The sequence below is a fragment of the Glycine max genome, chromosome 14, assembly GCF_000004515.6.
Source record: "Glycine max cultivar Williams 82 chromosome 14, Glycine_max_v4.0, whole genome shotgun sequence".
Lineage (NCBI taxonomy): Eukaryota > Viridiplantae > Streptophyta > Magnoliopsida > Fabales > Fabaceae > Glycine > Glycine max.
The window spans coordinates 19,472,311-19,544,399 of record NC_038250.2 but is presented as its reverse complement, the minus strand read 5'-3'; the positions used below and the strand labels follow the sequence as shown (position 1 = coordinate 19,544,399).

Genomic DNA, 72,089 nt, shown 5'->3' with positions numbered 1-72,089 from the left:
CTTCTTGGTGGATTGGAGATGAATGATATTTTGTATTTTTGATGATGAGAAATGGAACATTCAGTCTAGCATTAGAAAGATTTATACCCTTCATGATGACATTGCTACTTCTTGTTGGGTAATCAACGCTCCCACAAACAAAATTACCCACACCCACAAAGAATTGTGAGAATACAACAAAGATTACACCATAGGAATGATAATAATAATAAACACAAGAATTTAACGTGGTTCGACATGTCTTGCCTACGTCCATAGAACCGTCTCAAAAAATATTTCACTATCACAAAAATGATTAAGAGATTGTAACCCACCTCAAATAATGTATCACTCTACAAACCTAAGTACCCCACTCAATGGTTACAAGAAATGATAACACTCTCACACAAAGACATTTTTCTCTCAACAAAGTGACTTTATTTCACAATCTCTCTTCTCACACACTCTCTCTTCATGTGTTGTTTCTCCACTAATTCTCTTCTCTATTTATAGTGAAGATTGTCACCAAATATACAAATAAGTTCTCTTGGAAGTTGAAACAAAAACAACTTTCAATGCATCCATTCAAATAATCTTCATCTAGTAAAATGCAATCTTTCACTTTGCATTTAAGCCACCTAAACTTTAGTGATAAAAATCTAATTCCCAATATGCATACACCTTATCCTTTGGCTTGAAACTATACAATTCTCCCCCTCAAGCCAAAAGACAAAAGAGTGAACAAACTTCACCTCCAACAGAAGTATCTCCCAACACTTCCACAATATTAGAAAACTTCACTTTCTTTTTCACTTTGCTATCATGGTTCCTCTTCAAGGCTTGACCATCCAAATAGCAAAGGTTACCTTTATTTTCCTATCCTCACAACACCAAGTGTCTCTCCTTGTACACTTTGCATCCCCACTTTGAACCAACATATTTGTACCCTTGTGATGTCATCTCCCCCATAGAAATCATATTGACAACAACAAAAGGTACAAACCTCACATTTGAGAAATTTTGAATAGCACCATCATGGAGCTTCATCCTTACACTCCCTATGCCTTCAACCTTTTTTTTTCCACCATTCCCTAACTTGAAATGACCAAATTCTCCATCAATTTTCAAAGTATCAAACATTTCTCGATCTTTGTAAATGTGCTTTGAGGTAGCAGAATCCATCATCCATTTTGTTTTAGCAACCTCATCATTTGTTGCCAAAAACACATCATCTTCATCTTCAACACTTTTTACTACATCATCTTCAACACTTTGGTGCCATCTTTGTTCATATCTCTTAATTTCTTCAAGTCCTCCTTCATTTATTTGCACATGACTTGCACATGACCATTCTCACTGTAATAGTAACATTGAATGTTACTCATATCTCATTGCGAACGTGATTGCGATTTTGATCTTCCTCTTGGCCCATCATGTCTCCTTGAAAGATTTCTCCCTCGCTCAGACTCCACCACAGTTATTGCATTGTGTTCATCATCAACAATTTCAATTCTCATCATTCTCTCATTTTCTCTAAGAGCGGCAGCCACATCATCTAAATTCAAAGTTGACCTTCCCACAACCAAACGTTTGAACCAAAGCTTTGAAGGACCTTGGTAGTGAGGCCAACAAGAACAATGTTTGCTCCTCATCAGAGATTTTATCATCTGCATTCAACAATTGACTTACTAGTTGATTGAATGATGCAATCCTACCCCCCAAAGGCATTAGATAGAAACACTCCAAGAAGATTGGGCCAGAGATGCAGGAGAAGGTCTTATGGTTCTCATGAGCCTTAGGGTATATTTTTGGGCCCATGGGCTCAGTATGATCCCACTTATCTTTGAGCCTTGTATTTAGGGCTCCATAGTGTAGGGAGGGTACCCTAGTAATATAGGATTTTTCAGCCCTTGTATTTTAGAGCACCTAGACTAGTTTTTGTATTAGGGGTAGTTTTGTAATTTCACATGCATTAAGTGCACTATTTGATGTGTGTGTATTGGGAGAGAAATTTAATTGAGTTGGGAGAAGTCCAATCAAATTAAATTTTGGACCTTCCTAAGGGGGAGGTGAGCATTTGCTTGCTACACCCCATTGCCACATCATATAGTCACACTTTGTGCATGTCCTTCATGCTTTACATGCTTCATGACACCTAAGCACACTTAGTGGAGAATCTTGGACTTGATCTTGGATTAGTGGGCTGAACCATAGCTAACATTCACTAATCATAATTAGTGAAATTTTGGCTCCAAATTTGGCTCCACAAATTCAAATTCAAATTTACCTCCAATTTTGTGTGACACTTAGGCTATAAATGGAGGCCTTGTGTGCGCATTTTTTCAACTTTGATCATTTGAGAATTACACTTCAAAGTTCAGACCTCATTTGAGGCATAAAATTTTGTGCTCCTTCTTTCCTTCTGCCTCCACTGATCTTCTCTTACCTTCAAGCTCTTATTCATGGCTTCCTATGGTGGTAAGCTTGTTCTTGACTCATCTTCTCCTTGAAGTGGCGTCTCTAATAGTCTTTCTTCCTTCTCTATTCTGCTGTCATTGATCTTCAAGAAGTAAGAGACTCCATTGATGAAGAAGATCCAAGGTCTACAAGCTCCACATGGAGCTATATCATGTGGTATCGAGAGCATCTTCATCTAGGTGATGTTCTTTTGTTTCCTTTATCTTTTTGTTCGGTCAATTCACTTTAATTCCTTGTCCTTCATCTTCTTCTCCATGTATCTCCTCCATTGTCTTGTGGTTTGATTCTTTTTAGATTAGATTCAAAAAAATAAACCAATTAAATCTTAGATCTACCCTTGTTCTTGCATTTTTATGGCTCAAATTTTATAGATCTACTCTTGAATCATGTTTTTGTATTGATTTTAGGTTCTATCTTTTTTTAGTCATAATCTTCTTGTGCTGAACCTTTATATCTCAATTTTCTTGTAAAATATTGATTAGAAAATAAAACACAAAAATCTAAGTGTAAATCACTTCATTCATGTTGTCTTAGAGTCATGTTTAGTCATAATAATTGTCGCATTATGTTCTAAGTTTGTGTTCAATTTTGATTTTGTTGATTGAATTCTAGATACATTTGTTCATGTATTCTTGCAATTCCTAGCCTATAATTTGAATTTTGAGTCTAATTCATGCATGTTATTTAGTTCATAACATGTTCTAAATCAATTCCTAGAAGTAATCTTGTTGTTGAACTATTTTTTTTGTTATCTAAGTTTCATATATGATGTCTATGAAGAAATTGAATTGTGGTGCTAAGTTGTGGCTGGATTTTTGAATCAAAATAAGTCTTAAGATCTCTTGAATTGTGTTATTCAAGACAATTAGGTGTAAGCAAACACAAATTGTAATTATCCAAGCCTTAAGCAACATAAACACTACTCTTGATTTATAGGTTGAAATTTTGGTTGATTTCAGTTTTGGCACACTGTGTTGTTAACTCCACCATGGCTTGAATACTTCTAATTTTGAGCTGAAATGTTTACTGAATTTTCTAGACATTTGGAAAAAAATTAGAAAACAAGAACTAAGTAATTTGGATAAAATTAAAAAATAAGAAAAATCACACAAGTTGGCAGGAAAATCAATGTCTAGAAAAAAAAAAGTGAAAAGGAAGCGTGCTTGTTGTTTTGGCTCAAAATTTGTTTTATAATTGGTGCCTATTTTATACCAATCTCAGTTCTGAAATTTCAATTCAAAAGTAGTGTGAAAACAAGTGACAAAACTAGAGATTTCTTGAGTCTTTTTTTTAGTATTTTTTACTCTACTCTAGAACCATTCTAGGTTTCTCTTTGAGTCCTAGCTTACTTTTATGTTCTTTTCATTGCTTTAATTATTGAATAATCCTTGAAAATTTGTCTTGTTAAAACTCTATTGGTTTAGATTTCATTTCATTTTTTGGTCTTTGGTTATTGTTTGTCTCTTTGTTTCCTTGTTTGTGAGTTGTCATTTAGGAAATTGGAAAGGAGGATTGGTGTCATCCCTTGAAGAATTTGAGTCAAGAAGCAAGGGGTCAACCACCTTAAGAGCTATTGGACTAAGAAACACTCCAAATTTAGTGAAACACCAAAGAGAGAACAGCCATAAACATTGAGGACTTTTTTGTAACTTTGTAATTGGCAATTTACTTACCTTCATTACTTTCAAATTTTGTAACAAAAAGGCCTTTCATTGGAAGTGTGTTGGGAGTCTCCAATAGGTTACCAAACTTCCATTTGTGTGTAATAATTTTAGGTAATTTTTTCCTTAGGATAGTGAGTGTTTTGTTGGAAACCTTAAATGTGGTCATCCAAACACTCTTAGGATCCGCCTAGTTTACATTTCTTGCACTTTAATTTATTGCTTACTTTCATAGTTTATTTTCTTTACTAGTCACGCCTAGTTTATCTTGTTACTGCATAATACTTTCTTCTTGCTTATCGTGCTTATCTTGAGTTCTTTTGAACCCTAGCTTTTACCTTTTGCAAACCCCCTAACAAGAAAGAACCACAACTTAGGAACCAATATGAGTCATCATTCATCTAGTGTTAATGGTGAGGGTACTAGTCATAAGGACCCTCTATCTAGAATCTTAGATGAGTTGAGTTCCCTTAAGTTATGGAAAGAAAAACTAGAAAGAAAAGAAAAAGGAAAAGAGAGGGTAGAAATAAATCAAGATGAGAGGGAACAAATAAGGGCAGAAGAAAGAAGGAAAATACTAAAAGAATTAAGAAAAGAAAAACATGCCTCCTATAGTAGTCATGACCCTTGCAAGAGCCTAATTGAAGAACTTCATGACTATTATGAAGGAAGGCATAGGTCACATCTTAGACCTCACTCCCATAGGAGAGAAAAGGAAAGAAAGCCTCAAGAGGCTAACATTAACCTCCCATGCCTCCATGGGAAGGACAATGTAGAGGCTTACTTAGATTGGGAAATAAGGGTAGAGCAACAACTTAAAGGAAGTCTACTTCAAATTCTTATGTCACTCACTCATATCCAAAGAAAGACCAAGGTCAAGGCATCTTAGGGGCGACACCTTCTAAGCCCAAAGATGATAAGGGGAAAACAATAGAAAAGAAACCCCCTAAGGCTAGTATGCAAGAAAAGACTAGCTCTATAAAGTGTTTTAAATGTCTTGGAAGAGGACATATTACTTCTTAATGCCCCACCAAGAAAACTATGATTATGAGGGGCTAAGACATTTATAGTAGCCAAGATGAGGCTATTACTGCACCTTCCTCTAATAAAAGTGAAGAAGCAAAAGGGGAAGAATCTAGTGAAGAAATCTACCCCTAAGAAGAAGGACAACCTTTAATGGTTAAGGAGGAGTGTAAGGAGGTAAGTGTCTCCTCCAAGAGGTTAGCTGAGAAGGAAAGTCATTTTTCAATAAAGACAAACATTAAAGAAACTTCCCTTCTTAGACAACCTCCACATCTTCTCCTTTATAAAAAGACACTTGTTAGCACTGCCACACCTTGTGGGCTTGAGATTATTCCTCAGGTAAAGGATTTGTTGGATGAGGGTTTTGTTCATAAGAGCTTAAATCCTTGTGTTTTGTTGGTGTCCAAAATAGGTATTATGAGGCACAAAATCCCTATGATAGGTGGTATGATGAATGTGTTGAGTGGTGCAACCCTCTTTTGTAAAATCACCTATGTATCCAACATCTTCATGATTCACATACATAAGGACTCATTAGGTAGGTTTGTTCTTATTTTTTGTTTCAATACAAACCTATGTGCTCATATGGGACACCTTAGGTTTGTCATACTTTTTTGTAAGAATAATCAACATGAAAATACAAAAAAATGTATGTTTTATTGGATTACTTTCCTTAACTTTTTAAATAGTGATCAAAGGGTTCTCACAGACCTTGAGAGAATAAAGGTCATTCCTGAGTGGCCCACCCCACCAAGTATAAGGAAAATTTGGGGCTTCCATGACTTAACAAACTTTTACAAAAGGTTTGTCCCGTATTTTTCTATACTTATAGCACCACTCATTGAGTTGGTAAGGAACCATGTTCTCTCAAGGAAAGATGCCTAGAAAAGGGGTTTTCAAACCTTACCCAACTCCAACATGCCAAACACCACTAATATATATGTTTTTATTCTTTTTACAGGTGTTGAGCGAAGAAGCCTAGAGTTTCAAGAACTTCTGGATTTGTGGTCAAATCCTTTTCAAGGGAGAATGAATGATGCAATCCTACCCCCCAAGGGCATTGCGTAGAAGACTCCAACAAGATTGGGCCAAAGATGCAAGAGAAGGCCCTAGGGTTCTCATGAGCCTTAGGGTAGATTTTGGGCCCATGGGCTTAGTATGAGCCCACTTATCTTTGTACATATTAGATTAAGGTTTCATTTTTTTTGTCCTTTTATTTAGGACTCCATAGTGTAGGGAGGGTACCCTAGTAATGTAGGATTTTTTTCAGCCCTTATATTTTAGGGCACCTAGACCAGTTTTTGTATTAGGGGTAGTTTTATAATTTCACATGCATTAAGTGCACTATTTGATGTGTGTGTGTTGGGAAAGAAATTTAATTGAGTTGGTAGAAACCCAATCCAATTAAATTTTGGACCTTCCTAAGGGGGAGGTGAACATTTGCTTGCTACACCCCATTGTTGTTGGATCAAGTGGCCTTGGAATAATTAAGAAGGGGGGGTTGAATTAATTATTAATGAACCTTTACTAATTAAAAATCTATCCTTCTTAATGTTACTAGATTCAATTAGGCTTTTACTATAATGTTAAAAAAGTAAAGAACAGAAATAAAAACTTAACCAAAAGTAAAAGCGATAATTAAAGTGCACAGCGGAAATTAAAGAGTGTAGGGAAGAAGAAGACAAACACAAGAATTTTATATTGGTTCGGCAATAACTCGTGCCTACATCCAGTCCCCAAGCAACCAGCGGTCCTTGAGATTTCTTTCAACCTTGTAAAAACCTTTACAAGCAAAGATCCACAAGGGATGTACCCTCCCTTGTTCTCTTTGAACAACCAAGTGGATGTACCCTCCACTTGAACTGATCCACAAGAGATGTACCCTCTCTTGTTCTTAGTTACAACAACCCAAGTAGATGTACCCTCTACTTGTACCACAAAGGATGTACCCTCCAATGTGTTAAGACAAAGTTCTCAGGCGGTTAGTCCTTTGAATCTTTGTAAAGGGGAAACAAAAGATATCTCAGACGGTTAGTCCTTTGAAATCTTTTGTTTAAGGGAAAGGGAAGAATCAAAAGAATTCTCAGACTGTGTCTTTTTGAATTCTTTGAAAAGAGAGAAGGGGGACACAAAAGAATTCAGGCGGTTAGTCCTTTGTTCTTTTGGAAAAGGGAGAAGAGAGACACAAAAAGAATTCAGGTGATTAGTCCTTGTTGAATTCTTTTTGGAAAAAGGAGAAGAGAATGAAAAGATATAGCATACTTTTGTTTTCTGCAAAAGAACAAGGTTTGGAAAACAGAAAACTTGGAAAGTTTTTTGGCAAAGGAAGAAGAAGAAAGATGAGAAGCAAAGGTTTCAAGATTTCTCAAAAGTTGTTCAAGAAATTCTAAAAGTTGTAAGTGTTATTGAAATGCAAGTCAAGGTCTTACTTTTATAGACTCTTCATGTCTGGTCAAGAAACCATTGGAAGAGTTATAACCTTGAAAAAATCTTTGAGAAAACCATTGGAAAAGTTACATCTCTTGACTTTTTATTCATAACTTATTACTGGTAATCGAATACCATAACCATGTAATCTTTTACACAAAGCATTTTATGAAAAGATGTGACTCTTCACAATTGAATTTGAATTTCAACGTTCAGATACACTGGTAATCGATTACCAATATATTGTAATCGATTACACCATTTAAAAAATATTTGGAACGTTGCAAATTCAGTTAAAAACTTTTGAAGTCAAACTTTACCACTGGTAATCGATTCCAGGAAACTGACAATCGATTACCAGAGAGTAAATACTCTGGTAACTTAGAAAAATTTGAGAAAACTTTTCTTGTAAAACAAAATTGTGCTATGTTTGGTTTTTGAAAAATCTTTTTCAATACTTCCCCTGTGAAGTCTTAACTTGTTGTTTTTTGGTTTCTTCTTTTGAATATTGAATTCATCTTCTCTTGAATCTTGATTCTTCTTGATGTCTTTTCTTTAATCTTGATCTTGAACTTGTTGACTCAATCTTGACATCATTCTTTTGGGCTTTTTGTCATCATCAAAACTACTTGATTCATCATCATGAAGCTTGCTTCTACAAAATTGTGATTCAAATCGGGAGTATGTGATAAATTGAACTTGTGAATAAAGATAAAATACATGTGTATTGAGTTGTGAGTTATGAACTGTGCAATCACACAATTGTAAGACCCTTTAAGGGCGACGAGTATTGTGATGGGATCCACTGTGGGAACCCAACGAGTTAAAATGATTTTGTTTTGAATAGTTGTGTGTATTGCATAGTTCATAGGTAAAGTGTATATGATTCATGAGGTGTGATAATGTGTTAAATTGAGATTATACCATTGTGATTGAGATCGAGTGTATGTGATAAATTGAGTATGTATGTGATTGAGATGTTGTGTACATTGAGATATTGTGTGCATTGAGTTATGAACTATGAATTGTACAATTGCACGACTATAAGACCCTTTAAGGGCGACGAGTTAATGCACGGCGAGTATTGTGATGGGAACCACTGTGGAGACCCGACGAGTTTAATCACAAGCGTGACGAGATAAAACTTTTTTGAGAACAATTGAGGAGTCGTGTGTTTTGTATAGTTCATAGATAGAGTCTGTGTGCTAAAATGTTTTCTGGGTTGGACCTGAATTAGGAGGGAGAGGTCCTGACGGACTCTTCGGAGTGTAGACCTTGGGGGTAAATACACCCGGTTTGAGTGCTCCTTTAAGCCCGTGTCAATCCCACATGGTTGGAGCATTCTCGCAAAACAGCGTGACCCTGACTGGTCTCCCTATGATTTTACCTATTGAGAGTGACCTGACTTAATAGTGTGTGGTTTGTCTTGTCATGTACTCTTAGGCGCCCGATGAGATTTTTCACTGACATGATACCATATTGCATATAGGATTGAGTCTTAGTGTATATGTTGCATAACGCTTGTGTATTGATCGATATTGATTGACTTGGTGATATTTGTGTTTTGATCCTTGAGTACATAAATATTGTGAAAATGAATGAGACGTGTTATGTTGTGATGTGATGTTGGGCGACAAAGTGGTGAAATGATGTGAGTTATGTTTAAGTAAGTTTTATTTTGTTTATATGATATTTATACCTACATGTTGTCTTGTTTTCCTCTATTAGTTGGGAATGTGATAACTCACTCCCTATGTGCTATTTGTGTTTGGATCCTGTGATAATCTTGAACTTTGTGCTCGTGGGAGCAGATGGTTAGGTGGATGACTATGAAGAACCTCATGCTAGAGGACACAGGAACACGATGCTCTGATAGGATGTGACATTGGGGTATAAGTTTCTATATTAATTGCATGAAGTCTTGGACGGTCTTGTTTTGAGCCAAGATAATTTATTATTTATTTGGACAAATTTGAATATGATGTAAAAGAAAGTGAATGTGAGCCTTTTACCCTGTTGAAAGGATTTTTTTAAAATGTGTTTTAAAAACTTTTAATTAATTATGATTTTTTTTCCTTTTATTAGTACATATATGTATGGGGTAAAGGGTGTCACACTTGATGGTTTCCCTGAATACCCATTTGGTGGTCCTACTATACTTGACATAATCGTATCATGTTCCTTCGCACAAGTTGGAAATCAATTTATGATGAAACTCAAAACGTTTTGTCTCTCGCAACATACAAAGCTCCAACCCTTCCCCATATAATGTTATATTAGAAAAAACCTTCATTTACTAGTACCTGGTCCCCCCCGCCCCCCTCTTTTCCATTTTTTTCTGCACTATCTTTAGCTTCCATCATCTGCAACAAGTGCATGTAAATCCCTTCTTGCAACCACCCCTAAGGGTGTGTTTGGTGACTGTGTTGGATACTACTCAATGTGAAAGCAAGAAGCAACTTATAATTACTTTTGCATTGTTGATTTTTGACATGTTTTTGCTCTAAATATGGATCTATAAAGTTGAACCAAACACAACACGTCACATGTGTTTGGTTTCATGTTTCGAAAGTGATTTTTTAAATTTTGAATGTGATTTTCAAAAGCAACTAGATTTGACCAATTGTCCATTCGGTCTCTTTTATGTTCTTGATAGTTCATTTTTGTCTTAGATTCTTTTAGTAGCATATTTAAGTCCTCTTTCTCATTACTTAGAAAAAGTGAGACAGTTTAGGTAGAAATATTATCATTATTGCCTTAACAATTAGACATCCAAATAAATAAAACAAAAAAAAAACACTTTTTTATGGTTATAGCTTCCAAGTCTCAAATGTGATTTTTTTTATCTTAAAAGAGAATTTCCAAACAAGTCAATAGTTATATACAGTACTATTTGAGTCTATGAAAGTAATGGCAACACATTGGGCTTTTGCAATTCAACGTGATTTTGAGTACAAAATTAGGGGTAGAAGCACTTCCTCACTCCCCAGTTTCTTTCATTAATGCATTGCGTAGGCTGATGTTTAAGCATGCTGTCATTTGGGGGTAGCCCATTGTTGCTCTGTTGTGCTATTTGCATTTTCAGCTTGTGGTTGACTTCTTAAATTCCTCTCATTCCACAAATTAATTCCTGATTTTATCATTTAAACATCAAAAAGTTAGTATGAATTCCACACCCTTTCATTTATTTTTTAATACAGTTTTATATGGTCTCAAATTTGTACTTAAAAACCTTTCTTTTCACTCCTTCGTCTATTTTACATGTTCCATCAGCATTAATTCCAATATTGCAAACGCTGTTACAACAAATTATCACAAGTTCTACAACGAAAGCCATTAACGCAAATTCTACAAACGTGGGATTTCCTGGGCTGCAAAAGCAAGTATTTTTCAATTAAAATTGCTAATGTCCAACATATATACAAGTATAAGCCATGAGATGTATTAACTAGAAAAAGGAGGTAGTCCCCAAAATTACATGGTGTTTGTCTGCAAAAGGATAAAACAAAATTAGCAAAGGAAAAATAAAATGGGGTTACTCCATAGTGATTATATTTGTAGATGAATCACTTGTTAGATCACCTCTAGTCTTCTTGTGCACATGGTACAATAGTATTTGCGTTTGGTCTTAAAGCATAAGGGTAGAAAACAGAATCTCCATTGGCTCTCTACATCAATGGCCTGAACCATCCCTCCACAATAAGGGCATGCCCCCGGTGCTGTCTGTCTCCCCAACACCCTTTCTTCCTCGTCGCACACAAACACCAAACACATTACACTAACACTTTTGTCAATACCTATGAAACACAAACTCTGACACAAACACCAGACAAGATTTACTAATGATTTTGGTTTGATTTAAGTTTTGAGGTTTTGAAAGATATTTTATTACGGATCGTGGTTATAGAATTTAGATTATGGAGCTATTTATATCAAATGAGGCAAAGAACATTTGATGAAATGTAGAGAATCCGAGAAGGGGCGAGGAATGTTTAGATTGTTCTAGAAGAAAAAGAAGATATGAGAAATAATCAGTTTAATCAAAACTTATGGTCAAGGATGCTGCGCGTATCTAGAAAATTCTTTTCTGCCTAAACTCGAGTGTGACGTTAATTGATTCCTATTCGAGGCAGCACGTTTACTTTTTTGTAGCTTTCACGTTAATGAATGAACTAGGATTGTTGCTTCAAAATTAGAATGATAAAATATTAAATGGATGCATTAAAAAACGATTCATAATGCATGTATGAATAAAGTGATTATAAACTAGGTTAATTATGCTTTTGATCTATAATTTTTTTTTAAAATTATTTCTTAATCTCTAAACAAAACTTTTAGTATTTCCATTCTTTATATAATTATTTTTCCCTCTATTAATCATGTTACTAATACGTGATTACTTGTCAAGTTATGAAGAAATCAAATGGGATAAACACATATATTATTTTTTTTAAAATTATATTTTAAATTTTTTGTTTATTTAGATTAGTTGGTGATATTAAACTAGTTGATGACAATTCTATTAATATGTGTTTTGATTTTCTCATCTATCCAGATCAATCGGTGATGCATCAAAAACATAATTTATAATAAAAAGTACACATAATTATTATTTTAGACTTATTAATAATATAACAAGCTCTTAGATTATTAATATGATTATCACTATCTCATCCTTATAGTTGTTACTTGCCAATAAAGACTAAAACAAATAATAAAGGAAGAGTATATATAAAGATAAAAGGATGTTAAAAAAATTTAGAAACCAAATAAAAGTGAAATTTATTAAAAGTTTGATCATTGCAAATTATAATGAATAGTAAATTAGTTAATTTCAATAATAGTTATCGAAATCCTTTAAAAAAAATAAAAAGTTATCGTAAAGTTATACTTTTTAGAATTTCTAATTAAGTGATCGAGTAAACAGAATTACACGTAGAATTAAACACACTATTTCAAATCTGTTTTTATTGAGGCAAAATATAAGTGATTTTATCTTCATCTAAAAAGTTTAATTTATTAACTGCAGTGCGTGATATGTAAAAGTAAATATGACACCAAAAAAAATATAAAAGTAAATATACATGGTCAATTTCACGCCGATGCTGCTGCTTGCATGACAATTGGCTACTCCGTGAGGTACCACAACCACAGGAACTAAAATATAGTGTTTGAATATTAGGGGGCAACGTGCGTAAGAGGGTTAGAATGAGTGGATATTTTTCGTTGACAATGACTTGCAATGTCAAATGAATTAATTATTGTATAGTACAGGAGTATTAGTGAGTTTTATTTTCACCACAACTATCTATCTGCTTACCATAGGACTTCAACGGGAATAAAGTACAAAGGTATATGAGAATTTAACAATTAAGAAAGAAAACGAGTGTTTAGTAGTCGAAATGCAAATCTACTAGGAACAAGAAACACTTTCATGCTGGAAAAAAAAAAGAAGAAGAAGAAGAAGAAACACTTCCATGCTTTGTCGGGATAAAGAGAGATGAAAGAAAGAGATATGAGAGAAGAAAAAATGGATAGAAAATAAACTTTTAGAGTGTTTGAACTGAAAGAAAGAAGAAGAAAAATAAAATACAAAATATATATTTTTTTATTTGTAGAAATCAATGTTAGGAAATTTTTGAAAGGATAAAAATATCTTTGAACAAAATACTAGTAGTACTTTATTTGCAAGTTATATTATTAGTAGGATAAATAGTCATTTTTATCTATGAATGTGTCATTCGCTGATGAATGCGTTTTTAAAAGATGAAAATACAAAATTTAATTTTTAAAAGTGTAAAAAATGCGACAAATATATCCGACAGTTAACTTTCATCCGTCACCGTTAATAAAATAGCTTACGTGACACAAATGGATGAATTTGTCACTGAAATAATTAATTAACGTGGCCATACCGAATTACCAGCATAGAGGTATATTTGTTATATAATTTTTTTTTACTTTTCGTCTTCCCATTCTGTTGACAAATACGTTACTGAAAGATGAAAATACAAAATTTAGTCCCAAAAAATATAAAAAGTGTGACAAATATATTCAGACATTAATAGTAAATTGTGACTAATTATTATAATTTGGAAAAACTTACACTGATTGCGACAAAATTTTTTAACCAAACTCGTAGATAAAGTTGAGTCTAAAAGAAAAAACAATACTAAATTTATAAACTCGTAATAAATTTTTTACACTCTCATGCTTGATTTTTTGTAAAGTTATGATTTTTAAAATGATCAGTTAATAAAAAAATAATTGTATATGATATAAAAAAATTAATTTAAAAATTAACAAACTTTTATTATGATTTATAATTTAATGTCAATGCATATACTAATAGACATTCATATTTTATTATGAAAAATTTATTTAAAAAATAATTAAATAAATAATATTTAATTAAACCGAAGCAATAATTTTCTTATTATTTTATAGTAAAATAAAATTTCCTGTGATAATAACATTTATTCTAGAATTAACAATCAAAAGGATTGATTTTTTTTATAGTTAAAAAAAATAAGAAAAATTTACTCAAAAAAAATTCATTTTCATTGATAATATTTTGTCCAATCATTGTAAGAGGATAAAATTATTTTACATAAAAAAAACTAATGATTCCACATCACATAGGTCGGTACTGAAAAGTAGAAACAGCCAAAACTTCAAAAGTTGAATCTCTGCATTCAAATACTCAGCCAATGATGGTTCGTGCAAACGACTTGATTCAAAATCCATGGTTCAAAAGTTTTGCTACAAGAATAGATCCCAAATTGGTATTTGATTTTTTCTATATCATTGCATATTTTATCATAATAAACTTTTTTATATAATTTTTAATTATTTTGTTGTTGATAATTCGATCGGATAATATCAAAATTGGATCTACTATTCACATATTTTGGGGTTTTGAATTGTCCTCTGAATCCTGCATTGCTAAGGATCCCACTGACCATGTATTTGAACTTGAGGTTTTACAATCGGCAAATGGGATCCCAATTTTTAAGAGTGCTTCTTCGAGTATGGTAAAATTATATTGACTACGTACTACACTATGTGTTTTTTCATTATTTGGGAAAGAACAATTTTCACATGAAGGTTTTTGAGCCAAGGGCAAAAGAAATAGTCTATCAAGTTATGGATAAATTAGTGAATGATGCAGGTACTTCTTATGCAAAAGATTTTTTTTGTAGTTTTAGGACAAATGTGACGCAGCTAATGTGGGTTTTCTTAACAGCACGATAATTTATTTATTTTTTCTTTGTACATCTTTATATAATAAAAGTATAATAAAATATGTCTGGGATTGATATAAAATTTGAAAATTATTAATTTTATTTTTATAAAAAATTTCATATTAATTTAGTCATTATAAAAATAAAATATATTTTTGTTAGTATTTAATTATAATTCCCGGCATGAAAATTTTATGAAGACAAAATTAATATTTTTTAATTTTTATAGAAATTCCAAATATATTTTACCAATAAAAACCATAACTCGTACTGAGCAAGAACTAAATTGTATGATGCAAATGGATTAAAAGAAAGCATCACAGTGAGATTTGATTTGATGTTGATTTGGGTTATCTTTTAGGATATATTATTATTTTGTTTCTATTTTTAAATTTATAATAATCAGTTAGTTGTGTGTTTCTTGGATTCGAAATTTTACATAAATAAATAAGACATCAATTTATTTTAATTGGTATTTGTTTTCAGCGAATTAAAAGTTTAGAAATATAAATAAATATGTAATAATATTTATTGCAATTTACATGCTTTTAGAAACTCCATTATCAAGTAAACATTAAAAGTTTAGAAATTTAAATAACAACGTAATAGGCATTTTGTTTAGTTAAACAATTCGAAATTTTTGCAATAAAATTTATTATTTGTTTCCGTTTTAAAATATTAAATTGAAGATATTTGTATTTTTAACTAGTTGGCAAAACCCGTGCTTTGCCAGGTTTTTAGTGTGATAATTTTAATTAAATAACATTTAAGTTTAATGAATATTTTATTTTGATTAATAAAAATCTGTGAAAATATAAATTAAATTTTAAATTTTTATTTTTATTTTAATTTATTAATTAATTTTGTTGTGTGGTGTAATTGTAAAATATAAACAATTTATTGATGAGATAATATGCCTCCAATAAAATATATATAAGATGGTATTATTCAATTTAATTATTAATTTAAATCAATATTATTTTATTATGTAAATAGATTCTATTTTATTATTCATTCTAGTTATATTCAATTATTATTCTATTAAATACAAACACTTTTATTTTTAGAATTTTTATTCTTAATCAGTTATTTCATTTCTCTTTTAACATTTTTTAATAACAATTCTAATATTGTTTAATAATATACTACAAAAAATGATCAATCAGTTTATTTCATTCTTTTTTAGTGTTTTTTTAGTTAATATATCTTTTTTAGGCAACATATATTAAAGTTATATCAGTTTTGGAGAGTAAGGATAAACTCATATTTTACATGATGGTTTTGTTTGACAATACATTTTAGCTCACTTCTACCTTTTTTACTAATTGAAAAGTCTGTTTAACTATTTAATAAACAATTTTTTTTAGTAGCTTTTAGTATTTTTTGAAACACCACTCAAGTAATTTTTTTTTAAAATGCTATCTTTTAGCTTTTTATATTTTTTTTCATTTTTATCCTCAATATATTTATCCAATTTATTAATTACTTTTTTAAATAAATGTACACTTATAATTTAATAAACTACATTTCCATCTTTTCAACTAGTTTTGCTGAACATTGTCCATGAAATTAAAAATTGTAAGAATGAAATATAAAAGAAAAATATTAAATTCGTGAATCATATTTAAACATTAATTGATAAAAAAAAAAGTATGTTCAAATGTTAAAGTGTTAGATCAAAGCTTGAAGCCTTTATTAGTTTTTGGTTTTGGTTTGATAATTTTGCAATGCTAATATATTTAATAGATGAGACATTTATATTGAATGTTTTAGACTAGGCATGTGTGTCATATAGTCTTAGTCTTTCTCATGCTTAGTGATTGATCACATATGAAGTAGATGAAGTATTTTTATTCTCTAAGTTTTGTAAGAACTTACTTCTACTTGAAACAAAGAAGGAAGGATTCACAGCTTAGGCTAACTGATTACCCCATTTGATAATCAATTAACTAGCTCCTAGAAACAAAGAGAAGGTCTTTGTGTGATTCTATAATCAATTATCACACATGATAATTGATTATTTAGTTATGACAGAAGGAACAAAAACTCTCAAACAAAAACAAATTAATCGTTTTCCCTTTTTGATAATTGATTAACTAGTTTTTGGAAATGTAGAACAAAAGGGATTTTGACAAATTAATCGATTACCAAAATTTATAATCGATATGATTTGTTTTAATTGTCAAAAATTTTATAAATATCTCTATGTGTTTTCTATAAGAGAGACTTTTGATTCATTCACTTTTTGAGAAAAACACTTCAAGAGAGTCTTCTAGAAGAATAACACGGCAATTAGTCTAGAGATTGAAGTTGATCAAAGAATTATTCATTTTACCATCATGAATTAATCATCTTGCGAAGAAATATTGAAGATTAAAGATCTACATATTTATGCTTAGTATCTATACTTGTGTTGTCTATATAGTGGAAGTTCTAAGAGGACTTAGAACAATTGGGTGTAGGTCCGGATTGGATTGAACCAGTATAAACTTTTATGTGTTTATCTTATTCTCTATAACTCTTAGTCTTGTAATCATCAGGGTAGTGGAATTGATCTTAAGGGTCATCATAATAGTTTTTGTTTTCTTAAAGATCTTTTGGGGAAACTTCAATTGATTTAAAGAAGAGTTTTTAACCTGTGTTAAAAACTAATTGGTAAAGTTTTTTGAAAGAATTTATTCAACTCCCCCTTGTAGATTCTCAGGTTGATCCAACAATTGGTATTAGAGCTTGGGTCTTGAAAATTAATCAAGATTTTGTCAAAAGTTTCAGATCATGATTGGAAATCAATTGTCATTCGTTGAGGGTGCATTCATTAACAGACCACCATTGTTCTGTGGCACGAACTACCCATTTTGGAAAGTTCGGATGAAAATCTTTATGAAATTTGTTAATAGAGACATTTTGGAGTGCCACTGGCTGAACCCAAGCAAAGAAAACTTGGGGTGGTGGTGGTGGCGAAGAAGGGGTGAGGGAGGTGTTGTTGCTCAGACCTAACACAAAAGGGGTGGGGGTAGGGTCAACGGCGCGCTAGAGTTTGTGAGGAATGAGTTAGAGCCTTTGGCTTGGGGTCAGGGTGCCTAGCTAGAGTTTCAGAGGGGTGGTGCGTCTGGTGGAGAGGGAGTAGGATTGGAGTGAAAAGTGTACGTGAAGGATGAAGGATGAAAGGTGAGAAAGCTTGTTTTTTATATTTCCGTATAACGAAAAAATATTTTAAAAAATTAAAAATATATTTTTAATATTTTTTTTATAAATTTAGTTATATTTTTATAATATGTTTAATTATTTATTTGTTTACTGTAGTTTTGTAATTTATATTTTTTAGTCCTTATAATTTGAAAGTGGTATTTTTAGTACTTACAATTTATATTTTAATTCTTTTTTAGTTTAAAAGTGGTTTTTTAATTCTTATAATTTGTATTTTAATTATTTTTTAGTCCTTATAATTTAAAATTGATTTTTTTAATCCTATACTTTATATTTTAATTCTCTTTTAGTCCTTATCATCAAAATATAATTAATATCATCAGTTACAATTAACTACAAAAATATTAGCAAGTAGTTCGTAAGTAATTTATAGCAAGATAATTTTTAATAAAAAAGAGTTGATATTTTTTTGGTAGCAAGGACCGAATTAGTAATTAAACCTTTATAATATTTGTGTAAATATTATTACGTTAACTACTTTATGCAAGTAAAAAAATAATAAAATTGTGTTATACATTAGTTTATGCAAGTCTAAATTTTAATATATATGCTTATCCATTCAATGTATTATATTATTAAATGCAGTAAAAAATAATAAATTTGTTTGATAGTATATGTTAAAAAATATATTTATTGATATATCGACATACTTATGTAGTGTAGAAGACATAAAAAAATTAGCATGGAAGTTTTTTAAAATAAATAAATTTATCTATAAATAATTAGAATTATGTATGGTGCCGTTAGGGGTCGTTAGTTTGTCATTGAATTTTTTTTTAATGTTTTGTTATGATGGACGAAGATTAGTGGATATATGACAACATAATGTCTGAAGAAGTTAATATGAATGAAGAAAATGGAGAGGAACCTGATGTGTTTGAAAATATTGATTGTTTTGATGCCTTCAATACTTCTTAGGTATTGATATAATTTTTTATTTTGTTAAAATAAATGAATGTCCCTCGAAGACTAAACATGTATTGTCCCTTTTATAGGTGTTTGCTACCCATGATGACGTTTTGCATTGGGCTCACTTTGTTGCATATGATATTGGTTTTATGGTGGAAATTATGAGGTCAGACACAAATACTAGAAATTAGAGGAATGACCTCATGTTTTAATTAGTTGTGAAAGGAGTGGAAAGTATAGGGCATACATGAAAGATTTAGTAAGAACCGTTACTGGCAGTAGAAAATGTGGGTGTCCCTTTAAGTTGCGAGCAAAACCAGTGTTGGGAGGTGAAGGATGAATGGTGAAGTTAATATGTGGGATTCATAATCATGCATTGGCTAAGTCATTAGTTGGACATTCATACGCTGGTCGAATGACTAAGGATGAGAAGATTATTATTGGTGATATGACAATCAATAGTCAAACCAAAAAATATTCTTCTAACATTGAAGAAGCACAATGCCAACAGTTCTACAACAATAAAACAAGTATACAATGCAAGATATGCATATCGTTCTTCTATAAGAAGCAGTAATAGTGAAATGCAACAACTAATGAAGCTTCTTGAACGAGATCAGTATATTCATTAGCATAGATTGAAGGATAAAAATATTGTACGTGATATATTTTGGAGTCATCCTAATGCAACAAAATTAACCAATGCCTATAATTTGATATTTCTCATAAATAGTACCTACAAAACAGACATATGCAGGCTGCCTTTACTTGACATTGTTGATGTGACATAAACTCGGATGACATTTTCAGCTGTATTTGCCTATTTGAAGGGAGAACATATAAACAATGTTATTTGAGATCTGGAACGATTTTGAGGTATTTTTCTGAGACATGATGCAATCCTTCAAGTTATTGTTACCGACAGATATTCAACATTGATGAATGTAGTGAAAACTATTTTCCCTAAGTCAACCAAGTTATTGTGTTGGTTTCACATTGATAAGAATATGAAAGCAAAACGTAAAACCCTTGTGGGTAAAAAAAATGCATGAGATTCTATCATGGAAGCATGGGGGAGTCTGGTGGATTGTCCTTCTAAGCAAGAGTTCGATAATTGCCTTATGAAGTTTGAAATTGTTTGCTCACCATGACCAAGGTTTGTTGACTATGTAAAGCAAACATGGTTGATTCCCCATAAAGAAAGATATGTTAAAACATAGACGAATAAGGTTATGCATCTAGATAACAAAACAATTAACAGGTATGAAAATTATAAATATATATTGGTGTTAGGGTTTAGACATAAATGGATAAAAATAATTGTTATTGTTTGCTTGTTTGTGTTTTTCAAATGCAAGGTTGAGTCTATGCATTGGGCCTTAAAGAGACTACTGCAAAATAGCCTTGGAGACCTATATAGTGTTTGGAAAGTCATGAACAACACGATCACTCTACAACACACTAAAATTAAGGCATCTTTTGAAACAAGTACACATGTGGTTGGACATGTTTTTAAAGTTACCTTATATAAGAAACTACATTGCATGGTATCAAGGTATGCGTTAAACCAAATTGCTGCTGAGTTTGAGCCTGTAAATTATGCTGGCATTGACAGTTCTCGTTGTGGATGTATAATGAAAACTACTTACGGTCTTCCATGTGCATGTGAGCTAGCTAGATATGTTGTTGGTAGCATACTACTTGACACAATCCATATGTTTTGACAGAGGCTAAGTTTTTCAGACTAAGATTTATCTGAGCTTGAAGTCACCATAACCAAAGAGATGAAAGCCATATCCAAGCGGTTTGAAGAGCTTAATGTATGTGACACTCTTGTTAGTAGAGAGTGTGCAACCTACTAGATGCAATAAATATGCTTGAGCTGCTAGGGTCCACTGTCTTACGCCACATTTGCTACGATAAATGTCTCAATTTCAGGTTAGGCAAATATACGCCCCTCTGCATTGCTCAGTCTCGTCTTTTGCTTCTTGTGTACTGACTTCAAGCAACTCAACCAATAACTCCACGGCCTGGTCTACATCAAGAGCATCAAGAGTATGGAAGACACCTTTAATGGGCAGATGTAATAAAGATGCCACATCATTGAGGGCTATAGTCACCTCTCCTACAGGTAGATGGAAACTACTAGTTTCCTTGTGCCACCTCTCTGCAAAAGCATATAAAAGTTCCTTGTCACCATTGTCCAATGAGCATGTAATTAGAGAACTTAATCTTGCACTAGTCACTATGCCTTCAATCTCAGGTGCAGACCTTCCAAATTTGTTTATCTTCCTCCCATGAGAAGTCAACTTCAACTTAGTACGTTCCTGAAAAAAATTAAAATTATTTAATTCAAGTAAAATGATAAATAGTTATTCAAATATTATATAATTGAAGAAATAAATACCTCTCTTGCCCAAACCCTGGTTGCCACATGATAAGCATAATCCGTTAATACTGATGTATCTTAGGGTCTGCCTGGAAAATCCTATGTACAAGCACATACATCATCCGTAACTGGCTCCTGAAGCTTCTCATGAACCTCATCAGCAACATGATCAATATGCTCAACATTCTCAGCAACAGCTACAGCTGCCCGTTGTCTACATGCAGATGCTCTCAGCCTTCGACGCTGAGGGACTTCTTCCACGTCACCATTCAACACTAACCTGTCTCCCTAATGCTCTTCCTAAAACTCTGCCTAAAGCCCTACACAATTCTCTAGTTCTAACTATAATCTACAAATTTAAACAATAATAACAATTAATGTTATCGTGCAAATAATAGTTGAGTTTCATATTTCATAACAAAATTTTTGTCATTCTATTAATAAAAAATTAACTAACAAATTCACTAATAAATCTTCTAAAACCCTATTGTATTATATAATGTAATATATTTTAACAAAGGTAATAAACAAATTTAAATTAACATTAAATGATTAATGTGGCAAACTAAAATATTTCATCAAAATCAAACTACAATTTAATTCAAAATATTTTATAATTTACTATTTAATAAATCATAAATAAATATTTAATTATTTTTAAATTACTATTTTAACAATTTTATATATTCATAAATCAATATAGAAATTATTTTTTAAAAAAAATTTATACTTCACATAACTAATTCTAGTAAACTAAAATATATGATCAAAATCAAAGTATATTTTTTTTTATTTTTAATAAATGACTACTTCATTATTTTACAAATAACTATTTTAATATTTTTAAATATTTATAAAGAAATGAATAAATTCATTTTTTTATATTTCCAAACATTATTTATATAAATATTTAATATTAGTGTAATAATATTTATATTATATTAATAAAAAATATTTGCCATATACAATATTACCTTTTCTTGTTAAACTAAATTCTACAGTATATACGTTATAAAAAATTAAAATTTTTATCATTTAATTTTTTTATAAATAACTATTTTAAATATAAAAATTAATTAAAATACTTATTTTAAAAATAATTAAATAACAAAAAATTTATATTCATTTTTAAATAAATAAAAGTCTATAAATAAATTATTTTTTCAATAAAATGATTATTAAAAATCAACTAAAATAAAAAAATATAGTTAAATAAATAAATATATTTTAAAATAAACAATAATAGTTATTTATAAAATAAATAAATACAAAAATTTATTAAATTAATAACTTATTAAATAATAAAATAAAACAAATAAAAAATATGAGCTGGGAATCCTTATGTACATTGTATTCCTTAACACAACCAAGAAAAACTTAAAAGGAGGGGAGATCGCACTGCAAGGGAGCATGAGAACAACAGGAGAAGGATGGTGTTTTCAATTTTAAGTGAAGTTCAATTTCACAATTTTAAGTGAAATTCAATTTCGCCAATTCACTTACATTGTTGAGTGTAGAAGAAAATTTCGCCATGCAGGAAGTAAATCCGAATATCCTTTCTTCTCAAACCCAAGTACCCAACAACAGCACCCATTGTCGGTGGGTCATGTTGGCCCATCCCAAATTGTAATCGAGTCATGAATCGTGAGACCCAAAGAGAGAGGGTTCAAGACCCTTGTGTGGAAACGGCTGCGGCGACGCGCAATGGTTGCGGATGGAAGTGCTACGATTGTGTGAAGATGGATTAATGAAAAGGTTTGTGTGGATGATTTTTGTGATGGTGACCGGGTGTTGTGGATTCAAGGAGCTTTGGTACTTCCTCGTATTTGATTTTGTTGCAGGTTTGGTAATGGACTTTTGAATTCAGGCTAGGTCTGTAACTGTGTTTAGATTAGCTTGGAGGTTTCAATTGTGTTAGTGGTGGTTCGGGAATGTGAGGTGTTTTTGATGAGTTTGGTTGCTTGATGGCTTTGTGGTAACTGTTTGAAGTTTAAGTTTATTGGTGGTGTTGACCAACGGGTTTAGTATTTTGGTGACATGGTGATGCTAGTGACTTATTAGCACAATCACACAGAGATGAGACAATTTATTTGAAGCATCTCAGGTACCATAAAACTTTCTTATTATTTGTTACCCATTCGGTTTCATTCCTTCACATGATTAAATTAAACAGGTACGAAACCATGTGCAAATAGGTGAACATATTACATTGCATATTCCACAAATGCGACAGATGCAAGGAAAACGCAGGTGCATAAAAAGTGGAAAGAGATGCAGAGTATTTTACATTCTGAAAATCATCATAGCATCAAAGCCAAAAGAGTATAACATGCAAAGCAGTTACCTATTGTAAGTCAACCTTCAGGCTTTGATTTGCACTCTAGAACTACACTGGAGCTACCCTCTTCAACAACTCAATGAGGTAGCCTTTTATAATTTATTTGCTTATAACAATGATTAGATTTGTAAAAAAATAAGACTTCTTGAAATTTGTTATGTTGCATAGATTGAGAATATGTTAGACCTCGAATAGATAAAGATGGGACTTTCTCAGTTACATGTTAAGACAATTATTAATTATACAATATTGTTATTTTTTTTAGGCAAAATAAGATATATATTGATATATGCCATCAAAAGCACAAGAAGTGCCACAGAGGAACAAAAAAGAAACTAACACATACAATGCTAAAATCCCAACATTTCACCAAAAATTAACTAGATGGCTATGCATCTATTACCCCACCTCCCTGTAGGCAAACATATAACAGAAATTTTATACCAACCCCCTCTCTTGCAAAACAATGCTTATATTAAATTAAGTACGTAGGATGTTATGAATATTGAATTCAGACTTACAGAGTAGGATTAGTTCTCTAAGCATCCATGCAAAACAATTTCACATTTTCACTTGGAGGCAACCTTGGTAATTTTTAGCTTAGTTGCTACATCAACTCATATTGTCTTCAAATTTTATATGCTAGTATTTTTCGATGATGAAAGTTGTTTAGTTTTATGGCCATTTTGTGTGGTTTATGCTGGACTTCCAGGTTTAGTTAAGAAGTTGTTGAGTTTTGTAGTTAAAAATGTCCAGCAGGTAAGTTAAACCAATATGTTGAATTTAGTCATTATACCTACTTTATTCCCTTATTCATAATTTTTGTTCATGTGACGTAGTATCCCAAACCAGAATCTACTTCCACTACATAAATTGAATTTAGTCATTAAACCTACTTTATTTGTAACATTATCCTATAAAGGTTTCGAGGATAAGTTACTGATCATCGTAATATTGAATTTTTAATCATTTGTGTGGCATTTTATGCCACTCTATTTTCGACTTCAAAATAAACCTTGAGGCGATGCTGACCATGAGGTTCTTGGCTTCATGGATGATTTCAAACATATTGATGCCGACTATGAGGCTCTTGGCTTCATGGATGGTCTTACACATGTGGATGTCGACCATAAGACTCTTGACTTTATGGACGGTTTTTCTCATGTGGATGCGGACCATGAGGCTCGGGCTTCATGGACGATTTCACACATGTGGATGCCGACCATGACGCTCTTGGCTTCATGGACGATCTTACTCATGTGGATGCCGACCATGACGCTCTAGACTTTATGGATGGTCTTACTCATAGCGTAGTAAACAATAATAGTTATAGGCGTAAATTATTCGAAAGTAAATCCCCTTTATTGAATTGAAATACTGAATAACAATAATGAACTTCAATGTAAACAACTGGTCCTTGATGTGTAAAGATATGAATGCACAAGGGCAAGTGTATTCTACGTAGTAGTATCAATGACTAAAAGTCCAGATATCAAACTCAAAAGGCTAATTGTGTTCCCAAAATAATTTGTTTTATAACTAAGCAATTGAAGAAAGAATTTGAAATTAAGAGGTGATTGTTGAGTAATTATCTAATGTAGAAATTGAATCTAACAAGCAAGATAATGTGAAAGATAAGATGAGATGAATATTCATAGATTATGATTTAACACAACCAATTCCCTCAATCCTAATTCTAACAAGATTCTTACGATTGCTAATTTTCAGTTCCCCAATATCAATTATTAGTCATTGACGGTGGTCTACTAATGTTCTTTGCCTTAAACAATACTCAATTAATCATTGACGTATTAAGTTAAACCAAATGATTAAGAACAGTGACGAGTATGATTAATCAGTTTCCTAATCAATTTATCGAAGATTACCTAACTAGATTGACCATGCAATTTAATATATAACATTCTTTTTAGATCTACCAATTACATGTAGATGATTACTATAATGCAATCGATTGTGTATTAGAACAACCATTTCAGAATAGAAATTAAAAGTAAATAGGAGAATCAATTAACTGAATAACATAGAGAATCTCATTAAAATCAACAAAAGAGTTCAAGTTAGGTTATATCATAATCCTTGTATTAAGGAGTTTAGTCACTCATAGCCATGAATAAACTAGAAATCCTAAAAAGAAGTGCAGACATACCAAGGAGGTTGGAATCCGGATGAGGAGCCTTCCAAATCATGACCTTCATGCTTTATTGCAGCAAAGGACTTTAGCCTAACGCTTTCACTCTTGTAGAACTCAAAAATCGTAAAAGAATAAAAACTCTAGAAAGAGAGGCCCTTAATTCCAATTTATAATATTCTCAAATAGATTTAATTATGGTAAACAATCTTATCCTTGCACTTTTTTTTTTCTAAAGATAACTTTTCAATTTAGGTGCATACAAAATTATCACGTGCGCACAAAATTACTAATGTGTACAAAACTCATCATGATTGATCAATTTATTGCGGTCGTGATGACACTTTAGAGCCAAATTAACATTCAACCATGATGAAAACATCATGGCCACAACGAAATTTGTGGGTGTATAAAATCTTGACTTCACATACAAAATTTTGGCATCACATACAAAATTGTCTATTGAGTAAAAATTCATCATGACCACGATTCTTCTTTAGCCTTTACCTGTTTCAAGTGCTTTTTCCTTAAAACACTCCCTAATTACTTGCCTAACATAAACTAACTGAATTCTATGAGTTTTTCCAACAAAATATACCATGAGAATGCATGAAAATAGCTTAGAACTATACACAAAAAGGTGATAAAAAAGTTTATCAACCTGCCCACCCTTGAGTTTTGTTTGCCCTCAAACAATTGTTTTGATTCTCATATCAAAATAAGAAAATTTTCTCAAGTCAAATCTCATGCAACAAAACTTCCTACATTATCTCATACAACCAGTCACACAGAATAACTTAAGGTACCATTATGCTTAGCTATTCTTGTAAAATAATCTCAATGAGTAGACATGTTCACTCATCTCACCATCTTTCAATGATAAAGTTGTATATCCAGGAATACTCAAATCACAATTCAGCAGATATGCTTACAATTTTGTTAATCAATCAACTCAACTTTAATAGACACTTGAAAATTTCCAAAATCAACAAAGCAGTTTAGGTTGTAATGAGGCCAGACTTGTAATGTAAGGTGGGTGCTAAAAGAAATTGGCAACAAAGGACTCCAATTAAGATAGACAAAAGTTACTTAAAGTTCAAGGGATCCTTTACCTTCTTTTCCACCAACCTTATTCACTTTGATTTTCACTCATTTTCCTTTTTCTCTATTTTTATTATTTTACTTGGGTCAATTTCTCCCTTTTATTTTAATTTATTTTATTGACTTTTGGCCCCTTTTTTATTAATGAGAGAAGGAGTTTGGAATTTTTTTTCCTTTAATTGGTACAACCTGCATTGTCAGTATCAACTCCTCTGTCCCTTTTCATCATGTCACATATCATTTTAATACAACACAAATCAGGTATCAAAGAAAATATTCAATCAAGGTCAACTTGGGCAACTAAGGGGGAATTGCCTCAAAAGTATGGGTTCTCAAGAATGCCTATGGATGTATGCCAAAACAGAATATAGAAGGAATCCCACTAAAAGGATTAATTACACACCAAGAAAATTACAGCTCAAAACTCATATATATGAGGGAAGCTCAAAGAGAAATCTACAAACTTTATGCTAATGTTCCTCCACTTAAAAAAATTCATGTTACCCCGATGCAATTCAATTTTTTTTTATAGAAATGGGGTATCTCTAAAAGCATAATAATTCAACCACATAATTTTCATGAATCACACATCTTAAGAATCAAAACAATGCACAAAGTCATGTCATATAGTCTCAAGTTGGGGAAACAATAGTAATACCCCTCCCCACACTTTAAACAAAACAATGTCCTCAATGCATTTCAGAATAAAACAAAAAAGAAATATTCATAACTGAAAGTGCTGAAATAGAAAACTATAAAACAAAATACTAGAAAACAACAAAATAAAAGGAATCTACTCTAGGTTGCCTCCTAGAAAGTGTTTCTTTTACGTCCTAAGTCTAATGTGTGAAAAGGGAAGTAAATCAACCAACCTAGAATGGGTTGATGATCTTTTCGTAAAATGATCCTTCAATATGATCATCCACTCCATATCCAAGAACTTGAATGGTGCTGTCATCTCTCATATTCTCATCTCTTGTACCCCCTTCATGGTGATTCTTTAGAATGATATTCCTTTTTAGACGGTCTTCCTTCCTCACACTTGGGCGAGGCTTGGCCACAATTGTTTTCATCTTGTTGGTGGCTTGCACAAAATTACAAGTAGGAGAAGAAGAATTATTTGAAGAACCAAACACTCTTTCTCTTCATTACTCGGCCTCTAAATTAGTTTCCCTTGTTGGACATCAATCAAAGCCCCTCCTATATAGAGGAAGGGTCTTTCCAAACTAATTGAATTTCTTCATCCTCCTCCATGTCCAAAATCACAAAATCAGTTGGAAAAATGAATTTCTCAACTTTAACCAGCAAATTCTTCACTATTCCTCACTTATAAGTAAGATTTTTGTCTCCAAGTAAAAAAGAAATGTTAGTGGGTTGAGGTTCTTGTAACCCTAACTTCTTATAAACAAAATAAGGCATCACATTAATGCTTGCACCTAGATCACATAACAATCTATCAATTTGCAAGCTGCTAATAGTAAAAGGGATTGAAAAATTCTCTGGATCTATGAGCTTAGGAGGCAATTTCTTTAAAACCACAACAAAACACTCTTCATTGAGCCCAATTGTAGCAAAGTTTATCAACTTTCCTTTGTTTGAAAGAGTTTCTTTTAAATACTTGGCGTACTTTAGCATTTTGTAAATTTCCTTAGTGAAGGGAATATTGATGTGCACACTTTTAAGTATCTCAACAAATCTAGAAAATTGTCATCCTCACCCTTGTCTTTCAATCTTTGAGGGAAGGAACTACTTACCTGAGCAGGTGTCAGTACCTCATTCTCATCCTTTTTCTCTTTAGTAAGAGCCTATTTTTCTGGTGGTGGAGTGGTCTTCTCCTTCTTCTTCAACTTTGTCATAGGCCTTTCCACTCCCAATGCTCATAACACTCATCTCCTCCTTCTTAGGATTGGCTTCAGTTTAGGAAGGAAGTGTGCTAGGAGCTCTATGTGACAAGAGAGAATGTATAAAAGTGAGTTGGGACTCCACGAGCTTTATATGTTGATCATTATGTGAGGTGGCTTATACAAGTTTTGATTCTCATTCTGTCCCTAGTTAAAATTGTTGGAGTATTGGTTATATCCATTATTTCTAAGCCCAACAAAATCAAATTCCTCCATAGATCTTGCCAACTCATCACTCACCATGCAATCACCTGGAGCATGTACATACCTACATCTATCATAAGAAGGATATGGAGTGAGGTAATAATGGCCTGAGATTTTGCCTTCATGAATCTCTCTATTTTCCTAGAGAGAGCCATAATTTGTTGCCCTAGTTCAAAATGAGATTCGGCTAACTCCACTTGATTGACTGACCTTTTCATGATTCTCTTATCCCTAAAATTGTTGTAGGGATTGGTGCACATGTCTTCAGTGATCTTTATGGCATCAACGGGGATTTAAGACAAATATTTCCCCCATAGGAAACGCCAAGGCTAGTCTTGTTGTGAAAGGACACTCCCCCATAGAATATATGCATTATCCCTTGTTGGCTAAACCCATGATGTAGGCAACTCCTGGAATCTTCCCTAGGCTTCTGACAAGTTCTCTTGCTCATTTTGAGTGAAGTTGCCAATGTGTCTTTGAAGCTTATAAGTCTTCATCATAGAGAAGTATCTTCAAAGGAAGGCATTGGAATATTGAGTCCAATTTAGAAGTGCTCCAAGCCATTTCCATGCTTTCCCATTTAGAGAGAAGGGAAAAACAACCAGCCTAATGTACTTCTTGCTGACTTGGGGTTGTTTGATAGTGTCGCATAACCTTAAGAACCTCTTTAAGTGCATCATGGGATCTTCATAGAAAGCTCCATTGAATTGATTGTTTTCGACCATCTGGAGAAACCCATGTTTGAAGTCAAATAGCACCCCTTGAGGAAGAGTTGGTAGTTGAATGTTGTTGTTTTCATTCAGTTGAGAAGTGAGATAGTCCATGAGAGTTTGCATTGGAGCATTCCTTGCAGGTTCTTCTCCTACCATTACTGTCAAACACAAGGAAAAAAAAATCAAAACACACTGGTAGAGAAAAGTAAATAAGCAAAAAATAAAGTAAATAAATAAAAGGAATTAAAAGAAAAGAAAGCAAATAAATATAAATACTATGAACAAAATTAATTACTCAAGAATTCCGCAACTACTTCCCGACAATGACGTTAGAAACTTGATATGCAAATATAAATGCACAAGGCAAGTGTACCTTGCGTGGTAGTATCAAGGACTAAAAGTCCATATATCGAACTCAAATGACTAATTGTGTTCCCAAAATAATTTATATAATGTAGAAATTGAGTCTAAAGAGCAAGATAATGTGAAAGATAAGATGAGATGAATATCAACGAATTATGATTTCACACAACCAATTCCCCCAATCCTAATTCTGATGAGATTCTTACGATTATAAATTGTTCGTTTCATAGAATCAATTATTAGCCATTGATGATGGTCTACTAATGCTCTTTGCCTTAAACAATACTCAGTTGATTATTGATGTATTAATTTAAACCAAAGGATTAAAAACAATGACGAGAGTGATTAATCAATTTCCTAATCAACCTATCAGAGATTACCTAACTAGTTAAGTCATGCAGTTTGGTATAAAACACTATCTTTCTAGATTTACCAATTACATGTAGATGATCTTTACTATGCAATTGATTATGTATTAGAATGATCGTTTCCAAATAGAAATTAAAAGCAATGAAAAGAACAATTAATTGAATAACATCAAGAATCTCATTAAAATCAAGAAAAAGGTTCAAGGTAGGTTATATCATAATCGTCGGACTAGGGGGACTAGCTAGTCATAGCCATGAATAAACTAAGAAATCCTAAAAAGAAGTGTAGACATACCAAGGGGGTCGAAATTTAGACGAGGAACTTCCTAATCATGATCTTCACACTTCACTAGGACCAAGGACTCTAACACAGTGCTCTCGCTCTCTCTTAAAACTCAAAAATCGTAAAAGAATAAAAAACTCCAGAAAGAGAGGCCTTCAATCCCTATTTATAATATTCCCAAATAAGTTTAATTCTAGTAGATGATCTTATCCTTGCATTCTTTCCCTAAAGATAACTCTACAGCTTAGATAGGTACAAAATTACCGCGTGCATACAAAATTACTACATGTGTGCTTTAATAAAATTCAAAAAGTTTATTGACCCTTGGGAGTTCACATTCATAATAGATATAGAGAAATTATTGTGCGTAAAATAATATCAAAAGTATTGGTTATCATGGTTGTGATCAATCTATCACAACTTGATGAAAGTTCTTAGCCAAATCAACTTTTAGCTATGATGAAACATCACATCCATGATGAAATTTGTGGTCCTACAAAATCTTAATTCTGTGTACAAAATTTTGCCATTGCGTACAAAATCGTCTATTATGTACACAATTCAATACGACCATGATTCTTCAGCTTTTGCCTATTTTGTATTCTTTTTTCTTAATATAGTCCTTGAGCACTTGTCTAATATAAAACTAACTAAAATTTGTGAGTTCTGTCAACAAAATATACCATGAATGCATGAAACTAACCTATAACTACATATAAAAAGGTAATCAAAAATTGATTTATTAGTCCTACTATGGGATTTTGGCCAAAATTAGATATCCCAACAACTTTGGCATCTCTATCCCCAACAATCGGCCAAGTAGACATCCCAACATATTTGATTATATTTTCAAAAAGGCTTAAATATGTTTTTAGTCATCTAAATTTGAAGTTTTTTTAGTCCCTTAAATTTGTAGAATACTCTTTTTAATCCTTTTGTACAGTGTGAGTCGAATAGAAACTAAATTATTCACAATTTGTGACAATTTTTTACAACAAAAATTAGATTTTCTATTTTATATTTTAAAGTACGATTTTTTGACGGTATAAAATTGTCAAAATCAAGTCAGTAAAAAATATTAAAGAAATTTTTTAAAGAGATTAATTGTTATTTTTATTTTCTATTAACTTGATTTTGATAGTTTGTAACTAACAAAAACCATACTTCAAAATATAAAATGTAAAATTAAATTTCACCAGTAAAAAAACTACCACAAATAGTAAATCTCTTATTTTGTTTGGTAATGACTTAAAAGATCATTTTTTGTGAATTTCAAGGATTAAAAATCAATTTAATTTTAAAGAATTAAAAATATATTTAAGTCTTTTCGAAAATATAATCAAATCCATGAAATAAATGACTTATTATAAATTGAATTAAATATTTTTTTCATACATATAATATATTCTTTTTTAATTTTCTTTTTTATTTTGTATTTTACTATTTGCTATTTCTAAAATTTTGCTTTTCAATGTGATAAGTTAATATAGTGCACACCAAGTGATAATAGGATAAGTTAACATAATATCACATTATCAATTAAGGAATTTAGATTGATACCAAAGATAAAAATTTGAAAATGACAAATAGTAAAAAAAATAAATTAGATAGTAAATTGAAAAAATATATTAAAGTATGAAACATATTTAACCAAATGTTTAGTTGCAGTCGAGGAATGGGCCCACGACAGTATTGTCACTGCTCCTTGGCTCAACTTCCAAATGGACCCAACCCCATTTCCACCACAAGCCCATCCAACACTACTCCGTGATCTTACAGATTACACGCGACAGAGAGATAGAGTTGTTGTTCTATTTCTACATTCGAATTCCATGGCGAATGGGTAACGAAACCAAATAAGCCATAGCCATAAATAACTGTTAAAAATGCTTCTAACTCACATTCACGTTTTCTCTCCCTTCACACGTTTCACTTATGCACTTCATGCCTCGCCCGTCCGTGCCTCTTCCGCTCCAACACGGCGTCGTTTGGTCAAAACCGCCGCTCCTCAGGAACCGAAGAATCTCCGGCACCTCACTTCGCGCATTGTTCAACTCACTCGCCGAAAACAGCTCCGCCAGGTAAACCGAAAACTGAACCACCCGACAAAGAAAAATGCCGATTTTTTGAATGATATTTGTTTTTTGGTTCAGATTTTGGATGAGGTTGAGGTTGCGAAGAAGCATTTCGGGAAGCTGAACTCGATTGTGATGAACGCGGTGGTGGAGGCTTGTGTTCGATGCGGCGACATCGATTCGGCAATTAGAATATTCGATGAGATGAAAAAGCGCGATGGTTGTGGTGTGGATACTGTCACGTATGCCACGCTTTTGAAGGTATTATATTGATGGTGTTTATACTTTCTGCATTTCCTTTTTTCTTTTCAAATTTTGCATTGTTTTTTGTTTTTTCTAGGATCTGCTATTTTTAGTTGTAGAAAACTAGAAACTAGAAAGATGAAGTATATTTTAGGATTTTAGCTATGAAGGGAGGTCAATTCAAAAGACTAGTCTCATGGCTTAAGTACCATGTGACGACGTCAAGTAGTTTATTCTATAATATGGGATTCCTGACATTGCCACCCCTTTAGGTATTGACATTTTTGACGGCTTTCACTCTATATATATTGATCCGATGATAGCTCTTTTCCCTTTGACGACTTCACTCACTTACCATTATTCAGTTTGACACCTTAATCTAGCCTTATAGGTAGTCCTTTCCGAGGCTTGACTCTCAACGAAAGCATTAGTTGTAACTTAAGCACATGAGGAGAGGCCAATCTAAAAGACTAGTTGGTTAGACAGGAGAGCCTTTGGGCTTAAGTACCACACAAATAGTTTATTCTACTCAATGTGAGATTGGTATTACCTTGTAATGTAGCTAAGGGTTGTTTGGATGAAATAAAGGTAACTTAAATTTTCATTTCAAGTAAAATCTTTCTTTTTTAGTTAAAGAAGTTGTCTATTGTATGTGCTTGGACACTTAATAAGAATTCCAAAATAGAAAATTTTTATCAAAAGAGAAAATACTCCTCTCATCTCTTTTTACTCATACACTCATGGGAAAGCACATATTTAGGACTGTAATTGATGTTCATGTTTAATTGATATTTAATTTCTATGCACTATTAGTGTTAAAGATTTCATACTAACAACTAATCAGAAATTATAATTGATATGTTTTTTAAAATAGTTATTATAAAGAATTTAATTTCCATGTACTGTTAGTGTAATTTTACATTGTTAACCAATAAAAAATCATGTTAGGTGTGAGTATGACTCTTAAGGTGATTGTTTTTTTTTTTTTTTTGGTCGGCAAAAATAATATATATTAATATAATCAGTACCAGCGGTACTATCAATACAAAAGTTAGACTACCAGCCACATGGTTCCAACTTCAGACTAAGAACAGTCCCGAAGGGAACCAATAGCTGGGATCAGTCTGTTACATTCCATTTCCTATGAAGTCTGTTACATTTATCAGATATGACAATTTGTAATTAGATGCCAGTAAAAACTTTTTGCATTGTCATTGCATACATTATTTACTCTATTATAAAAGTCAACAAACTTACCATACATGGGGGTTTGTGATTGGCTGTTCATGTAACTATAAATGGTGCATACACTATTTACTCTTGTTGATATTAGAACTTTTAACTTCCTGATTTGACTTTCATTACTATTTCTCTTTATTCATGATAAGTGAAAAAGTATTTAATAAAGATTAACACAAGTAAGGACATAATTGAGAAGATTCCTAGTAGTTAATATTGTCTTGAACTTTTAAGTAGACAAATAAATAGAAATAATTTTTTCCATGAAAAGTGGACTGATAGAAAGAAACCTAGTATATTTATTAGTAAAAAATACATAAATCATTTAATGTGCCTGTTATTAATAGGTCTTCATGGTTCAGGTTCAGCATAAAAACTAAGCTGAACTTGAAATAAGGTTCTGTCAAACCAAAAGAAACTATTTATACCTTTGAAGAACCAAACCAATTTGGTTCTTTAGTTTTGTGAACTTGTTTTAGTTCATGACTTCATTCTACTTCTATGAACCAGTTTTGAACTGGTTTTTGTGTTGTAAACCGGTTCTGAGTTCACAGTAAACTGTATGTTTAGTGAGAACTAGATTCTGGCTAGTCCTTTATGTTTATTTGTTACTATATTTTTACAGTAAACTTTATGTGTACTTGAATGACCCAAATCCAAAGCAAAAGCCAGAGATGAGTCACTCAACAACAGTTGAAAAAATCAAGTTGAATCTAGAAAATAACAAACAAAAGATCATAACAAAAATCAAGACCAAATCATGAAAAATCTTTATCATTACACACCCAAATCTTTATCATCACACAAAACCTAGTTCAGAAATTCTCTCCAAGATCCAGAAAAATATCGAACACATTGAACAAAAGAAAGGAGACAAAAATCACAATTTATTGAGAAGAAAAAGCAAATGTGAGTTTGAATCTGAGTGAGAGTGATGAGGTCGAATCTTGATTAGAGGTCTAGATGACAACTGACAGTGGGTGCAATCTCTCTGGAAGAGAAATACACACTAAAGGGCTTAGCATTCTGAAAATAGACATGTGCACACACACACACAGATCACTGAAAAATGTTTAATGAAGAGATGTTTTCAGACGTTGTGTTGAAGACAAATCTAGGACCTCACCGAAAAGGTTCAAATGACATTAGATTTGAGATTTGGTTCTTATTAGGCTTCTTGTTATGGGATTTAGGATTTCTACTTTAGATTAGGGTTCAGTTCTTACTTCCTAGGATGAAGATGATTGATATGAGTCGAATTGCTTTTGGATTCTGAATTGTGACTGCCTGACTGAGAGTCTGAGATTGAGTGTCTCTCATTGTTATTAAGTTGGCTTTGGTTGCTGAACCTGCTAAAAGCAAACAGTTTCGGCTAATGAACTGCTTTAAACCAAACAGTTCGATAGTGAACTTATTGAAAGGCTTTGGATTTTTTGTTGTACAATTCAATTTGGTTTGCAATCTGGTTTGGTTCATTTTGGTTCTCTGAAGTCTGAATTTAATGTGGTGTATGAAATACATTCACAGTATTCATGGACACATAATAGACAACCCCTTAACTAAATATTTTCTCATTTGAGGATATTTTGAAATGAAAGGATTCTTCTGTTTATCTCTTAATTTTATAATCATTTTAGGCATTCATTTTGAAAAATGAAAAATTTGCTGCCTCTTTCCTTTTCCTCTAAATTTTGCCAAATGTATCCTTGTAGTCTTGTTTTTTAATCTAACAATTTCATGCTGCAATCCCTTTAATTATCTGTTCTTTCTGAGGTTGATTGGATTTTTATTTTAAATGCACATAAAGGGATTAGGTGAGGCACGAAGAGTTGATGAGGCTTTTGAATTGCTTGAAACTGTGGAAAATGGCACTGCCACAGGAAGTCCAAACTTGTCAGCTCCATTGATCTTTGGTCTGCTAAATGCCTTAATCAAAACAGGTTAGTCAGACAGTCTGGCTTGGCTTGTAATCTAACTGATTTTCTGGAACTGTTGATAAATTTAGCATATGGACAACTACCCATTTGTATTTTCCCCTTTGGGTGTTATTGGAATATTTGTTATTGTCTAATTGTTCTCTGCTGTTTGCCACATTATAAAGTTTTTCTTTTGAGAATTTCTAGCCTTTGAAAGTACGCGCTTCTTATTTTCTTGTGATCTTTTTGTGCTTGAAAATGTTGCTTTTACTGTTTTTAGTTTGCACTACAGTATTGCATGCTCATACATGTGCAACTGCATGTAATAGCTAAAGAATAAGATGGCATGCCTGATTGAAATGTTGTTGATTTTCAATTTTTAAGTGCTAATTGTTTGTTTTTTGTTTAAGTCTATCAAGATATTTTGAAAACTTCATGTTGACTGGTGATGTTTTACTTGCATTGCTATAGTGCAGGAGACTTGCGTCGTGCAAATGGTCTCCTTGCTCGTTATGGTTTTGTGCTTCGTGAAGGTGGCAATTTTTCAGTCTCAGTATACAACATACTAATGAAGGTTTTGCTCTGATCCATAATCTTGAAAGAGAGAAAGCTTCATTAAGAATAGCATGTTGCAGTATTAGGGATTGCAAATATTAGTCACAGTGGAATTTAATCTTGAATGCTTCCTTTTTCCAAAATAGGGCTACATAAACTCTGGTTGTCCACACACTGCCATAAACATGCTCAATGAAATTTTACGTCAAGGCATAATGCCTGACAGGCTCACATATAACACACTAATTTTAGCATGTGTCCAGAGTGGAAAGTTGGATGCTGCAATGCAATTTTTTGAGGAAATGAAGGTAATCAGGATTGTTTGAATTTTAGTTCACTCTTCCTTTGGAAGTGAAATATGATTTTTTTTTTTAATTTTCAATCTTTTTGATATTTGTAGGGTAAAGCTCAGAAGTTCAGCAATCATGATCTGTTTCCAGATATTGTTACATATACAACAATGCTTAAGGTGAGATTTCTCTTATTTGTTCACTTGCAATTTGTAATAATGTACAACTGTAAATTGATCAGTTCAAATTTTGCTTTATTTTGAAGAAGTTTTTGATGGGTAGTGTCCGTAGTTGTTCTCTGTTACCATTGATTTCAGTTACTTCCAGTGGTTTTATTTCAATGGATATTAATGTTCACTTATCAATAGTCATGTAACTGATATGCTTTGAATATTTGTTTTAATTTTTGCCTATTGTAAATCCTATTGCTGGTTTGGGTGTGGGATGGCTCTCTAGCATCTCTCTCATTTCTCTCTCTTTAATGCAGGGTTTTGGGCAGACTAAGGATCTCGCTACAGTTCTGAAAATAGTGTTGGAAATGAAGTCTCATCGTGAATTATACATTGATAGAACTGCTTACACTGCAATAATTGATGCTTTTCTAAAATGTGGCTCAGTTAAGGGTATGCTTTCATTAGTTAGAGTTTCTTTAGTGGCATTGTGATAGTTTCAGGACGAGTAAAAAGTTACATGTTCATGGTAGTTCCTTTTCTATTGACAAGTGGAGTAAGATATTCCTAATCCTAAGGCGTGCCTATTGCCTAATAATTTAAATTATGCCTATGGAATTAATGGATTCTCCTTGTCTCTTGAATTGAAGTGTCAAATATTATTCTACTGCTGTTGTTCTTCTAGGTTAAATTGTGAGGAAAAAAAATTAGCTTACAGTCACGTATACTGGGGTCATATCTATTCACTAGGATGAGTCAAACTCGTGGGCAACTTAAACACAATACTATGTAAAAATTAAAGCTTTCTCCTTTGTAAGTACAAGTATCTGGCACGAAGAAAGTACAATTAAATTGCCAAAAGAAATTGAAGAAGAAAAGGCTGCAGTTTTTCTTCATATTTGAAAATGTCAGCCAGTGCTGCTTGCTGAATGAATTTCAACTGCCAGTTTGTGCTACTGTCTGATGAGATTCCCTGTCTTCTTCTCCCTCATAAAACAGATACTCATTATTTGGATGGGGTGAAGTGGAGAAGAGAGAAATATAGTGGAAAGAGATAGGGTGGAAATATGGTTTTTCTATCATTTTGGATGGGGTCAGAAATGGGAGAGTTTATTCTGTAGGTCACCAAAACATTTTCTCCTCACATGGAGAGATTTCTCTCATTTCTTTCCTTTTGTGTGCCCTCCAGAACTCTATTTTTATCATCCATTTCTCCGGTTCTTCCCTTCTTAGGGGCAAAACTGTATATTTGTATTCTCTATTTCTTTCTATTCACTCTTTCACTCATCTGAAACTCCAAACAAAACATAGAGAAATCTCCCATTTCTGTCCATCCAAACATTGCAAATTATTTCTCCACTATTTTTCTCTTATTTCTTTCCTCCATTTAAACAAAATGGTACTCTTTGTTCTGCTGCCCCATCTTTTTGTCTCATTAAATAAGTGATGAATTTGCATTTTGTTCTTCATCTAATTAAATCATCTTTGGGCATTTAGGTGCTCTGTGTATTTTTGGAGAAATATTGAAGCAGACTGGTCTGAATCCAGAGTTGAAGCCAAAGCCTCACCTCTATCTTTCCTTGATGCGTGCCTTTGCTTTTCTAGGAGATTATTATCTCGTTAAAAAATTGCATAAACGGATTTGGCCTGATTCAGCAGGAACCATATTATTAGTTGCTCAAGAAGAAGCTGATCACCTTCTCATGGAAGCAGCACTGAATGCTGGTCAGGTAGTTTTCCTCCTTACTATTGGCCATTGACATTGAGGTGGAAAATTTTTTTTCCCTAGTTATGATTTTTTTAATATATAAAGAGAAAGGTTTACAAATATCATCATTTTGCATTGGGAAGTTAATAATTCTCAACTTTTTTATGTTATTTGTGTCTGTGTATCTTTGCCAGGTTAATGTTGCCGTTAAAACTCTTACTGAGATTGTTTCAAAATGGAAGGGCATATCCTGGACAAGTCGTGGGGGCATGGTATGCAATGTAGTGGGGTACAAATATTGTCGTTTTGAATAGATCTCATCATTTGGATGTTAAAAGTGTTAACCTTGATTTTTATATCTAGTGTTTTTCCTATCATAGTATATTTTTGGGCCAACAGGTTCTTCAACCTATCTAGTATCCTTTTAAGAATGCAAAGAAAGCTCCCTTTGCAAAGCTGTAGCTCGTAGCAGTCTTTTGGTGTATCATAATGTTTCTTTTATAAATATAACATTACTATGGATCACATGTAATAAAGTTGTCAGGAAGTGATTTTTTTTTTTCTGAACAGGATGATATTCATGCATGTCATTTTTCTAAAATGTTAATATGCTGTCAGTAATTCAGGTTCTTAATCTTATCGCCATGCTTTTGTAATATAGGTTGCTTATCGTATTGAGGCCTTGTTGGGATTCTCAAAGTCATTATTCAGTCCTCACTTACTTCCTCAGGTACTTACCATATGTTTCATTGACATCCTTTGCACAAGGTAGCATTGGGTTAATATTACAAATATGCTTTACCTGTTTGTACATGCATATAAAGATGTGTGGTTAAAGCAACTAGTTTTTCCATAAGCTAAAAATTTTGCAGATTTTCATGCATTTATATCTGCATGTATGCTCATAACTTCACATGTTTGTCATGTCTTTGGCTTGACTGTTTGATTTACAAATACAGCACATTTTTGGTAGTTTATGCTTGGAGAACTTATATTTTGTCTAATTGTGGTCCCTCTTGGTTTAGGTTTCACCTTCTGAACCGGTTGAGAATTATATGATACAATTTGAAGCAACACGGCCACTACAAGGTTCCATAAAGCTGAGGAAAGTGGTTATGCGTTTTTTTTATGAAGCAGTTGTTCCTATTGTAGATGAGTGGGGCAGTTGTACAGGGCTGTTACATCGTGAAGACTGCATAGAGGTATTTTTGGTTAGCTTGGAGTATCTGCTTTTTAAGATTACTATTTCATTAAATACTATAAAGTTATGCATGCAGCATCCTACAATCTTTAATTGATGAACTTATTCCTCAAGTCAATGACATGGAGAGAAGCGAATAAGATTGTGTGAAAGATGCCTACCTTTTGTCTTGGTCCATTGAATATACCCCTTCAATTATAACGTATAACTTAAGTACTATCTGTGTATATGAAAGGACATGGTAGTTTTTATTGGTTTTTCCTTTGATTAAGTGTATTATGCACTATCTGTATATATTGTGGTAGCCATAGCTCTTTGAGTAATATAGAATAGACTCTTGTGTGGGAATTTTAACTGGTTGAGAATTAAGTGTATTATGCACACGGTTAATATGTGGAGGGTGTGTGTCCTCTGTATTATATTTATATTGTACACAGTTATTGAGGCAACTAATAGCAATGCTATTGTGCTTTGTTGAGCATCACAGCTGATGGCTGCTCTACTACAAGAAACACAGTAGCAATTTTGTATCGCACAAATAGCCAGCCCAAATTGTGGCTGAATAGCAGTCAAATCACGGGGGATACATAGTCATCAATCTTGGATAGTAGTACATAGCAGCCTCCTAACTAACTAATATTCTAAACTCCCCTTCCGTTATATTCTAGTAGAAGCCTACTCTGTAAAACCCAATCCAACTCAATATGGAAGGTTGAATTGCTACCCACAATGGGTTTGACCATATTAGGGTTGGTTGTGATTAACCCAGAAAAAAACTGGTTATATGGAGTTGGGTTTCGACTCTCAATAACTGGCTGAGTTATAATTGAGTTCAAATTTAACTATGATTTTATATTTTTAGGCTAGATCTGTCAGTTTTGTGGATCTTCAAAAGATCAAAGCAATCCCAAAAGTGATTGAAGTTAGTGTTTTCCTGGTTTCTACTTTAGTTTTTTATATGATATTTTAAAGTTTATATTGGTACTTTATAACCTCTTTATGACTATACAATTTTTTAAACTGTTTTTGTAATTATCATTATATATGGCCATAATTATCATCAAAAGTGTTTTTATAATGATTTCATTTTCATCCATTTCAGCTATTGATTTATTTTTATTTTGTTGCCCAAATTGAGTCTTGACTAAACAAATTTTTGACTCATTTTACCTTTGGATCTCCCTGTTTGCGTGCTTCTCTTGTACACATGCACATGTCTAACATGGACACAATACATCGACATCATCAATACTAATTGAATCATAATTGTTCATTACAACGGATTTCAGTTTGTGTCTGTAAATTTGATTATTGGATGAATTTACAATGCAGTTGGATGCTCCACTTACAACAATGATGAGAAGTCCTCCTCCCACTGTTACGACTTCAACATCTATTGGTCATGTAGTTGATTTAATTTTAGAGAAGCGATACCCAATGATTATTGTTGTAAATTACAGAAATTCATATGCTACTACTCCATACAGCTCAAGAGCAGTTGGAGTTTTTACATCAGAACAGTTGAGTAGGTTTATCACACCTGTATCTCAAGTAAAAGGGACAGACCTTTAGTCTACAAAAGGTAAATATAACATGTTTAGCTTTACCATAATGCCAATTTTGCCTTTATTGTTTCAACCATCTCCATAATCTGCACATCCTTGTTTCCAAAACACCATGCCGTTCTTCCATAATGACTAAGCAACCACAAACAATAGCCGCTGTCGTCCTTCACCATCAATTAGGGTGGTGTCTTGAAAATTTAGGGTCTATGATTTTTTTTTAAAGAGACTAAATATAATTTTAATCATTTATTTTTTTATATTAATCTTTTATATTTCTAAGTTGAAGAATAAATATTAAAACTATGAAAATCTTACATAATAAATAAGAGAAATTGATAAAATAGACACTTTCTAACATGTACTTGTTCATCAAATGGTTCATGCTAGATCGATAAACAAGTGGTTCTTGACATCACTTCCCTTTCGTTACCTTAATTTAATGTTAAATGCTCCAATTATTCCTTTCTTGCATTCCATCCCCATTCTCACCCTCTTTCTCTTTATGGACCTCTTTTTTGGTTAACCTTACCATATCTTTCCCTTTCCCCGTCTCTAATTCTTCCTTCACTCGTGCCTCCCTCTTGAAGCTTGTGACATGCTGCCCTGCCTTCTACCATGCTGGTGTCCCAAATGAATCAAGCTCAACCACTACTCTTGGATGGGCTTAGCCAGTACTCTTGGATGGGCTTAGCCACCACGGAACCAATGCCAACAACCGCAAACCAAAACCCCATCAAAATTCATTGACCAATCACTATAAGCAAGGATCCTACATAGTCAATCCATGACTATACACACTACTTTTAAGAAAATTTGTGATGATCTAGCACTCGTTGGCACTCCCTTGTCCGATCAAGATAAGGTTTTTCATCTACTCCATGGCCTTGGTCCTGACCATATTTTTATGCTAACTGAGCATCCTGAACTCAAGATCGCAAACAACAAAATTTTGTCAAGTCTCTCAAGTCTCGTCCTACCTTTACATCTAAAGGTTGTGGCTTTTCTCCTCACTCATAGGCAACTTCAAGACCTTCTAAGCCATCAAATCACAACATTGAAGATATTTGTCAAATATGCAATGGTAAGAACCATGATGCACTTTCATGCTAGCATAGATACAATCATGCCTACCAACCAGCCTTGACACTTCATGATTCCTGTGATACAAATGAATGGATACCTTATTTAGGAGCCGGTGTTCACATGACTAGTGATAAATGTATCTTATCTAATAATATGCGTCCTTATACTGGTGATAAGGTTGTTGTTGTGGGTAATGGAGCAATGCTTTTCAGATATTGGTGACACATATCTTCCCCTCTTTGATTCTATTTAAAATTAAAAATTATTATTGTAGTTCCCAATATTCAAAAGAATATCTTATCTATCAGTCAACTCACCTTTTATCATCCTTGTCTATGTGAATTCTCATCCATTGATTTTGCGATTAAGGACAAGATGACCAGGAGAATTTTGAATAAGGGATGAGGGCAAGGGATGTTTATTCTCTCCCACATCCAATTGGTGTACACTTCTCTACAAGATTCCAGCAAACTAATGAACAAGTTTGGCATGCTCACCTTGGCCATCCTAACATTTCACTTAGTTTGACAACTGCAAAATAAAGGGACCATCAAAGTCTCAAATAAGCAGCCAATTCCTTTTGTATATGAAAGTTGTACTATGGCTAAGGCTTCTCAGTTGCCTTTTATTTCAATAAACAAGAGAAGTTCCTCTTCTTTTGAACTTGTTCATTTTTAAATTCACACTATGTAGAATTATTCTGTGAATGATTATTTGTGATTATTCTTTAATTTGTACAATTAGCATCATTACCCATGCTAATTAACTAGGGATTTACTTCATTTGGTAAAAACAAAGTTGCCTTTTTTTTTGTCTAATCCCATTTTAGCCATCTATGACTAAATGCTGAAAAGAGAAATATCCCAAATAAGGGAGAAGTTGCACGTTCAACCTCCCTCTCTCCCTCTCCATTATAATTTCTTTCAAGCAAGTGTCTTTATGTGATGGAGGAGCCTAAGAATAAATGGGTGCTTGAACTCATTGAATATTTGATTGTTTTAGTCTTGTTAAACACTCTAAATTCCCTCTGTAACATCCTGAAATTTTGCTAACTATAAATCGATGTTTAATTGTATTTATCATGTTATTTGATTATATGATTGACTTGAATAAGTTGAGGTATGGTGTGAATTAGTCATGTGTAATTTGCTTGATGTGGATGTTGAGTTATGTGGAGTTTTATTGACTTAGTTATGTGGAGTTCTATAAAACCGCGCTTTTGGATTCATTAACCGTTGGATCATCTTCAAATTTTGATTGTAGGTTTCTAACACATGTCCCCATGGTTTGACCGCTGGGATTTACAAAATAACAATTTTTGACCTCTCTCTTAGCGCGAGAAGCGTGCTAAGTGCAATTTTAACCCGAGAGGGAATTACGCTGAGCGCGAATTGTTGCGTTTAGCGCCAAAAGTGGACTCCCTCTTAGCGAGACAAGCTCGCTAAGCAAAATCTGCCAATTATAAATATGTTTTTTAGCATGAAAAACACGATTTTTCACTATTTTTCGCTCCAAACGCCTACCTAAGCCCTAACACCTCCATCACCCACAACCATCGGTGGCCACCATGAGTCGTCGTTGCTTGCCGCCAAACCACCTCACCGAGGGGGACATTTTAATTGGAGTCGAATCCTCAGAATCTACCTCAAGGATACAGTGGAGAACAATTCCTCAATCCTTTCTTTCGTAGCTTCTCTGAGGTAATCTTGACTTCTAAGCCTTTCTCCTAATTAGTCTGAGTTTCTCTTAATGTCTCTTGTGTTTTGGGTACTGTAATAGGGTGTTTTTACACTTCCTTTGAAAAACACTTGAAAATGAGACCTAAAAGTTATCTTTTTATAAAATTGATGTTATTTTCTTGACCTTCGTTGAACCTTGGTCACATTGGCATGATCGAAATTTCAAAATGACGTCTCCTTTTAGTAGAATCCGAAACACCCCTTAGCTGTTTATGTTTTGATTGGGGTAATAGACCTTGAATGTTATTATTAACCTTGTTTTTGAAATCTATACGAAATTCCCTTCAATTTGGTATATAGAACCTTGTGTTTGGACCGACGAACGTGAACAAGAGAGGTCTCTGAGCGACACAGAGAAGAGCTAACAGAGAGCTTATGATAGGTGATGAGAGTTTATTTCGGTTTACCGCTTTGATACCGTAGTTGGGGTCAGGGAACCTAACTATGAGGATGTATGGTTGTCCCTGTTGCATGTTGTTTTTCAAGAAAAATTGTGTTTTCGACTAATAGGATGCGATATATTTGTTATTGATGAATGAAATTGTGAATGATGTTGTTTTAACGATCGAAATTTTTGGGAAAAAGTCTTAATTACAGAGGAGACTTTGTCTAAAATTTTATATTTGTTCTTCTATCTACTCCTTTATTAAATTTTAAATAGGCATGCAAGTTTGTTTTGTAAACCATAGTTTTCCTCTTTAATTTAGAATTTCCCCCTAAAATACCAGTCTCATGATATTATGGATTGTTGTTGTATTAGACTTATGTTGTTTGAAGACCTAGGAAGTGTGAATTTCAGGCATGAAATTTTTATGTATGTATTTGTGGGATGTGATTACTGATGATGTTGTCATCGATGAAAATGTTGATATGAGATGATGTTGTTATTGGTGATAATATTGACAAAGAATGACATTGTTATTAGTGATAATATTGATATGAAAAGATGTTGTTGTTGATGATAATGTTGAAATGAGATGATGTTGATGATGATAATGTCATTGAGATGAGATGATGTTGATGGTAATGTCATTGAGATGAGATGATGTCGATGATGATAATGTCATTGAGATGAGATGATGTTGATGATGGTAATGTCATTGAGATGAGATGATGATGATAATGTCATTGAGGTTAGATGATGTTGATGTTGATAATGACATTGAGATGAAATGTTGTTGATGTTGAAAATGTCCTTGTGATGATGTATCCTGTGTATGCACATGTGGGGTGCAATGGCCATGATGGATATCCCTGGTGGGGGAAATAGAATGGTTAAAGAGTTTTAAGCATATCTGGAAGGAGATGACTTAGAATCTTTAATTATCCACGATCAGTGCATTGATGGTGCTCATGTTTCATACTTCATATTGCATGAAAATAATATAAACTTTGTCAGTAAGTACTTATAGTTTCTCATGAGGAGGAATACTTGTACCAGGGGGCATGTCACTCGATTTGAAACTCCCTTGAGACTCAAGCTGATCATCATAGGGGGGTTACCTATGCACGGCAAGGTGACCTCGACACCTGTTACCTAGTTTTCTTAAGTGAGAGTGTAGTGTGAACACGCTTAGGCTATTTCCTGATGAATGGTACCGCATTACATTTGAGAGTTGAGGTCTAGTGCATGCATCATACTGAGCATGATTAATTGGAATTATGGAAGGTGGATGACTACTTGTTGAATGTATGTTGGACTAATGGATGCTTGTGTATGACTATGGTATTTGTTAATGTGTTCATACTAATCATGGTCATTTGATTTTTGTGTTAATTTCTTTTATAATAAACCCACCCTTGTAATTTTTGTACCGTGTGGTTGGTACCTGTGATGATTGCGAATATTTTTTCTTGGGAGCAGATGGATTACAATAGAGTATGTGAAGTGAGATTCTTTTGTGGAACCATCAAGCTGACATGATGACGTTATGATTATTTTGGGAGAGAGTTGTGTTTTATTAATCAACTTCTTCGTAGGTGGTTCTATAATTCTTTTTGAATTGAGGATGTAAATAAAAAATTTAATTATATGTATGAACTAGTTTACTTTTCATTATGTGAATGATGTGTACTGAGTTAATATATATATTCATTTAAGTAATTGTGAATTGTTTGGTGAATGTATATCATGAAAAATTTACTTTCATTTTTCATAAGCGAATTAACGAAGTTTTTCATTTGAAAATTGAAATGTATGCGGTTTAGAATGGTGATATCGTAGCGACGAGGTGGGTTGTTACAACTCGTCGCTACGATATCATCACTCTAAACCGTGAGCAATTTCAATTTTCAAATGAAAACTCTGTTAATTTGCTTATGAAAAAAAATGAAAGTAATTTTTTTCTCGACATACATTCGCCAAATAACGCACGATTACTTAAGTGAATATATATATATATATATATATATATATATATATATATATATATATATATATATATATATATATATATATATATAGATAGAAACTCAATACACATCATACACATAATGGAAAGTATATTTGTTCATATATATAATTAAATTTGTGATTTACATCTTCAAATCAACAAAAAGAATTACAGAACCAGCTATGGAGGAGTTGATTAACAAAACACAACTCTCTCCCAAAATAATCCCAACGTCATCACGTCGGCTTGGCGGCTCCACAAAAGAATCTCACTTCTCGTCCTCTACTGCTGTCATTATGCTCCCACAAACAAAGGTTCATGATCATCTCAGGTACCAACCACACGGTACAAAAATTGCGAGGGGTGAGTTGATTATAAAAGAAATCAATACAAAAATCAAATAACCACAATTAGTAAGAAAACATTAACAAACATCACAAGCTTACATGAACATTCACTAGTCCAACACACACTCAACAAATAGTCATCATCAGTCCATAGTTTCAATCAATCATGCTCAGTATGATGCATGCACCTGACCTCAACTCTCAAATGTAATGTGGTACTATCCACAAGGAAATAGCCTAAGCGTATCCACACGACACTCTCACTTAGGAAAACTAGGTAGTAAGTGTTGAAGTCTCCCTGTCGTGCACAGGCAACTCCCTCCCACGGTGATCAACCTGAGTCTCAAGGGAGTTCCAAACTGAGTGACATGCCCCCAAGTACAAGTATTCCTCCTCATGAGAAACTACAAGTACTTACTGACAAAGTTTATACTATTTCCATGTCATATGAAGTATGGAACATGGGCACCATCAAATGCACTGACTGTGGATAATTAAAGATTTTAAGCTATCCCCCTCTAGAGATGTTTAAAACTCTTTAACCACTATATTCCCCCCACCACGGACATCCAACAAGGTCACTGCATCCCCCCCATGTACATACACAACATGCAACGTATAAAACATGGGCACCATCAATGCACTGACCATGGATAATTAAAGATTCTAAGCTATTCCCCTCCGGAGATGCTTAAAACTCTTTAACCACTCTTTTTCCCCCACCAAGGATATCCAACAAGGTTACTGCACCCCCCATGTACATACACATCACACAACGTATGAAACATGGACACCATCAATGCATTGACCGTGAATAATTAAAGATTATAAGTCATCCCCCTCCAGAGATGCTTAAAACTCTTTAACCACTCTATTTCTCCCACCAGGGACATCCAACAAGGTCAATGCACCCCCCATATACATACACAACATACATCATCACAGTGTATTTTCAACATCATCAACATTTCATCTTAATATCACTCTTAACATCATTTCATCTCAATGACATTATTAACAATAACATCATCTCATATTAACATAATCATCAATAACAACATCAATTCATATTGACATAATCATCAATAACAACATCATCTCATATCAATATCATCATAAACATCAACCTCACATCATATCAATTAATGTCATTAATAGCAACATCAACAGTAAGTCACATTCCGCATGTACATACATCTATAGTTCATGTCTGAGATTCACACTTCCTAGGTCTTCAGGCCACACAAGTCTAATAGTAATGTTATTAATCAATAATAGATATATTGCATCCCATTAGTCAAAAACATTGTTTTCTTGAAAACTAGCATGCAACATGGACATACATACATCCCCATAGTTAGGTTCCCTGACCCCAACTATGGCATTAAAAGCTGTAAACTATAATAAACTCCCCTCACCTATTGTGAGCTCTCCTTCAGTTCCTCTTTGCATCGCTCAAAGGTCTCTCTCGTTCACGCTCGTCAGTCCAAATGAAAGGTTCTATATGCCAAATTGAAGGAAATTTAATATAGATTTTTGAAACAAGGTTAATGACAACATTTGGAGTCAAATACCCCTGTCAAAACATAAAGGGTTGAGGGGTGTTTCAGATTCTACTAAAAGGAGACATCATTTTGAAATTCCGCTCACGCCAATGTGACCGGTGTTTAGTGAAGGTCATGAAAATAACATCAATGTTATAAAAAGATAACTTTTACAATGTCTCATTTTCAAGGGTTTTTCAAAGGAAGTGTAAAAACTCCCTATTACAGTACCCAACACACAAGAGACACTAAGAGAAACTCAAACTACTAGGAGAAGGGCTTAGAAATCAAGATTACCTCAGAGAAGCTTTGAAATGGAGGATTGGGGGAATTTTATCCACCAAATCCTTGAGGAGGATTCTGAGGATTCCACTCCGATTAAGATGTTTCTCCTGGTGTGGGGGTTCGGCAACAAGCAACGACGGCTCATGGTGGCCACTGGTGGTCATGGGTGGTGGAGAAGGAGGTGTTAGGGTTTGGGTGGCGTTTTGGAGAAGAGGAGAGTGAAAAATCGTGTTTTTCACGCTGAGGAACGTATTTATAATCTGCAAATATCGCTTAGCGAGCTCATCTCGCTAAGCGGGAGTCCACTTTTCCCACTCTGCGTGCAAATTCTCGCTCAGCGCAACTTCCTCTACACGATGGCTCGCTCAGAGCAATTCTCTCTTGGGTTGGAATTGTGCTTAGCACGCCCTTTGCCCTTAGCGAGACATAAAAAGTTGTTATTTTCAAAATCCCAGCGGTCAGATTGTGGAAAAATGTCTTAGAAAGCCCCAGACAAAATTTGAAGATGATCCAACGGCTAATGAATCCGGGATCACGATTTTACTGAAATAGGTTTGGGAAAAATCTGAAATCTCATAATTTCAACTTAGTTCAACAAAACTCCACCTAACCCAACATCCACATCAAGAAATTCACACATGACTAATTCAAGCCATACCTCAACTCATTCAAGTCAACCATATAGTCAAATAACACAATAAATACAATTAAACATCGATTTATAACTAGTAATATTTCAGGGTGTTACAACACCCTCCATCTGAACCGCTACAATTTTCGTTTCTTCTTACCTTGGCCGAGCTTGTGGAGAAGAGAGGAAAAAGTATTCTTGCTTGGTTTGCTTAGTTCTCAAGTCTTGAAGCTTCAAACCACTCATTCTTCATCATTTTCGTGCATCAAGCTAAGGTATGGAGGAGTTTAACCCTTCTTACTCTTGTTTCCTTACTTGGGTATGGAGTAGCTTCCATTAAATGTGTTGTAGGAGCATAGAAAGTTTGTTCTCCATAAATAACATTTAGGTTCCTTCTCTTTTAAATTTCGTGCTAAGATTGTTATAACCTGTAAATTTTGGTCATTTTTTACATTTAATGTTGTGGTAACATGTTTCTTATGAATAAGATTCGATTAAGACTGATTTGGAAGCCAAGGAAGATGAAAATACCCTTTTTTTGAGGTTTTGTAGTTGGTCACACTTATATGAGAAGTAACTTATGCCTAAGCTACGCAAATTGAAGAGGGAAGTGGCAGACTGATCTTAAGGCTTAAGTGCAAGTAAATTTAGACTTAAGTATGGTGGCACTTAAGCACGGGTTAACCTAGGCTTAAGCACCAAGATTAGAACCTGCAACTTGCTTTTGTGATGCACCAACACTTAAGCACGAAGTAATTGGCGCTTAAGCATAGGTTGATGGGTGCTTAAGCCTAACTATCACGCTTAAGCATAATTAGCATGACTCTCTACTAGATCTATTGTGAATGACTTCTAAATGGATTTGAATTAGAATTTCCTTATAGAAGAAGACTTTTGAAATAACATGAGTATGTTTTAATGTTGCATTAGGAGAATTTACTTTTACTAAGCATTGATAAGTTAAAAATTGAATTGAGTATGGATTCCTTGTGCTTTAACTGCTATTATTGAAATGTCCTTGAAACTTGAGAAGTTGGTGTATGCCTTTATGATGATTTCAAAAGTGATTGGTGTGTTTAACGAGTTATGAAATCCTTGAAAAGGGGGGGGGGGAGGCACCAAATGGACTCAATGCATGAGTGCATTTGTAGAAACTAGAATTCAACTCTAGTATTAACAACAATTCATTATGATGAACTCATGCACCATGTTCAACCAATTGAGCTATTGCAATTGATTTCCCTGAACCTTTTATGCGCCTTTCACTTTTTATCCACTAAGGAAAAACATTTTTTAAAGAAATTTTTTTGAAAAGTGTTTCATGGACACCTATTAATCATTATGCTATAATACACCTATAAAGAGAGAAAAAAGAGAGAGAAAAATATAGGTATAATAGGGTTTATGATGTGATAAGAAGATAGAGATACATATAGAGAAAGAAATGAGAGGTGTTGATGATATTTAAAACAAGTGAGTGTTTGTCTACCATTGCTCTAATTTTTTTTTTGTAATGTAGAAAAGCATTTCCAAAAGTATTCAAGATTGTTCTAGATTATGTATTCCGGAGAATGTTTAAAATCAACCTTATGGAAATCCTTTTATGGAAGTATTTCCTTCACCGATCATTAAAGTCATTTGTTTGTTGCCTTCGTTAGATGCAAGAAGAAAAGAAAGAAACACTCAAAGGCATGTTTGCCCATTCAGATTGTTTTAAAATTTCCATGAGGTACAGGAAGTAATGAATGGGATGCAGGAAGCAATTGCCCCCATTGAAATAACTCCCCTTGGGAATTGCTTTGTGCACCAAGCAAATTTCTTGTGCACCCAACAATTTTTCAAGATTCCAAAACTAGCCCTATGCTTACTTCTTCTTCTTCCTTTTCCTTCTTTACGCACCATTCATCTTGTTCTTTGCTTTCATTCTCGTTAGAGGTGGTCATTCATTCTTGTGTGATTCTTTGGTCGAGCGCATTTGTTACAGTGGTTCGTTGACAAATGGTGGTTGTGGTGGTGGTTGGTGTAGCTATTAATGACAAAGGTACGCTAAATTTTTCTACAACTTTGATCTAGTTTTATATGGATTTGCAATTCGTATAAAATATACAGATTGACAATCCGTAATCTGTATTTAACTTACAGATTATTAGTCCGTAAGAAACTTACGGATTGACAATGTCAATCTATAAGAATCATACGAATTGTACGGTTTATCAATCTGTAAGAACATTTTTTAAAAATTTATTATAAAATGTGTTTTATTATTTTTTTAATATAATTAGGTTTATTATTTATAATATGTATGGTATAGTTTCATAATTTGTAACTTTTATTTTTTATAGTTTGAAAGTGGTATTTATTTTTAAATAATTTACAATTATATTTTATTTTAGTCATTTGATTTTAAAAGTGATTTTTTAGTCCTTATAAATTTATGAAATACATTTAATAACAAAAATATTAACAAGTAATTCATAAGTAATTTATTGCAACATAATTTGTAATAAAAAAGAGTTGATATTTATAACTAATTTGTAGGCAATTATTTATGTATATATGTTTTTTTAGAAGGACTATTATGTTGGACAAGTGGCCTCAATAACTTAAGAGGAGGGTGAATTAAGTTTCAATTTTTTCTACTAGCAAACTTTAATCCCTTTTTTAAAGATATATGATAGGTTCAGAATGCAGAAGAAGAAGAAACAATCATTTTAATAATGTTCTTTTAACTACGCAAGACAAAGTAATCTGCAATAAAATAACTGAGATAAGGGAAGAGAGAAATGCAAACTCAATTTATACTGGTTTGGCCACTTCCCGTGCCTACATCCAGTCCTCAAGCAACCCACTTGAGATTTTTCACTATCTCTATAAATCCTTTACAGACTTTGAACACACCTTGGGTTGCCTCACCCTTGTGTTCAAGATTCTCACAATCCAAGAGATAAATAGTCTCTTGATTACAACTAAGTTTATGAGATTAACATAAATATTTCTCTCCTTTAGAGTAGATGATACAAATTGAAGTTCCTAGAAGAATTCTTAATAGATTTGCAAGTGTTTGGCCAATAGTTGTTTAGAGAGCATTTGACAATTAAGTTCTCTTAGAAAAATCTCTCTTTTGCTTTTCGAACACATATATATAGGCCCATTGTGCCTTTTCAAAATGGTTTGAAGAGATGTGTCTTTTCAAAAAGCTTTTATGAAATTTTCAAACTTCAATTTTCAATTTTCAAACTTTCTGAAAAAGCTTTTTAAAATAATTTTACTTCTAGTATGCCTGGTAATCGATTACTAGTGGAGAAATGCATTTTTCAGAAAATGTTAAAAATATTTTAAAACCTTTTTATAATCAATTTAAAAACTATGTTGTGAGGCCAAACCTTTGTAATCACTAAGAGACTCTTTTAACAAAGATAGACTAAGACTTAACTTTCTTCTTGATCTTTGTTTTCTTGGTCTTGATTTAATCTTGAAGCAATCTCTGTTTGCTTAACCTTGAATGTTTCTTGAAGCAATCTTGTTTGATTATACTTTGGCATCATCAAAAACTTGTATTCATACATTCACATTCTCCCCCTTTTTTGATGATGACAACCATTATCAAGTAAAATTTTTTTGGCATCATCAAAACCTGCATGATTCACATTCTCCCCCTTTTTGATGATGACAACCGTTATCAATTAAATTCTTTTGGCATCATCAAAACCTGCATGATTCACATTCTCTCCTTTTTTGATGATGACAACCATCTGTAGGTTAAGAGTAAAAAGAATATCTATTTGTGTAGTCACTCCCCATTGATTTTGCAATGATTGCTTATGTAAAACAGTTGAAGATTGCATAAATTTCATATATAAAAAAATGGTCTCAATAAAAATAGACAATTCCCCTTACTATCTCATCTTTTATCTATCTCTCCCCCTTTGTCAACATCAAAAATAAATCATGAGCAGAGAGAAGAAAAACATTTAGCAAGTTATAATGAATTAAGAGAGTAGAGCATGTCATACCGTTCAAAGTATCATTTCTTGGCCTAATAGATTTAGTCTCATCAAAAGCAAATATGCGAATCAAATGATACCAAAAGGCCTTTATCACATAATTGATAAATACTTAATAAACTATGCTTAAGACCATCAATAAGTAAAACCTTTTATATGGAGGTAGAGGGATTCATACCTATTTTTCCAACTCCAAAAATTTTACCTTTGTTGTTGTCTCCATAGGTCACATGTTCATTATTTTTGGGAGAAATATGAATAAACTTTCATGCATCTTTCACCATGTGTTTGGAGCAACCGCTATCAATGTATCAACTTTGCTTCAAGGAGTCCATCATTCATATAATCATATTTTGATTTTGGTACCCAAATTTTCTTGGGTCCTTGAATGTTGGTTTTGACTAAAGATCCTTTTGGAACCCATACCATTTTTCCTATGATACTACCATTCTTTCTAATATAACATGTTGATGCACTATGACCTTTCTTACCACGGTAAAAGCATGTTAAGAAGAGAGAACTAGTCTTTTGAGTGGAGGCAAATAAATTTTTATACATCTTTTGTTGATTTTCAAGATTATATCCTAATCCAGCCTTATCAAAAACACATCTTTGTTTGTCTATTATAATACCTAAATTATTTTTACCAAGAGTAAATGTGGCAAGATCAATTTTTAAATCTACAATTTCTTCTTTGAATTTATCACAACATTCACATGAATGAGATGCTTTATTGTTTTCTTATATTAAGTATTTTGTAGAAGATTGGTTTTTATCTACTGATTTTAAAATTTTAACTTCAGATTTAAGATTTTCTAACTCTACATTTAATTTCAAAATTTCCTTTTCTAAACTTGAAATAGTTTTCTTAGAATATGAAACTAATTTGGCAAGTTTGACAGATTCTTTATGCAAGTCATTGAATGCATCTTGGAGTTCATCAAAAGAAATAGATAAGTCATAGTTAGAAGACATTACCTCTTCTCCGCTTTCATAATCTTTGGCCATGAGGCCTAGATTTATGATTTCAATTTCTGAATCACTTGATAAATCCATGTCATCATCTTCCCAAGTGATGTATGCTTTCTCTTCTTTCTTATCTTTGAAATTTTTCTTGTCGGATTTTTCCATTCTTCTTTTAAAGATAGGACAATCAAATCTCAAGTGCCCAGGTAGATCGCATTCATAGCATTTTGGAACTAAGGAGGAATCTTCTCTTTTCTTCTTTGAATTGAAGTTTGATCTCCTTTGATTTCCTTTGTTTCTAAGAAATTTATTGAATCCCTTCACAAAAAATCTGAAATCATCATTTTCTTCTATTTCATTTAAGTCTTCTTTGTTACTTTCTTCTTGAATAGAAGATGAGGCTTGAAGTTCAATTCCTTTATTTTTCTTGTCATTTTCTTCATGTTGGTTTAGTCTCATAAGTTCCATTTCGTGTTCATGAAGCTTTCTAAAAAAAGTTGCAAGAGTCATGTTAGCGAGATCTCTCGATTCTGCAATTGCAGTTACCTTTGGTTGTCATTGCCTGCTTAAACATTTCAACACTTTGTTAATGAGATCTTTATTAGGAAATATTTTTCCTAATGATGCAAGATGATTAACTATATGTGTAAATCTCTTTTGCATATCTTGTATGGTTTCATTTTGATTCATTCTAAACAATTCATATTCATGTGTGAGAGTGTTTATTCTAGATCTCTTGACATTAGTTGTGCCTTCATGGGTTACTTGTAGTGTATCCCACATTTCTTTTGCATTTTTACAATTTGAAACTCTAAATTATTCACCCAAGTCTAATGCAGAAGTAATTATATTTTTTGCCTTTAAATTATATTGAACCCTTCTTCTTTCATCTTCATCCTATTGTTCTCTAGGTTTTTCTATAGTTGTATTTCCTACTACCATTGTAGGAATGAAGGGACCAATTTCAATGGCTTCTCATATATTTAAATCTAGGGCTTCTATAAAGATCTGCATTCGGGTTTTCCAATAGTGATAACCCTTACCATTGAATATAAGAGGCCTATTAATAGAATTTCCCTCAGGAAATGAAAAGTTAAATGAGACCATAATTATTCTTGAAGTTTTTTTATTATGACAACCATTATCAAGTAAATCCTTTTTTGTAGAAGGACTATTAGTCCCTAAAAGAGTTGATATTTTTTTTGGTAGCTAGTACCAGATGAGTATTTAAATATTTATAATTTTTGTGTCAATATTATTAAGTTAACTACTTTATGGAAGTAAAAAAATAATAAAATTTTGTTGTATAGTAGTTTATGCAAGTGTAAATTTTAATATATATGCTTATCAATTTTAATATATTATATTATTAAATGCAGTAAAATAATTAAAAAATTGTGTGATAGTATATGTATGGTGTCATTAGGGGTCGTATGTTTGTCATTGAATTTTTTAAAATATTTTATTAAGATGGACGAAGATCAGTGGATGTATGACAACATCATGTCTAAAGAAGTTAATATGAATGAAGAAAATAGGGAGGAACCTGGTGTGAATGAAGAAAATAGAGAGGAACCTGGTGTGCTTCATCATATTGATTGTTTTGATGCCTTCAATACTTCTCAGGTACTAATATGGTTTTGTTTTTTGTTAAAGTAAGGAAATGAGTGTCCCTTGAAGACTAAACATGTATTATCCCCTTTGTAGATGTTTGTTACCCGTGATGATGTTTTGCATTGGGCTCACTCTATTGCGTATGATATTGGTTTTGTGAAGATGATTATGAGGTCAGACACATATATTGGAATTAAAGGAAGGACCTCATTTGTTTTAATTGGTTGTGAAATGAGTGAAAAATATAGGGTCACGAAGAAAGATTTAGTATGAACAATTACTGGAAGTAGAAAATGTGGGTGTCCCTTTAAGCTACAAGCGAAACTAGTAATGGGAGGTGAAGTATGGATAGTGAAGTTAATATGTGGGAGTCATAATCATGTATTGGCTAAGTCATTAGTTGGACATCCATATGTTGGTCAACTGACTAAGGATGAGAATATTATTATTCGTGATATGAAAAAGTCAATGGTCAAACCAAGAAATATTCTTCTAACACTAGAGGAGCACAATGCCAACAATTATACAACAATGAAGCAAGTATACAATGCAAGATATGGATATCATTCTTCCATAAGAGGCAGTAATATTGAAATGCAACAACTAATGAAGCTTTTTGAATGAGATCTGTATATTCATTAACATAGATTGAAGGATGAAGATGTTGTATGTGATATATTTTAGAGTCATCCTGATGCAGTCAAATTATCCAATGCCTATAATTTGATATTTCTCATAAATAGTACCTAAACAAATAGGTACAAGCTGTCGTTACTTAACATTGTTGGTGTGACACCAACAAAGATGACATTTTCAGTTGCTTTTTTCTATTTGGAGGGAGAACGTCTAAATAATGTTGTTTGGACTCTAGAACGGTTTCGAGGTATTTTTCTGAGACGTGGTGCATTCCCTGGAGTTATTGTTACCGACAGAGATCTAGCATTGATGAATGCAGTGAAAACTATTTTCTTTGAGTCTACCAATTTGTTGTGTCGATTTCACAATGATAAGAATGTGAAAGCAAAATGTAAAACCCTTGTAGGTCAAAAAAATGCATGGGATTATGCATGGAAGCCTGGGGGAGTTTGGTGGATTGTCCTTCTGAGCAAGAGTTCAATGACTGCCTTATGAAGTTTGAAATTGCTTTCTCACCATGACCAATGTTTGTTGACTATGTGAAACAAACATGGTTGGTTCCTCATAAAGAAAAATTTGTTAAAGTCTGGACAAAAAAGGTGATGCACTTAGGAAACACAACAACTAATAGGTATGAAAGTTGTAAATATTTGTTGGTGTTAGGGTTTAGGTTCTAATGGATAAAAATAATTTTTTTGTTTACTTGTTTGATATTTCAAATGTAGGGTTGAGTTTGCTCATTGGGCCTTAAAGAGACTATTGTAGAAAAGCCTTGGAGACCTATGTAGTGTTGGGGAAACCACTAACAACATGATCATGCTACAGAACACTGAAATTAAGACATCTTTTGAGACAAGTACACATGTGGTTGGACATATTTTTAAAGTTACCTTATACAAGAAACTACTTAGTATGGTATCAAGGTATGCTTTAAATCAGATTGCTGCTGAGTTTGAGCGTGTAAATTATGTTGGCATTGATAGTTCTCGTTGTGGACATGTAATGAGAACTACTCACGATCTTCCATGTGCATGTGAGTTAGCTAGATATATTGTTGGTACCATAACACTTAACATAATCCATATGTTTTGTCGGAGGCTAAGTTTTTCAAACCAAGGGTTATCTGAGCCTGAAGTTAGCATAAATGAAGAGATGGAAACCATAATCAAGCAGTTTAAAGAGCTTGATGTTTGTGGCAAAGTTACTCTAAAGAGTAAACTTCAGGAAATTTCCTACCTTGATCTAAATTCTGTGTGTGCTCCTTCAGAAAAGGTGAAAACAAAAGGTGCTCAAAAGAAATCGATGACCAAACATCAAAGATCAACAAAGTGTGATCCGTCTTACTGGGAGCATGTGGATGCATTACCATCTGTGCAAAATAGAAATTCTTTAGTCAAACAAAGTGCATCATCATCCAAACAACCAAAACCAAGAAGGAGCATGCCCATGTTGGGTCAATTTTATCTATGCATTCATGATTTCATTGAAAACATTGTCGATGTCAAACCTGATGATAATTGTGGATATCATGCAATTGTTGTCTTTTTAGGTATAGGTGAAAATTCATGGTCTTTGGTTAGTAACCATTTGCTTAAAAAACTTACAAAATGGTTTGATGAGTATATCAACCTGCTTAGTGGCATAGACAAATTTGAGGAGTTAAAGTGGTTGCTACTTTTTGATGGATTATCCATGGTATATAAGTTTTTTGTTACATTTCGATGGATTAATTTTGCTTTAAATAAATGTAATTAATACTTTTACATGCAGGTTACCATAGATAAGTGGATGAATATAACCGACATGGGATATGTGATTGCATCAAGGTATAATGACATCCTCGTTTCTTTTTCTCTCCAATAAAGCATGACGTTTTTCCTCTTAGAAGTCAACCACCGAAAGATTGTTCTGTACATCACGTTATATGTATTAGTCATGTGTATGACAATCATTTTGTTCAGATAAAATCTTGATCATCTTGTTTGTGTAATTTATGTAATAAAATATGTTGTGGTCATTTGAATGTGTATGTGCCTATGTAACAGGTATTTCTAAGAGACGGTTGTCCCTTACCACCAACAACTTTGTTATGGTCTACACATTGTCATTATCAAGCAAAGTAGTGGCCTACACCATATATTAGTATAATGCAACAGTATACAAATTTGATGAGGTTGACAACACACTTTTTTGATTTAGGAGAAGATTGAACATTTAGTTATTGCTAAGCCAATGTTTGTAACATACATATTTGTGAAATACTTATGGGATTGTCATGTAATGTAATAATTAATGTGTCTTTCATTGGATGTTCATATAATTATTTCTTTTATGTAATTATCTACTGTGCAAATAATCAAATTAGAAAAAAGGCAAAACATCAAAAGGTATATTGTTTTTGTGGATTAAGGGGTTTGGGCAAATCATCTACTACTTAGGGTATATTTACTGCTCAGGGGTTAGGGTTTTTATTTAGGGTTATTTGATTAATTAATTTGGATTAGGGTTTAGGGTTTTAGTGTTAATGATTTATGTATGTAGGGTTAAGGGATTAATTCATTTGGTTTAGGGTTTAACATATTCTAGTTAGGTCATAATTTAATATTCTCATATTACATAAACAAAAATAAATAAATAGCTTGTCAAATAACACCAAATAATAAATATTGTTTAGTCATATTGCATAAATAACTCCTGTAAAACTTAAACAATCCTAAGAATCTTCATGCGTCCGACGTATGCCGCCTTCATCTCGACTGAACATAAACATTCCATTGTTCAGTCACACCCCTGAAAATTCTCAAGCACTACTCCTTATAGTGTATGCTTCAATTCCAGCAGTAACTATCCTTATGTTGATCAAGCGTTCCAAACTTTCTGCTATCCATTGGCAAGCCTCCTACGACATTGACAATACGGTAAAAAGTAAACATTTATATTGTGTTTGGATGGATACTTTTAACAGAGTAATTCATTTTAAATGGGATATTGAATATCTGTCATTTTAAATTTAGTGTTTGAATAATAATTTAAAGGAAATTGAATATCTGTCATTTTAATAGGGAATTTTAATCTGTTAAAATTGGGAATTTGAAATTCCACTGAAAGAGGTGGAATTTCTAAAATTACTCATTTATGAATAGAAGAGTGTCTCAAACTCGATGATGTTTTCCTCTTGTATGTGTATTTTCTTCCCTATCCTTTCTAATTGATCATCCATTGTTGTTTTTCTTTGTCGAACCTTCCTCACTGGAATCCCAACCTGCTAATGATCATCTCTGCCAGAGCCCCAACCCATCGATGATCATTTCCACACTCTCCACCATGGAATCCAAATCGGCAGTAGAAAGAGTTGAACCAAACCACCGATAAAGAGAGAAGATTACCAGTGAACCTCCGTTTATCATCTTCTTGAGCTTAAAGACCACCACTAACCAGAAATCACTATGGTGGAGTTTTTTGTAATACAATGGTGTTGGTGCAACAATGCAACTACAACAATGCTCAGTGTTTGAGCGTGTTGTGTTGCAGAGAGAAAGTGGGGAGAGAGAAAAGGCTTATTTAAAATCAGTAATTAATAACAATTTTGAATTTATGTGAAAATAGATTCAAAACTAAAATAATCCAAACAAGTTATTTTGTAATTGAATGAAATTTAATTGCTTTCAATTGAATTACTTGCATTTCAATTTTTTTGGCATTTTGAAAATTCTCTATCCAAACACATGGTTAATGCATGACACATAAAATGACTAAAAATGAGTGAATTCAAAATATATTATACCACTGCATGTCGAGGCATGTCTACATCAACAGGTGTAGGTGCAGGTGCAGGTGGTTATGGCATAGTCGTTGCGGCAACCGGCTGTTGAGGAGGATCTAGTTCAATAAATTTATTATCGTGCACCATGGGTGGATGTCTAGTAGGATCCCCAGGCAGTGTCAAACTCATGAAGGGGGTGAGATATCATGTAGAACCACTCCATGTTGTCTACTACACACTATCTAGAAGCAACACAAATCTGACCCACCGGTGCAAGGTATTCAGAGAATTGCATCCATCTATCGTCAATCTCCTCTTTAGATAAAGATAGGGCAGCGGAGTGAGGAGGAATGGTCTACACATAACCAAACTGTCACATAACTCTCTTTGGTCGGTGTATCACAATAGATGGACCCCATCTGATTTGTCTGAAAAATAAGAAGATCAACTCAAATTTTCTGAATGCACAGTGGTCACCATAAGGAATCCAGCACACAATGTTGGATGTCAATCTATTCAATAGCTAATGATACATTGACACCAGTAATTCCTTCCCAGACTTCCAACGACAAGCACGTGGTTTCATCTCATGATAATCCTCATTAGCAACACACGAAACAACAATAGGGAAATGTTCGTAGGTCCAACACTGCACATATTTAAAAAACAAAAGAAATTCAAATCAATAGTCGATATAAACTACCAAACAAATAATTAAAGTTAAAAGAAATTATAAATACCTATAATAGTGTGATATATCATTTAAGTTGCTTGGCGGTTCTCTTTGACACATCATTCAAATTCTCGTACATATGGACCAGTGCAATCACTCCCCATGACTAGCTTCCAATTTGGCTAAGGTCATGAAATGCATCCAAGAATACCACATGCACATGTGTGGCACTCTTATTAGAAAACAATGTGCAACCTACTAGATGCAAAAGATATGCTCGAGCTGCTACGGTCCATTGTCCTGCATCATATTTGCTACGATAAATGTCTCACAGTCAGGCTAGGTGAACATATGCCCCATGAAATTGAAATGTCTCATCTTTTGTTTCTTGTGTGCTGGCTTCAAGCAACTCAACTAACAAGTCCACGGCTTGGTCTACATGAAGAGCATCAAAGGTATGAAACACACTTGTAATGGGCAGATGTAGCAACGATGCCACATCATCGAGGGTGATAGTGACCTCTCCTATCGGAAGATGGAAACTACTAGTTTCTTTGTGCCACCTCTCCGCAAAAGCATATATAAGTCCCCTGTCACTAGTGTTCAAGGAACATGCAGTTAGAGGACTTAATCCTGTGGCAGCCACTATGTCTTCAATCTTTGGAGCAGGCCTTCCAAATTTTTGTACATTCCTTCCATGAGAGGACAACTTCAACTCAGGACGTTCCTGAAAAAAAATATTAATCACTTCAAGTTAAATGAAAAATAGTTATGAAAATATTATATAATTCAAGAAATAAGTACCTCTCCTGCCCAAACTGTGGTTGTCACATGATGAATGTATTCTGTCAAAATGATGTATTGTGGGGTCTGCATGGGAAACCCTGGGCATTAGCAGGTACATCATTAGTAACTGACTCCTGAGGCTACTTATGAACCTTGTCAGCTGCATGATCAACATACTCAACATCCTGAGCAACAGGTGTAGCTGCCCGTTGTCTACGTGTAGATGTTGTCGACCCTTGACGCTGAGGGGCTTCATCCACATCACCATTAACTTGTGTCCCTAAGACTCTTCCTAAAGCTCGACGTAATCCTCTGGTTCTAACCATAATTCACACATTTAAACAATAATAACAATTAATGTCATCGTTCAAATAATAATTGAGTTTCATAAACTAACTAACAAATTGACTAATAAATAAATTTAATATAAAATATTGAATAAATTACTATTTAATAATTCATAAATAAATATTTTATTATTTTTAATTAACTTTTTTAATACTTTTATATATTCATAAATCAATATATAAATTCTTTTTAAAAATTATAGACTTCACATCACTAATTCTAGTAAACTTAAATATATGATCAAAATCTAAGTACAATTTTTTTTATTTCTAATAAATGACTATTTCATTTTTTTACAAATTAGTATTTGAATACTTTTAAATATTTATAAACAAATAAAGAAATTTCAATTTTATATTTTCAAACACTATTTATATAAATGTTTAATACTAGTGTAATAATATTTATATGACTATATCAATAAATAAAATTGTCATTTACAAATTTGGATTTTCTTGTTAAACCAAATTGTACAATATATACTTATAAAAAATTTGGAATTAATGATCTTTAACAAATTTATAAATAACTATTTTAAATATCAAATATAATTAAATTGATTATATTTTAAAAATAAATAATAATAATATTTATACATTCATTTTTAAATAAAAAAAATTCTTAAATTATTTACTTATTGAATAAATTAATTATTAAAAACCAAATTTAAAAAACAAGTATAATTAATTAAATAAAAACACATTAAAAATATACAACAATATTTATTTATAAATTAATAAAATAACAACAAAAATATTAATTTATTTTTAAATGAGAAAAATTTATTGTATTCTTATTTTATTAATTGATAAATTAAAAAAAGTATACGGATTGAAAATCCGTATAAATGTCAATGCCAAAATATCAGGTATAAATGTTAGGTACTTCACTTAAAATGTTGGGTATACAAAGAAAATCTCACTCCTTTTCCATTTCCAAGCCCACTTTGACTCCATGAATTGTCAATTATTTTATAGTTAATCTAATAAAATGAGTCTATATTTAGATAATTATATAAAAAGTGATTTTGAGAAAATTTGTTTCATTTGTATTGTTTTAAGAATTCATTTTTTTTTATTAAACTACAAGAAAAAGTTATGGATTTTTTTATCTGTAGAAATCAAAGATAAGTATTAGAAGATTTATAATAACTCATATATTATGTTCAATTTTATACTTAAGAACGATTAAACGTTTTTTATGTGGAAAATTGAGTAAGTTTTGTTTTTATTTTTGTAATATTGATTTTGAGAATGTTGACTTTATTTTGCATCATTACCAATTTCCACACCATTACATTTTGATGAAGCGTTTATTCTCACACAACTCCTTTAGAGTTTCAGAAAATAAGATATTGAAAATTTAATAAATTTTGTAGATGAATCGAATTAATTGTTATTTATATATCATTGCATATACTTAATTAATAAAGTTGTATAATGTAGTTTAGGTAGCTTCATTGCAAGGGTAAAGAGTACAAGTACGACCATAATAATTTTGAAATTGTACATTAAATGTAATTCAAGAAAATCAACTTTAGTGTAATGTGAGAGTTTCTAGACAAGAATATCTATAACAATAGTCAAATTATTGTAGCTAATAACCATGCCTGGTAAATCAAACGCAAGAAAGCTTTTAACTCTTAAAGAAACGAAGAATAAAAGGAAGAGAGCTATTACATTGTCCAAAGACTGAATAATATATGCATGTTACAATGGTTTTAATTACAGATGTTAATGAATTAAAATCCAAGTTAACAAATCAATTAAGTTTGAAGGCAACACTTTTCAATTTTAGTAACGAGAAAGCCATGTACACATCAGAATAACTTCTTCACCTCTCCATCTTCTGATTTTGGTTTGTTTTTCTTTTTTCTACTGTTGTTCCTTTTATATGCATAAAGTTTCAACACATGTAATTGGCATGCTTCATTTTGATGTGGTTTGGTGATCAATGACAGTTTGGAATGCCCCAGCCAATGCTCTCACCTTGTTCTTCCTTGCCTCCAAAAGCTTGGCAGTTTTTTCAATCTCATCATTGGACACCTGAGCCTCCATTTTCCCATGTCTTCTTTCTCCTGATTGTTGCTTTGATGGTGTTGCCTCAACTTTGTTCTCTTCTACTTTTTCAACTGCTTCCTTTTGTTCCTCTATTGCCTCTTCTCCATTGTTCTTGTTCTCACTTTTGTAATCTTCTCTTATAATTTCACCACCCTCACCTTCATCTTCATCGTTAACAACAACTTTTGCTTCATGATTTTCTTGGTGATCACTCTCATTATTGTTTCCTCCTTCATCTTGGTTTGTTTTATTATCTTCCTCCAACTCATGTTCCTTATTTTTTGCTTTCTCTTCTAGTGTCTCTTTTTCAGTTTCTGACACTGTAGATATGACCCTCTCATCATCAACTTGATATTGGGGTGGATCCGAGTTCTCAAGCCCTTGAACATGTTCAATCTCATGTTCAGATTCAACATCAGGTGGAACATGATCATTCACATGTTCAACCTCGTGCACTTTCTGTTCTTCATTCTCCACTTTTATCACTTCAACTTCTTGGCTTGTAACTTCCTTAACTTGCTCAGTTTCAACCTTTGAAGTTTTTGTAGTCTCTTTAGGAGTGCTCTTTGTTGAGTTAAAAGAAGCATGATCCTTATTAAATACCTTCTTAGTGCTTGTAGAAGTAGTAGTATTAGTAGGGACGGTTTTCTTTGTGCCCTTTGTGACTAATGGCTTGGTTTTTCCATCACTAGCGGAAATTGTGGTCCTAGCTAAGATGGGTTTGGAAGGGACAATGCTTTTGTTAATTGGGCCAATGGAAGATCTACGTGGAGTTGTTAAGGATCTTGTCGAGTTTGAAGAGGAAAGTGGTTTGTCCAAAGATCTTCTTCTTATTGCAACAAAAGGCTTACTGCTGGGTGAGCCACTCTTGGGTTGTTTGGAAGTGGGGGACTCAAGGAATGAGGTTTTTGTGGGCTTGAGATAGTTGGGGATTTTTTTCTCTAATGAGGTTGAGTTGGGCTTGTAAGTGGAGTTTGTAGTTGTTGTTACGGATGGTTTGATGGTCCTTTCGGTGATTGTCGTGTGAGAATTTGATGATGGGGCCTTCTTCTTCCCAGCAATAGAACTATCTTTTGCTTTTGTTGCCATATGTTTAGATGTCTCTCAACCAAGAAATTCTTGAAAGAACCTACACATTGTAAAAAAAGAAATATGTAAGTTAGCTAATCGTCTCTCAACCAAGAAATTCTTGAAAGAACCTACACATTGTAAAAAAATATATATGTAAGGTAGTTAATCACTCTTTCTAGTTTACAAAATTGCAAATTCATCTCTCTTGGGTATGATTTAGGTGGTACCTAAATTCATGATTTCTAATAAAGTCTCCTTCATCAATCCATTAAAAAGTAAAATACTTTGAAATATTAATGACTCTATATCCAAGAGAGAATTGGTCTCACAACTTTGATTAAAGAATTAAAGGGTCAAATTACTCACATCAAACAACATTTACTCAAGTGTGGGTGACTTTAATTTCTCATTTTATTAAATCAAAATTAAACTGAATGTCTTTCTATGTTTATTTTTTTATACATGAATGTCTTTCTACGTTGGACACCAAAATGAGAATTTTGTCAATTCATTAAAGGGGCTAATACTTATAATTTTAAAGATTAAAATAAAAAATTACTTAAATATCCATCTATTGTATAAAGTGCGATTCTCGTTTTTGAAGAGACAAATCCTATTACAATATTTCAAGACCCGTTCAACTGTGCATATTGGAGAAATAGATAACCTTAGTTGCATTATATTAGTTTCATTTTACTTCACATAACCTTAGTTGCATTATATTAGTTTCATTTTACTTCACTTTCCTATGTAAGACCCATATGTCTTATTAGTTCTTCTTGTAAAGAAATTGTCACGAATATGTACCCAAAAATGAAAAAAGAAATTGGGATGAATTCATCAAACTTCTGTTTAAAAGACAACCGAATACCAACTCCCTCCATCTGTCTCTAATATATATATAACCAAAAAAAAAAAAAGCTCCCCCCAAATAAGCAAGGACATTGGGCATCTAATCCTAATAATTGGAGGAAAACATCCAAATTCATCAGAAATTTTGTTTGAATGAGTTGTAAGGGAAAAAGGTATATACCTAAGGAAAACTAAAAAACAGAACAAAAAAGAAGCACTAAATTGCGTAAAGTACTAGGCAAATGATTGTGATCATCACCTATAAACTCTTTTAAAAACCAAAAAATAATGTTCCTTTGTTATGCAAAGATGAAAAGAAAGAGAAAAGCAACCAAGAGACACAATGATAAGTACTTCCACTTCATACGAAGGTCCAGGAGAAAGTGATTCTTGATACAAATTAAACTTAAATTGAAAGAAGTAAAATTAAAAAGAAAACGCAAATTTACAAAAACAAAAGTAGATAAGCATCACGTATAGATAACGTACCTTGATAAAAGAGAGTTTATGGAAGACTGAATTTGTGGGCACAAAAGCAAAGAAAAAATTGCTTTGGAAGGAGAAAAATATATGAGAAAGCAGATGAAGAAAATAAAAAAGAGAAAAGGTTTGATTGGAAGAGAAAAATAAAAAATTAAAGAAAAGGGTTTAATAAGATCATAAAAGAAGCGCAAATTACGCACAACTCAAAGGAGCTGTATTGCAGGCCATGGAATCAAAACATATATTTCGTTTTATATTTTTATCAAACCAACTGTGAATGACCGAGAGATAAGGTATGCAGAGTTGACCTTTCCTTTTCAGTTCTACGAATTAAAATAAAATAAAACACTTTTTTTGAAATTTTGGTTTAAATACAACTTTTGGTCCCCTCAAACTGCAATTTCAGTTTTTATATTTCAAAATACATGGTCTCCTATTTTATGAAATTCATAATTTTGATCACATTCTCAATTTTGTCTATATTTATTTATTTTTAAAATATTTTTATTTTAAAATAAAAGACTAAAGTTGTAAATTGAGTAAAATACAAAGAGAAAAATTATATTTCAATCTTTAATTTTTTAAGAGCGTTATTTCATTTTTATTCTTGATTCCCTTTCATTTTCTTTCTGATTAACGTTAATTATATAAATTGTCAACTCAACTGTGGGCCAAGCCCAATTGGGAAAGTATGCAACATGGGCGGTTTCATCTAGAAAGGTTTACGTAATAAGGATATTGCAATACCCCATCCCCATAGTGTTATAAAAATTCTTTACTTGGACTTATATTTGCATGGCAGCATAGGTAATAACTTTAATATTTGTATCTTTATCTGCTGCTTTCAGTTCAGTCAAAAAAAAAAAAAAATCTGCTGCTTTCAGATTTGGATTTTCTATAATCAGTAAAGATCAAGTAAATGATTTTAGTAGTTAATGAGAAAATTAGGAAATGATATTATAGAACGTGTATATTTTGTTATACGTGTATTTAATATTGTCCTTTTTATCAGATTGAAATTACTTATTTTACCTTCTTAAATAAATTACTCGCTTTAGAAGAGATGAACATATATATATATATACTTGGAGGTCCACAAAAAAACACGTATACACTTGGAGCATTTAATTACGTTTTAATTTAATTGAGTATAGTCTCGTATTATACATTTATTTGACAATCTAATAAAACATAAATACTACTATAATACTTTGTTTTAAAAAAATACTATATAAATTTGAAAATCCAAAAACATATTCGGATCACACATAACGAAGCTGCTAGACAATTTTTTAAGATTCGGATGTCACATGTCATCAAAACATACAAATCAAATTCAAATTTAAATTAAATACATTTATTTATCATCAAATAATATATTTGTAAGATAAATTGGTCCCTAATTATTTTAAAATTATTTTTAAACCTTAATATATCATTATGTAGAGTTAGATGATAGTTTGGCCATTAATTTAATAGTAGTTGTGCAACGGATATGTAGAGTTAGATGATAGTTTGGCCATTAATTTGTCAACCCACATTGGATCATTGCCATGCCAACATTATATACATCATCCTTAGTAAAGGGGAGAGCTTGATGGCCATAGTCTAAAGGAACAAACTTAGACATGGGAGTGAAAAGTTGGACATGTTTTGTACAGAGAAAGGGAGGCAAGAAATCATCAGAAGATGGATCAAATTGTTGTGCATCAATCTTGTGAAACCAACCAATGGTGTCCTTGTCATAGCTGACCTTTTCTCTGCAAGCTCTAGAAGGAATTTTGTAGATAATCTTGTGTTTTATTGTTGGTGATGAAGGCTTGGACACCTTGGGGTGAAGTCGCTTCCATGTTGGAGGAGGAGGAACTTCTATCCCTGTTGGTGGATCCTGCTCAAAAGTTATGGATGCAACATGAGGTTCTCTATTTTTAGATGGAGGACACATAACTTCCTTTTCTTCAATGTCAAAAGGGAATTGGGTCCAATCAATCTAGGGTTGGAATTCTACTTCTAGTCTTCTTTAGATGTTGTAAGCATTCTCATATAAAAAGGCAATAGGAAAACACAACCTTGCAATGAATTCAGTAGAAAGATTCAGATCTATGGTAGAAGGGCCTTGATGGTGAAATCAATCAAGGTGGATAGGAGATGGAGGTGATTCATGATCTTCATGTTAAATGTCGTCGTTTATATCAACAGTGGACTCAGTTCACTTCTTCTTCTTGAGACGTATAGTCTCAATTCATAGAAGGCTTCATTCAAACTGTTGAATAGTTAAAGTCTGTTGACGAATTGATTGAATATCAACTGGATGGGGGTTAGTAGAAACATCATCTTGAATGGAGGATTGTTCACCCTTTGGACGCTTTGGTCGTTAAGCTCCTTTTTTTTTCCCGTTTGCTTGAGTAGGAGGGGAAGAAAAGCCTGTTGAGTTGGTTTCACCTTCTTCACTTGAGGCACATAGGTCTCAAATGAAGGTGGTGCAACTTTTCTTTTCTTGAAGACCAAGGGCCTATCATCATCACTCTCAATCTAATTGAGTGCCCTTAGGCATTGGGCAGTGAACGGAGGATTTTGTTGTTGCTTCTTAGGTGCAGGCCTTTTCGAGATATTGCCATGACACCTGGTACTTTGGAAGCAATGAGAGTAGGAGGTGGATGTTGTTGAGTAGGTGCATCCATCATTTTCTTTGTCCTCTACTCAGGTTGAGAAACTTCTTCTTTTGCGTCAACCCTTTCTTCTTCAGTAGCCTTTTCCGAAACTGCGTCCAACTTATCCTTTTGTTCAGTGTTGAGTCCAAACTTCTATCGAAGGTTAGCAAGTATGGAGTCATCCACCTGGGGAACTTGTTGAAAAGATCCATCATCAATGAGCCTCATCTTGGAGATGTTCTCTTGGCTAAAGGCTTTCTGTTTTGGGCGAATCACCCCGTCCAGGTAGATTTTGTCTTGCACATCTACAAGTGCCTCATACAAGAATTTTCTAATAACTCCATAGATTTCAAATACCTTAGCGAGGACGACACCATGGTATATATCCTTCCCTATGCTCTTGTCCTTCATCACTTCAGTAGCAAAGCAAGTGAAGAGAATCTGGGGCAAGTCAAAGGGAATGCCCTCCATAAGATGATACAAAATGAACTTGTGAGCATTGGACAAGAAGTCCCTTGATCCTTTCTTGTGAATAATAGCCTTGTTGACTATCTGCTGGAAGATCTTTGCCTTACTCACCAATGTCCCATTGCATCAAGAAGTCTTAGCCCAGTTGGGTCCCCATGAAGAGCGCTCGATGTGATCTTCTAGTTTATCTCCCGAGCTATTCATGAACTTGGTTCCTCGATGCTCGCAGCCAATGGCTTAAGCAATGGTTTCAAACAACAACTTCACTTGTATTCCAAGTACTTTTCCAGCAAAGTAACCTCCAACATCCTCATTCATGTAAATTTTTGTAGTCCTTCAAAACTCACAGATAAGTTCAAGCACTATCACTTTGGTGTCTTCAAAGAAGTGATGGATGCCACACAACAAAAGGTGAGTTTTGATGACATAATCGATGTTTACCAGGGAGTTGATGTCGAAGAGATGCTCGATGTGGACTCTTGATTCCTTGTCCTTCATCATAAATTCCCCAGTGAGAGTGATAAGTAGTGCTATTCTGGTAATCTAAACAGGGGAACCTTCCTCAAATGATGCAGAAGGAGGATTGTTCCTGAAGTCTGGTGCAACTTGAACAACTTGGAGTTGGTTCTGTTTCTTGGCCATTCTTAGGGTTAGGAGACTTTTGGGTAACTGAGAGAAGAAAGGTTAGGGTGCAGAGAGGTTTTTAAGAGAGAATGCAAGGGGTTTACAGAGGGTTTGATTGTGAAAAGACGTAATGATGAGTGATGATGATGGTTAAGTGTTTAAGGTGAAGAAAGAGAAAAGATCATGGGAGGAAGTTGAAAAGATATGGGCTTTTTCAAACTGGATCCAGCCCTCTTCAGGCGACTCGGCACAAGTACACTCAAAATGATGTGTTTCATTAACCTTGCATCCAGGGTCCCAGTCCATATATTAGACGCATGTGTGTAGTGCACAAATACTGACTAAGCTCATTGGACGATAGGTCCTTTGGACGCTTAGTGATGTGTTATGGCTTCACATGGATTTAAAAATTCATTCCACAGGGAACATGCCAAGCCTTTCTCTTAAAGAGATTAGCCTATCCTCGGTAAGGGGTTTTGTAAATAAATAAAAAGCTAATCTTTTATGGATACAAACTGTAATTCCACAGTATCCTTTTGGACGTGATCCCTTATGAAATGATGTTTTATATCTATGTGTTTGGCACATAAATGAATGATGGGTTTTTTAGAAAGATCTATAGCAACATTATTATCACAAAGGATAGGAATTTTATTCTCAAACATGTTGTAATCCTCAAGCTGATGTTTGATTCGTAAGAGTTGAGAACAACAACTTGCACCTGATATATACTTTGCCTCTACTGTTGATAGAGTTATTGTCCCTTGTTTCTGGCTCGTCCAAGAAACCAAGCATCCACCAATGAAGTGACACCCTCCACTGGTGCTCTTTCTTTCCACTCTATCTCCATCAAAATCCGCATCACAATAACCAAGCAACTTGTATGTTTTTTCTCTCTTAAAGCACAGACCAAGGTTAGGAGTTCCAATCAAATATCTAAATATACATTTAACATCAGATAAATGAAATTCCATGGATTCCTTTTAGAATCTGGCACAGAGGCATACACTGAACATAATGTCAGGTCTGGACGCAATAAGATACATAAGAGATCCTATCATTCCTTTGTATGTGTTTCCGTCCACCTGCTTTGAGTCTTCATCTAGTGGTTGGATGCATGTGAGTCTTTATTGGCTTTGCATCATCCATCTTGAACTTCTTTAGAAGTTCCTTCATGTACTTGGTTTGATGTATGTATATGCCTTCATCTGTTTGCTTGATTTGAAGTCCAATGAAGAACTTTAACTCTCCCATCATACTCATCTCAAACTCTGCCTGCATGAGCTTGAAAAAATCCTCACACTGAGAGTCATTAGTAGCACCAAATATGATATCATCCACATATATTTGAACAATTAGGAATCAACTA

The 72,089-nt window shown here is 33.1% G+C and overlaps 4 protein-coding genes across 6 annotated transcripts; 1 reads left to right on the top strand and 3 right to left on the bottom strand.

Moving 5' to 3' along the window:
* Positions 1 to 10,465: 10,465 nt before the first annotated feature.
* Positions 10,466 to 11,479, bottom strand: LOC100813676 (uncharacterized). Of its 3 annotated transcripts, none has more exons than XR_005888212.1 (2): positions 10,801 to 11,479; positions 10,466 to 10,698 (listed from the first exon to the last, which is right to left on the bottom strand). XR_005888212.1 is itself a non-coding variant. In XM_014766873.3 (2 exons), the coding sequence occupies exons 1-2, from the start codon at positions 11,340 to 11,342 to the stop codon at positions 10,669 to 10,671; spliced, it is 222 nt and encodes a 73-aa protein (XP_014622359.1). In that variant the 5' UTR covers positions 11,343 to 11,461; the 3' UTR covers positions 10,472 to 10,668. The 3 variants fall into 3 exon arrangements, 2 of the variants coding, with proteins under 2 accessions (XP_014622359.1, XP_003545546.1); XM_014766873.3 differs by having other exon boundaries at positions 10,472 to 10,698; positions 11,151 to 11,461; XM_003545498.5 differs by lacking the exon at positions 10,466 to 10,698 and having other exon boundaries at positions 10,955 to 11,057; positions 11,151 to 11,461.
* Positions 11,480 to 32,465: 20,986 nt separating this feature from the next.
* On the top strand, positions 32,466 to 41,740 carry LOC100813146 (pentatricopeptide repeat-containing protein At5g10690). Its single transcript, XM_003545497.5, has 12 exons — positions 32,466 to 32,818; positions 32,891 to 33,073; positions 36,102 to 36,234; positions 36,687 to 36,784; positions 36,912 to 37,073; positions 37,166 to 37,234; positions 37,543 to 37,678; positions 38,723 to 38,955; positions 39,128 to 39,205; positions 39,595 to 39,663; positions 39,959 to 40,135; positions 41,467 to 41,740. The coding sequence occupies exons 1-12, from the start codon at positions 32,624 to 32,626 to the stop codon at positions 41,704 to 41,706; spliced, it is 1,773 nt and encodes a 590-aa protein (XP_003545545.1). The 5' UTR covers positions 32,466 to 32,623; the 3' UTR covers positions 41,707 to 41,740.
* A 19,971-nt stretch (positions 41,741 to 61,711) lies between these two features.
* Positions 61,712 to 62,489, bottom strand: LOC102665469 (serine/threonine-protein phosphatase 7 long form homolog). The gene is made up of 3 exons (XM_006596665.1): positions 62,316 to 62,489; positions 62,182 to 62,247; positions 61,712 to 62,104 (listed from the first exon to the last, which is right to left on the bottom strand). Exons 1-3 carry the CDS (start codon positions 62,487 to 62,489, stop codon positions 61,712 to 61,714), a joined length of 633 nt encoding a protein of 210 aa, XP_006596728.1.
* Positions 62,490 to 64,186: 1,697 nt separating this feature from the next.
* LOC102666156 (uncharacterized) lies at positions 64,187 to 67,212 on the bottom strand. Its single transcript, XM_006596091.3, has 2 exons — positions 66,984 to 67,212; positions 64,187 to 65,700 (listed from the first exon to the last, which is right to left on the bottom strand). Exon 2 carries the CDS (start codon positions 65,658 to 65,660, stop codon positions 64,440 to 64,442), a length of 1,221 nt encoding a protein of 406 aa, XP_006596154.1. The 5' UTR covers positions 65,661 to 65,700; positions 66,984 to 67,212; the 3' UTR covers positions 64,187 to 64,439.
* Between the last annotated feature and the right edge of the window lie 4,877 nt (positions 67,213 to 72,089).

Excerpts from the sequence above, each read along its gene's own strand:
- LOC100813146 (XM_003545497.5), top strand. The coding sequence starts at position 32,624 with ATGCTTCTAACTCACATTCACGTTTTCTCTCCCTTCACACGTTTCACT. Across the intron at positions 37,235-37,542 it reads CATATACAACAATGCTTAAG|GGTTTTGGGCAGACTAAGGA; the intron begins GTGAGATTTCTC and ends TCTTTAATGCAG. Across the intron at positions 38,956-39,127 it reads CAGCACTGAATGCTGGTCAG|GTTAATGTTGCCGTTAAAAC; the intron begins GTAGTTTTCCTC and ends TATCTTTGCCAG.
- LOC102665469 (XM_006596665.1), bottom strand. The coding sequence starts at position 62,489 with ATGGTTAGAACCAGAGGATTACGTCGAGCTTTAGGAAGAGTCTTAGGG. Across the intron at positions 62,248-62,315 it reads TTGATCATGCAGCTGACAAG|ACCCCACAATACATCATTTT; the intron begins GTTCATAAGTAG and ends TTTCCCATGCAG. Across the intron at positions 62,105-62,181 it reads CCACAGTTTGGGCAGGAGAG|GAACGTCCTGAGTTGAAGTT; the intron begins GTACTTATTTCT and ends ATTTTTTTTCAG.
- LOC100813676 (XM_014766873.3), bottom strand. The coding sequence starts at position 11,342 with ATGTGTTTGGTGTTTGTGTGCGACGAGGAAGAAAGGGTGTTGGGGAGA. Across the intron at positions 10,699-11,150 it reads TGTGCACAAGAAGACTAGAG|GAATTAATTTGTGGAATGAG; the intron begins GTGATCTAACAA and ends TGATAAAATCAG.
- LOC102666156 (XM_006596091.3), bottom strand. The coding sequence starts at position 65,660 with ATGGCAACAAAAGCAAAAGATAGTTCTATTGCTGGGAAGAAGAAGGCC.